General features: G+C 41.1%; 3 protein-coding genes and 1 long non-coding RNA gene across 4 annotated transcripts; 1 reads left to right on the top strand and 3 right to left on the bottom strand.

The window, feature by feature from the left end:
• Positions 1-3,463: 3,463 nt before the first annotated feature.
• On the bottom strand, positions 3,464-4,870 carry LOC134203395 (uncharacterized). Its single transcript, XM_062678265.1, has one exon. The coding sequence runs from the start codon at positions 4,868-4,870 to the stop codon at positions 3,464-3,466; it is 1,407 nt and encodes a 468-aa protein (XP_062534249.1).
• A 7,445-nt stretch (positions 4,871-12,315) lies between these two features.
• LOC134203402 (sodium-dependent nutrient amino acid transporter 1-like) lies at positions 12,316-46,675 on the top strand. The gene is made up of 5 exons (XM_062678273.1): positions 12,316-12,868; positions 36,131-36,690; positions 36,760-37,134; positions 45,359-45,987; positions 46,048-46,675. Exons 1-5 carry the CDS (start codon positions 12,782-12,784, stop codon positions 46,296-46,298), a joined length of 1,902 nt encoding a protein of 633 aa, XP_062534257.1. The 5' UTR covers positions 12,316-12,781; the 3' UTR covers positions 46,299-46,675.
• A 17,543-nt stretch (positions 46,676-64,218) lies between these two features.
• On the bottom strand, positions 64,219-66,158 carry LOC134203394 (myb-like protein U). The gene is made up of 5 exons (XM_062678264.1): positions 66,005-66,158; positions 65,812-65,916; positions 65,685-65,751; positions 65,025-65,552; positions 64,219-64,964 (listed from the first exon to the last, which is right to left on the bottom strand). Exons 2-5 carry the CDS (start codon positions 65,845-65,847, stop codon positions 64,504-64,506), a joined length of 1,092 nt encoding a protein of 363 aa, XP_062534248.1. The 5' UTR covers positions 65,848-65,916; positions 66,005-66,158; the 3' UTR covers positions 64,219-64,503.
• A 4,893-nt stretch (positions 66,159-71,051) lies between these two features.
• On the bottom strand, positions 71,052-71,686 carry LOC134203398 (uncharacterized). The gene is made up of 3 exons (XR_009977590.1): positions 71,555-71,686; positions 71,328-71,492; positions 71,052-71,251 (listed from the first exon to the last, which is right to left on the bottom strand). It is a non-coding gene; the product is annotated as an uncharacterized LOC134203398 (long non-coding RNA).
• Between the last annotated feature and the right edge of the window lie 403 nt (positions 71,687-72,089).

Below are 72,089 nucleotides of genomic sequence, written 5' to 3'. Positions count from 1 at the left end.
TGTTTACTCCGCGACGGTTTTTTTTCAACTAACTATTTTTGTTTATTTATCCTACTTTCTATATACTACTAGTCGACCCGGCAGACGTTGTCCTGCATAGTAGGCGGAAATGTGCGTTTTCAACTGCCCATGCAAAGATTCACATACAAACTCAAGTTTTAGTTTTTCACAATTTTCTTAGCTTTAGTCTTGGTTTCCACATGGGAGAATACCCTATAAACCCGTCGGAAACTATAACGAATGTTTCTGCTGAATAAATTAAAAAAATCCATCCAGCCTTTTTTGAGTTATGCGGATACGAACACAGACCATTTCATTTTTATATATAAGAAGATTTACATACAATATATGCCTACAAAACTCAGATGATCGGAGATACATAAGTGAGCAAAGAGAGAAAAGAAAATCATGATAACAGAGGGATGCTCAAGCAAAAAAAGACTTTCGATCAAATGTTTTTGTCTTACTTCAACATATGCCGGCCACCTTGAAATTTGGTTTCAACAATTGTCTCACTCTAGTCCTCCTGCTTCTTCTTATTACCTACGAATGCAAACTGTGTTTGTTTTGATCGGCAAATCTTGTTCCATACTACATATTCGGATGCTGTGTTGACATGTCGTTGGTCGGTTGCGGCGATAGGGTTTTCTGTGATGCTGCTATTTGGAGTTGGTTGAAAATGGACTGTACAGCTGCTGGTATTCAGGTAACGACGATGCTCATGATAGCCCTCGATAGCAGTGGGCTTTGCGACTTCCATAAAACTACAAATTTCACGATTGGCTCCTGCTGAGTTAATTACTTCCGAAAACGATGCTGGTACAGAATGATATGCTGAAACAGATGAGCAGGTGCTTTTTTACCTTAATAATCATAAAACAAACGACTTGTTTGAATCGCAGGCCTCCATGGTTCGCGCGGATGCCGGTTGGCATCTGTTCCTGGTATAGGTCATCACAAGACCCATCATCTTCTTGCAGTTGATAATATCGCATGTTTCGAGTCTCCGATATACCTTCTCCGTAATATATGCTGGACCGACAATAGGATGCCGATTATGTCGCTGGAAAATATGAGAGGGTGCTTTTTACCTTTTAACCATATAATGAAATGACTTGCCTGGATCGCAGGCCTGCTTGGCCTGCGAGGATGCCGGATAGCATCGTTGACCCTCTTATAGTTGCTTTGGCGATGCTGCGATGAATTTAAGGACCTTGGCTTCTCTACAAAGTTGCAGCGCAGTACGGAAGAAGTTCGCTCTTACTCGATGATGTAGCATTGTCCTCAAACGAGTCCATATTAATCAAAAGGTGCGGGAATGTTGGCATAAAATGCCGCAGAACGTTCATTATCGAATGGTTTGACACTTCATGCAACCTCGAATAACCACCGTAACCGTACAGACCTCAAATGACATTAAAGGAATGGCTAGCCAGCCAACAATTTAGACAACTCCGGGACATTTGGACACAGTTGCTGGGGGAAAGATGAACGGGTTACTTTTTACAAAAAACATAAAATGCAAATGACTTAACTGGCGTGCGGAGGCCTTTCAACCTCCGCCGTTGGAGGAGTCCTAGTTCTCCCCGTTAGATAGAATAACATTATCTCGGATTGGTAGCACGCAGACCTTCGAGATAGCTCTACGATAGGTACCTGGTCTTTACCAGCATAAGTCTCGGTTACCCGCCCAAGCAGCCATGATAGAGGTGGAAGTTTTTCATCCTTCAAAACTACCATCGTCCCTACAGCTATATTCTCTCGTCGCACTGTCCACTTCGTCCTATTGTGCAAATCTGACAAGTAGAGCTGCGACCATTTTTTCCACAATAATTGCGTATATCGTTGAGCCTTTTGGTAGGCCGCTAATCTATTCTCTGGGATTCCATCCAAATCGGGCTCTGGAATTGCTGTCAGAGGTCGCTGAATTAAAAAATGTCCGGGGGTCAAAGCTTCATAATCGTCCGGGTCATTACTAAGCGGTGTAAGGGGCCGAAAATTACTGCTTCCATTTGCGTTAGGACTGTTAGCATCTCATCGTATAGTAGGGTGTGCGAGCCAATCGTTCTCTTGAAAAGTAGTTTAAACGACTTGACTGCAGATTCCCAAAGTCCACCGAAATTTGGCGAACGAGCTGGGATAAATCTAAACTGGATCTCTTCATCTGCAGAATGCCTGTATACGTATTGTTGAAACTGCTGGTTGTTGAACAAGTGACGCAAATGTTCTAACTGTCGTCTTGCACCGGCAAAGTTAGTTCCATTGTCACACATGATAATCTACGGCTTGCCGCGCCGAGAAGAGAAGCGTTTCAAGGTGGCAATAAAAGCTTGTGCGGAAAGGTCAGACGCTAGTTCTAGGTGCACTGTTTTGGTCACTAGACATACGTAAACGGCTATAAAGATTTTTACAGGACGACTACAACGTTGTGGATAGGCGATCTGGAATGGGCCGCAATAATCAACGCCTACCCTTTGAAATGGAGAACAGGGGTTCACTCTCTCGGGAGGCAGGTCTGCCATTAGCTGATCTTGACGTTTTGGTTTCGCCCTGAAGCAAGGTATACATCTGTGAATGACTTTCCGTACCAGATTCCGGATACTAGTAGGCCAGAAACGTTCTCGAATGGCCGAAATCATCAGCTGTTGTCCACCATGTAATAGCTTCCGGTGGTAGTGTGCAATAATGAGGAGCGTAAACGGATGCTGGTGATCAAGGATGTACGGGTGCTTACGACGAGTTGCAATTTGAGCGTGACGAAGCCGGCCGCCAACGCAAATTATGCCTTTCCTAAGCTCCGGGTGCAAGGGCGACAGTTTCGATGATTCTCGAATTTCTTTACCCATTGATAGGTCGGCTACCTCTTGTTGGAAACATTCAAGCTGGGAGACGCGTACTAGAGAATCCAGTGCTTCATCTAATTCATGCACGGTAAGTTTACCTTTACGACGGTTGTTACGATTCGACGTTTTAGAGTTGTAGCAAAACCTTTGAATCCAAGCGGTGAGTCGTAGAAGCTCCGTACACGACAGTTTTAAACTGAATATTTCATTGGGAGGAAATGTTGATAATGCAGCTGTTATGCTCTTGGTGTCAAGCACTGAAGGATCAAAGTCTTCTTCGTGAATCTGTGAAGCTGAAGGCCAGTTATGTTCATCTGAACTTAACCAGTGCGAACCGTTGAACCATAGTGATTCATATTGTAATTGCGCTGGAATATTACCACGAGAAATAATATCCGCAGGATTTTTTAGACCAGCTACATGATTCCAGACACCACACTTGGTAATGTGTTGGATCTCCGAAACTCTATTTGCGATGAATTGCTTTCATCTTGATGGCGATGATGCCAACCAACATTTTACGATCGTGGAGTCCGTCCAAAAGAAGCACTTCGTTTCTATGCCAATACTGTTTGTGATTTTCTCGAATAGATGGGCCAGCAACACAGCAGATGAAAGCTCTAGTCTCGAGTGGAAAGTCGCTTGTTTCCTTTTTTCGGATTGTCCAGAGGAGCAACACGTGACTTCGCTGTCAATAACCTCACACACACCTCCCCCGTTTCGGAGATCGTTCGAATGTAGAAGCAGGCTCCATATGCTTTGTTTGAAGCATCGCAGAATCCATGGAGCTCCGTCTTGGTATTACCACCGGTTCCCACCCACCGAGGAACTGTAAGGTTTTCTAGTCCTGTAAGATTTCTCCGAAACTCCTGCCATTGTGCTTGATGCTCAGGGTTGAGTGGTTCATCCCAGTCGCTGTTATCCTTCCACAGATCCTGAATAAAAATCTTGGCTTGAATGATGACAGGACCAACTAGACCAAGTGGGTCGAAGAGACGAGACACATCCGAGACAACCACGCGCTTCGTGATTGACGTTGCCCAATTGAATGACGGATATGTGAAACGAAAGACATCTGAGCTGGGCTCCCATGCTAATCCTAAAGTTTTGACGGTTGTTTCGGACCCTTTTAACTCCAGCACCGAGCGATCGTCTCTCAAGTTTTTCGGTACGACTTCAAGAAGTTCTTTACTGTTAGAGTTCCACTTTCGAAGCAAGAATCCTGCTGATTCAGAAAGTTCAATGATATCACGAACCATCCTCTGACCTAATGCTAACGTATCTACGCCGGAAAGCATGTCGTCGACATAAAAGTCTTTCCTGATCACTCTGGATGCTATTGGGTGTGTGGATTCCCCATCATCTGCAAGGCGTTGCAAGCATTTAGTGGCTAAGTACGGAGCTGATGATGTTCCGTAAGTAACAGTTGACAGCTCAAACGTACGAATTGGTTCAGAAATATCGTTTCGCCATTTAATACTCTGCAATGGATGATCTTCTCTTTGAACTCCGATCATTCTGTACATCTTGGCGATATCAGCATTCACAGCAATACGATGGGTGCGAAAGCGAAGAGTAATACTAGTCAGATCATCCTGCAAGACAGGACCCACCAGAAGAGCATCATTCAATGAAATTCCTGTTGAAGTTGGACAAGAAGCATCGAAGACTACACGTAGCTTCGTGGTTGTGCTTTCTGGTTTGAAAACAGCATGATGCGGAAGGTAATATCTTGTGACAGCGTCTTTTTCTTCCTCCACAGCTTCCTTCATATGTCCAAGCTCAAGATACTCTTGGATAAACTCGGTATACATCTTCTTTAGCTCTGGATTTCCGCAGAAACGACGTTCCATGCCTATCAGTCGTTTAATCGCAGTGGTTTCTGAATGGCCCAACTGGCCAAGTATCATGTTTTTCTTTGGCAGCGTAACGATGAATCTCCCCGTCTCGTCTCTGATCGTTGTCCGATCAAAATGCTCCTCACAGGTTGACTCCTCAACAGAGAGTGTACTCTGGCTATACGACATGTTTCCAGCTCCCAGAACTTGGCAAGTTGATCTTGAAGGTCGGAAGTGGAACAGACGACGATAAGCGATTGTGATTCACTGAGAGTACTATCCGGAACCTTTCCGGAGACGATCCATCCCAGTTCAGTATTTTGAAGCGTGGGACCCACTACAGTTGCCTTGCGTTGCTCGTTCACCAAGAGATCCATGTAGAATTCCGCACCGATAATGATATCTACTGGACCTGGCTCATAAAACCGAGGATCAGCCCAGAGTGATGACTCTGGAAGCTTCCATTCCCCAGGATCGCACCTTGCCGTCGGTAGTGAAACCGTTAATCGTGGAAGGACATGAAAATGCATCTCTTGTGCGAATGATGAAATGCGATCATTTCTTGAACTAACTAGCGCACTGACTAATCTGGTAGAAGTACTTGCAGATAGTCCGATACCTTGAACGGATAGATATGATGGAACTTCGTGGAATCTTAGTCGGCTAGAAAATTCCTTCGTCATCAAGCAGTGCTGAGAACATGAATCCAGCAGAGCTCGTGCCAGCATGGTATTACCATACCGATCTTTAACATTGACGAGGGCGGTTGAAAGTAGGATGTTGTGTGTGGGTGTGATTGGGAGTGCAACGTGTGTCTGACTTGTGGCTGTATTTGTGGCTGGGTCTAAAGTGCTTTGTTCTTGCTAATTGGTGTGCATAGAGGTGCTTTCGATTTGTGTCGGTTGGTTCGGGTTTGGTGAATTGGATTGTGGCTGTCGACTGTTTTGAATCGGAGGATTTGTTTGCGATTTTGAAACGGAGGATCTGGTAGGAGCGCTATGCAGCAGGGTGTGGTGCTTCTGTTCACAATGACGGTAAACGCCTCTTTCACAGTTCCTGGAAAAGTGACCAGGACTCAGCCAGTTCCGGCACAATTTTGCCTTGAACACTGTTTCGTTTCGTTCTGGAATCAATAAACTTTGGAATGCGCTACAAACAAACGCTGAATGCCACGATTCGTTGCAGAATGGGCACTTGTGCGATGATTTGACAACAGTGTGACATACAGACGGCTTCAGTGCACGTTGATCTGAATAGTTAGATTTCGTTGGAGCAACGGATTGCAGGACTGAACAGTAGCTGCGCAAGTAGGTGATAAGACTGTTGTAGGTAGGTACCTCTTTGGAGTTGTGGTGCGTTTCCCACTGCCGTAATGTGGCAGGATCCAGCCGGGAAGACACCATGTGGGCCAGAATCGTACTCCATCCACTAGTTTTTTCGCCGATCTTTTGAAGCATTTGCAGATTTTTTTCGTATACTCCAACTAGATTGTTCAGCCCTTGGTAGCTTTCTTGTTTCAAACCTTCAACCGCACTTTATCATCAATTTATTAGCCACAAGCCGATGACACCATTCATACATGCACTACTTCCCTTCAATCAATCCAAAATGTCCTTTGTGGGGCGATCCCGTATAATGGCGCTGGATGGTTCTTGGGTTCGTCGAACAAAATGACCGTTGTACTGCTGCTGAAGAATTGCGTCGTAGTCTGCGATGGCGACGATATCTCCTTTCGTCGGCGTGGAACAGAATCGAGTTCACTTCACTTTTTTCGTTTTCCGAGCCGTGCGAATTATTCACCGATGGCTTTCGCGCACTTATTGTCTAATTTTTCAGTCTAGCATTACACAGAACTTTCTTCTGCAGGGCCTTCTTATGGATCCTAAAGCCCCAAACGCAATACAACGGAACGGCGACGGAAACGAAAAATTTGACAGAAAATATATGGGCCAACTGTCAAATTTTCCGTTTCCGTCGCCGTTCCGTTGTATTGCGTTTGAGGCTTAAGTGTCCGATGCAGATACACAGATCCGGTTCGTGGAGGACCAAATGTTCGCGCCGTCGCGGATTTCTTTCGGACACTTCAAAAAACTATTCGTTTCCAGTAGAACAGAAACACTTTTATTCGCGAACACTACTTAATTTTATTAAGACACGAAAGAGCGATGATGTTTACTCCGCGACGGTTTTTTCCAACTAACTGTTTTTGTTTATTTATCCTACTTTCTATATACTATTTACATACAATATATGCCTACAAAACTCAGATGATCGGAGATACATAAGTGAGCAAAGAGAGAAAAGAAAATCATGATAACAGAGGGATGCACAAGCAAAAAAAGACTTTCGATCAAATGTTTTTGTCTTACTTCAACAACACCACTTTTTTATATGGAGCTCTATACAACGGAACTGTCTTTATAATTATTTCCAACAGAAACGCGTATAACTAGAATATATGCATAAATGTAACTATCATTGAATAAAAATTCAAGCCATTTTAGGCTTGTTGGCAAAAAATCAGCCCAATCGAATCGCTAAGAATCGAGATATTGACTTCCCAATATGGCCATTTTGTATGGAAACCGAGCTTGTCTTTATACTTATTTCCACCAGTGTATACGATTACGATATAGTATATCGACAATCGTCACAAATGGGAAATGCAGATTTCTGCTCTAGGTTCCCATTAGTGCAACAAGTTCCTTTTAAAATTAGATGGCAAATATATCAATAGTTTAAATTTAAAGTTTAAAGTTAATTAAACTGAGGAAACCCATAAGGATGAACTATTAAGAAAAATAATGGAGTTTGTACATAAAGGATGGCCAAATCGAGTGGAAAAGAGCTTATTGGATATACACTCAATTCTGTTTTTACACGGATTTTTTTTACACGGCCGTGTAAAAAAATCCAATTCAAAATTATTGAGTGATTTGACTATGCGTCCAATTTGGGAATCTCGAGCTCCTTCAGTAGCCGCTAGGTTGCGAAGGCCGACGGAGGTCCTTCGTAGCTTAGTTGGTTAAAGCACCAGTCTAGCGTACTGTAGGGTCATGGGTTCGAGTCCCATCGAAGGGAAAGTGGTTACCTCCAATACATTTTCCAAATCAATATCTTCCACATAACGTACATATTCACATATGACTTTTCATAACATTGTAAATTAACGTCCAAGTCGGGTGGTTTAATCCCCGGAAATAGGCAATTACCTTTGATTGAACAAAATTATTGCAAAGTTGCTCCATTTTGCATGATTCGTCGAGAAATCATAAAACTTTTTTTACACGGATTTTCATATTTTGAGCTGAAAACTTTTTTTACACGGAACGTATCCTCCGCGTAAAAAAAGATCGGGTGTATACTCTCATCATCAAGACTTAGAGCAAATTGGCGGCTGTCTGTTGTTTCAAAACCGAGTTTTAATTCCTGACACAATGAAGCAAAAAGTGATGAAAATGCTTCACATAAATCACTCTGGCATCAATAAAATAAAGCAGCTAGCAAGGAGAACAGTTTATTGGTTCGGGATGAACCGAGATCTGGAGAATTTTGTGGAGTTTTGTAAAATTTGTAATGAAACAACATCTCTTTCCAAGAAACCACCTTATTCAGAATGGAAACCAACCAGCAAGCCTTTTAGTCGCATTCATGCCGATTTTTTTCATTTTAACAAAAAAACCTTTTTGGTTATAGTTGACAGCTATACTAAGTGGATCGAAGTCGAATATATGAAGCAAGGTACAGATCACACTAAGGTAATTAAAGTGTTTCTTGGGATATTTGCACGTTTTGGGTTACCAGATGTGCTGGTAACTGATGGTGGCCCTCCTTTAGTTTCTATTTTTTTCATAGAATTTTTCAAAAAGCAAGGTATAAATGTCCTAAAAAGCCCACCATACCACCCAGAAAGTAATGGACAAGCTGAGAGAATTGTTCGTCTAGTAAAAAACGTCCTCCGGAAGTTCCTTCGGGAATTCCTCCGGAAGTTCCTTCGGGAATTCCTTCGGGAATTCCTCCGGAAGTTCCTTCGGGAATTCCTCCGGAAGTTCCTTCGGGAATTCCTCCGGAAGTTCCTTCGGGAATTCCTCCGGAAGTTCCTTCGGGAATTCCTCCGGAAGTTCCTTCGGGAATTCCTCCGGAAGTTCCTTCGGGAATTCCTCCGAAGTTCCTTCGAATTCCTCCGAAGTTCCTTCTGGAATTCCTCCGGAAGTTCCTTCGGGAATTCCTCCGGAAGTTCCTTCGAATTCCTCCGGAAGTTCCTTCGGGAATTCCTCCGGAAGTTCCTTCGAATTCCTCCGAAGTTCCTTCTGGAATTCCTCCGGAAGTTCCTTCGAATTCCTCCGAAGTTCCTTCAGAATTCCTCCGGAAGTTCCTTCGAATTCCTCCGGAAGTTCCTTCGGGAATTCCTCCGGAAGTTCCTTCAGAATTCCTCCGGAAGTTCCTTCGAATTCCTCCGGAAGTTCCTTCTGGAATTCCTCCGAAGTTCCTTCGAATTCCTCCGGAAGTTCCTTCTGGAATTCCTCCGAAGTTCCTTCGAATTCCTCCGGAAGTTCCTTCAGGAATTCCTCCGGAAGTTCCTTCTGGAATTCCTCCGAAGTTCCTTCGAATTCCTCCGGAAGTTCCTTCGGAATTCCTCCGGAAGTTCCTTCGGGAATTCCTCCGAAGTTCCTTCGAATTCCTCCGGAAGTTCCTTCGAAATTCCTCCGGAAGTTCCTTCGAAATTCCTCCGGAAGTTCCTTCGAATTCCTCCGAAGTTCCTTCGAATTCCTCCGGAAGTTCCTTCGAATTCCTCCGGAAGTTCCTTCGAAATTCCTCCGGAAGTTCCTTCAGGAATTCCTCCGGAAGTTCCTTCGAATTCCTCCGGAAGTTCCTTCGAATTCCTCCGAAGTTCCTTCGGGAATTCCTCCGGAAGTTCCTTCCTTCGATTCCTTCCGGAAGTTCCTCCAGGAATTCCTCCGGAAGTTCCTTCGAATTCCTCCGGAAGTTCCTTCGAATTCCTCCGGAAGTTCCTTCGAATTCCTCCGAAGTTCCTTCTGGAATTCCTCCGAAGTTCCTTCGAATTCCTCCGAAGTTCCTTCTGGAATTCCTCCGAAGTTCCTTCGAAATTCCTCCGGAAGTTCCTTCTGGAATTCCTCCGAAGTTCCTTCTGGAATTCCTCCGGAAGTTCCTTCTGAATTCCTCCGGAAATTCCTTCGGGAATTCCTCCGGAAGTTCCTTCGGGAATTCATCCGGAAGTTCCTTCGGGAATTCATCCGAAAGTTCTTTAGGGAATTCCTCCGGAAGTTCTTTCGGGAATTCCTCCGGAAGTTCCTTCGGGAATCCCTCCGGAAATTCCTTTGGGAATTTCTCCGGAAGTTCCTTCGGGAATTCCTCCGGAAGTTCCTCCGGGAATTCCTCCGGAAGTTCCTTCCGAGAATTCCTCCGGAAGTTCCTTCCGAGAATTCCTCCGGAAGTTCCTTCCGAGAATTCCTCCGGAAGTTCTTCCGGGAGTTCTTAAGAGAATTCCTCCGGAAGTTCCATCGGGAATTCCTCCGGAAGTTCCTTCGGGAATTCCTCCGGAAGTTCCTTCCAAGAATTCCTCCGGAAGTTCTTCCGGGAGTTCTTCCGAGAGTTCCTCCGGAAGTTCTTCCGGGAGTTCCTCCGGAAGTTCCTCCGTGAATTCCTCCGGAAGTTCCTCCGTGAGTTCCTCCGGAAGTTCTTCCGGGAATTCCTCCGGAAGTTCTTACGGGAGTTCATCCGAAAGTTCCTCCGGGAATTCCTCCGGAAGTTTCTCCGGGAATTCCTCCTTCCGAAAGAATTCCTTGAGGAACTTCCGAATGAATTCTTGGAAGAGCTTCCGAATGAATTCCTTGAGGAACTTCCGGAGGAACTTCCGAAATAAATTCTAGAGAAACTTCCGAATGAATTCCTGGAGGAATTTTCGAAGGTATTCATGGAGGAACTTCCGAACGAATTCTCGGATGAACTTCCGGAAGAATTCCTGGAGGAACTTCCGAAGGAATTCCTGGAGGAACTTCCGAAGGAAGTCCTTGAGGAACCTCCGAAGGAAGTTCTGGAGGAACTTACTTTATTTGTCTTCTTTGTCTTACCTATCTTATTTGTCTCATTTGTCTTATTGGTCTTATTTGTCATTTTAGAGTCACATCGATTATTAAAAATCAATGAAAAAATTAGGCCCTCATATAATGTTACTCTTGACAATTTTTGAATAACTAAGTATGAAGAGTAGCTTAGAAATACCAGATATTTATGCCCTCCAAGTTTCTTTTGATTCTGAGATGGTGCTGCCAGCCCCATAGAAGGATTGGCGCGAAATTCGTCAATGATGTTTCTCGTGAAGTGAAAAGACGTGTTGCTGCTGCGAATAGGGCCTTTTACGGCATAAGTGAATTTTGGCGGGTGCAGAGCAATTTTTGTGACGATATGAATCTAACAAACTTTTATCTGAGAAGCTTTCATTTGAAGAAGGGATGAATATCAGCGTAAAAACTGATCTATCTTCATTGGCAAAAGAAAGGAATGAGCAAATTCTATACCAGCGAAAAATTGAATAGCAATATCAAGAAATCTTCTATTTTCTATGATTGAGATAAGTATTGGTAAAATTTAGTTACACCGATTTTTTGAACGAATGAATCCTAGTGGTAAATACGGAGTAACAAGCAATATGCGTTGAAGCAAGACTGAACTAGTAAAATAATAATCCTGCATTTCGCAATCCTTAAGAACCCACGCTCCAACACTTAATCTCCAGAAAATAAACTACATAGTTTATTAATTGGTGTGACCTTTTTATATACCTAATATGGTACGCCTGATACAAACAGTGTCAAATTCAAGATTCCGAAACATTTCGAAAAATAAAAGTTCATACATATAAATAAACCTGAATTAAGCAATTTATTCCACAACCGAAATCCGCATTTCCGTACTTATGATATAAGCAAAATGTAATATCTCTAATGAAAAGGCTCAAGTACATCTAATCCCTTTTCTAGCGATTTCCGAAAAAATATTGCGGAAAAAGACCAACATTCTGTAAGAAACTCACAACAAATATTCTGGTTAATGATGTTAATTGTTGATGAATCGTAAACAAGAATGAAGAAATTAAAATGATTCATCGTCCTATAGGGAATGAAAGTTTTCCCCCTATATTCTGACAGTCTCAGTCGAATCCCACAGGATTATGCCTACAACTAAGCGCCATCCAAGCATCTCAATTAATCTAACAATCAATGGTGGTTCATTGGGTTTACCTGCGCCGGTAGCCAAGCCGGTTTTTGATGTTTACGTTGGTTCATCAAAGCGTGCATCCCACATCTGCTCACATCAATTACTCAGAGACAGATCTCCATCCAAAGCTTAGAGCTGAGCTGAGAGCTCGAGCCAGAAAACCCCAACCCAGCGGAAACGATCTGCGGGGGTTGCATACAAGCACGCTCTCTCGGCGTAAAGCTCATTGCAATGCAACGAATCCGTTAGTTGGTTTAGAGGGTGGTGGGGTCATCTGCAACGACTAGGCAAACAAAATTCCCGCGTGCGATCGTTCGCGGTTTCTCTCAGCTCAAAAGTGGCGCGCGCGAAAACTGAATCCATCCGAGGCAGTTTTGCTCCAGGTAGCGGCGAGATCGGTCACTAAAAATTTGAATCTGAAGGGTGCGTTGCGTGAACTATCAGATCACCAACAGAAAAGATTCATTCGAGCGTTTAGAATTTGGATTTTATTGTTCTAGTTTGGATTTGGTTTCAACACTTTACGACAGGTGATTGGAACGCGTGAAGGTGCGCGGGAGATTGCATTTGCGCAGGCACGTGTCGCAGATTTTTGAATGCACCTGTCGGGTGCCGGCCGTTGTGGACGCAAAGAAGTGATGCAGCAACAACAAAAATAGTGTGACAAGTGCCAAATTTTCCAACCAGTGAATTGCGGTTGTTACTATTGATGCATGATTTATTATATCACCGAGAGAAGTGTGGAAAAGTGAATAAAATATAGAGGAAATTGCGCGCCGTAGGAGCAAAGATCAAGAGTGAAAGGTTTTTCGGTGGTGGTTGAAGAGTAGTCAAACTGTAACGGCTAGAAGCGAATGAAAGATGGAGAACAACGCTTACATCGGCGAGGAAACCGGGCAGACTCGAATCGAGGGAATTACCGTGACAAATGGAAGTATTATTTACCAGGTATGTAATTGCTCTGTCGCAAACAACGACAAATGAAATGTGGTTTTATTATGCATATTTGGTCATCATTGCGTTCATTTTTTTATGACTTGTTACCGTCTGGATTTTTTTCTTCCAAAGATTTACGAATTCAATGTTTATTTTTGACTTTCTCGTACATTGAAGGTACGTAAAAGCTCACTTTAAACTTGATCTTTTTTATGATATGCTAACAGTGACCATTTTTATATTTCTAAAATAAATGTGCTGATTTCTATATTAAATGGATGTGCTTCGTGTCCGTGTGGTTAGTGTCGACAGGCATTCAATTCTATTTTAGTGCGGAGTGTGGGTTCGATTCCCACATTAGTCGCAAAACTTTTCACAAGAAAAAGTATTCGACAGAGCCAATGAACGTTGCATGCTGATACATTGTCTAGTGTGGTGCTTCCTTCAAAGAGCGAAATACTCTCTGCAGGCATTGAACATTTTATAATATTGAACGGGTGCTATAGGGTTAAAGCAGGCATTTTTGCCTTTTCGTCATAGTCTCGAAAACCAATGAAAGAGACACTTTTTTGCCAAACTCATCTGTACCTCAGGAGCTCAGGAGAAACGTTCTTCTATAGTGGAATTCTAGCAAATGGACTTTACTTTCGTTGGTTTTAGCCCTTACGACGATGGCCGAAAATGCCTGCCGTTTCCCTACCTACCCAAATCTCATAAATCAAATCCTGGTGCAAGGATTTTTTTGGGGTTACGAAAGAATAAAATGATTCTAGCTACAGAAAAGAAAATTTTGGTTCCAAAGCGTCTACTTACGCATTATTATTTATTAGTTGAACCTAAATTGATCTTTGTTCTGAATACAGAAATAAAAAAAAATACGAAGAGCAAATATGGAAAACAGATCGCATATCTGCATATAATTATTCCAATTTTCCATAACAGGGGAGAATGATGATGAAGCCGCATTGAATGAAAAATGTTCTCAGCCAGCAGGGAAAACCTTCCTGTTAGGATGATGCAATTTTGCTGAATAAAACTAGCATACGTAGCAAATGTAACACCAGTTAGAAATAAATCACCATTGACAACTGACATATCAGCAAGAGAAAATTCCAGGTTATTTGTTGATAGATTATTTGCTCAGAGGGAGAACGGTGCATCATGGTTAAATATAGTGAAGAATGGGATAGTCAGTGTCTTTGGATCGAGTTCAAAAACAATAATACAGTTGATATCCCATTGTTGCATTTAAAGCGGACCAGTGATATACAAATCGGAAACATTACACAGGTATGTTGCTAACTTCAATGGGTATAATGGTCCCTGTGAGATTCTTTTGGGACTTCCGCAAAGCACTCATCGATTTAAATTTTTAAATGTTTTCGTATTATTTAGAAGGAGAAAAATCAACAGTGCGAACGTCAATCACAAATGGGACATAACTGCCTATATGAAGATCGGGCTAAAAAGAATGTAATGTGATATTCTAAGTTGCTCGTTATTGGGCCGCCAATCGTCAGTCCTTCTGTAAACCGGCCGCAAGCGCGGCTGCATCTCTTGTACCACCAGCCAGCGAGAGCGGGGTCTGCCCGATAAACGTCACTTTTGTTGTCCCTCTGCTGGCATACATACAACTTGGCAAAGCCCACTTTAATATGCGACATTTGACCAGCCTGTTGAAGGCTGCATTTTTTTACGCTCGGTATAGCTCGTACTTTGTGCGTTTCCGTGAATGGATTGTTCGAAAATTAAACCGAGAGAGTAAATAACTTTCATATTTTTTCAATGGTTTTTAGAAATACTTTTAACCAAACTTTGTGATAAGGACGTGCAAATGTTAAACTATGGTTTTATCCTGCAATCCACTGGAAAATTCCATGCACAAATTTATTAAGCAGTCGGGTAAGCAAATGTTTACAGAAACTCTCTAAAGAATCTCAGCAAAGAAGAATGCTAGTGATTGCGATTTGGTTGTCGAATTTCAATCGCGATTCGCTGATTGGGCAACAACCCCGGCCTCGTATTTGCATTTAATTTTGATGCATGACTACTTTTTAGTTGGGTCTAGGTTCAACTAGCGGAAACCCAGCTAAAATGTGACCCAAGTATTGAAATCCCAACCAGCGAATTGTGACTGTAATAATTAACGAATGCAACCTAGATCCACTACGAATTCATATAGTGCGATTGAGCATAGGTGGGACGCCAGTCAGAAAAATGGCGTTATTGTGGAAGTGATCAAAGTGATCACAATTCTGTGCTGTAGGACATCCATATGCATAGAACAATGTCTGAGTTTCTTCCTCTGCGTTGATGAGACGCCCGCTAGAGAAATAGTATTCTTGTGGATAGGAATGATCACAATTCTGCGTGGTGGGACAACAGAGCCTGATTAAAATGCTGTGCGGTGGGACACCTGCGTATATATGGCTTGAATTTATCACAATTATTCGTATGCATGTAACAATGTCTGAGTTTCTTATTCTGATTGATAAGCCCGCAAGAGAAATAGTGGAATTGGGGATCGGAATGGTCACAAGTCTACATGGTAGGACTTCCGTATGAACGAAAAAATGCCAATATTTCTTTCTCTGCGCTGGTGAGACACCCACAAGAAAAATAACGTTATTACTGATCGAAATCATCACAATTTTGTCCAGTGAAACATACATATGTATGGAACAATGTTTGAGTTTCTTCCTCTGTGTTGAAAAAAATGTATTATTGTGGATACGAATGATCACAATTCTGCGTGTTGGGACACTCGAGTAATTATGAATCGAAATTATCACAATTTTGCATGGTGGGACATCCGTGTGCATGGAACAATGCCCAAGCTTCTTCTTCCGGATTGGCGAGATGCCCACAAGAAAAATAGAATTGATGCGGATCGAAAACACACAATTCTACGCGGTGGGACAACCTTACACTCAGCGAACTGGACTATCGAAATTCATAACTGGCGCCTTATGAATCTTTGACTGATTATTCCACCAACAGTGCTTCTTATACGCAGTTACCTTCCCGAGGAGTATTTAAGCGTCGATGGGCGTATGGTGTACATACATGCCTCCCGACCCCAACGTCCATGGTTCGAACCCAGTCCTGCCACACTTTACTTTTTGTAAAATGAAAATCATCATTCATAAGGCAACATATTGAAATTCATACCGATTCCTTGTGGCAAATTTTCATAAGGCGTTTGATTGAAAATTATACGTCCGTTTCCCGCAGTGTATGCATGGAAGGGTGTCTGAATTTCTCCTTCGGTGTTGAGAAAAATGTGTGAATCGGAATGATCACAATAATAGTGGGACATCCGTATGCATGGAACAATGTCTGAGTATCTTCCTTTGAGTTGGTGAGACGCAAGGGGCGAGTAACTCTAAACTTTGCGATAATATCATTCGTTGCCTCGCAATAGTATTTCGTGATATTTCTAGTATCCACGATTTTCGTCAAACAATGAAACGGTTGCTAGTTCGGTTGTTATGGCGTTGTGAGTTAGTTAATAAAATACAGTGCCCCCCCGTATAGGAAACACCTGAATTCTACCTTCTACAGATTCTAGAAAACTTTCAAACCGCATTTTATGTTTCTAATACCATCAAACCAAAACGTGGGCCCCAAAGGTGGCTCAAAAAGTGATAGTAATAGAAATAATTTTTCAGTTTTTTTTTAATAATTTAAAGGAGACTGAAATCATGGGTTGCCTAAAACTGGGTGGACTGTATCGACTGGGTGGCGTTGTGTTTCATGCTTTCCCTATCAGGGCTCTTAGATCAATTTATCGTAGATACGACGTAGTTTTTCGCTAGTATTTGTTAGTATTTTTGGATACTGTCGAAAGTTTAGAGTTAGCTGCCCCTTGGTGAGACGTTATTTCACATGCGAGCATTTTACCACACAGATGATCAATTCAGTGTGGTAAAATGCTCGCATGTGAAATAATAGTGTCTAAGCTATCTTGTCTGCGTTAATATAACTAAACACAACAAAACTTCGGGTAAACTAAAGTACAAAAATAAAAGTAATTGAAATCGTTTGGCGTGACGATGATGTTTTGATTTACTAAAAAATGACAGATCATTGATGACCAAAACGTTATAGTTTTAACCTGTGGCTTCCAGCCTTTTCAGGGTAGTGACCCTCTTTTTTTAGAAGCGAGGATGCATTTACGCACTAGGCTAATACACTTTCGTAGTAATTGCACACAATTCTCGCTTAACTTTTCAAAAGGTCCTAAGTAACATTTTTTTCATGAATTAATTTGAGTATTGCAATTAACCGAACAGCTACCGGAGGAGTGGAAGGAAGGGGTTATATGCCCCATCTACAAGAAAGGCGGCAAACTGGAGTGTGAGAACTTTCGAGCGATCACCATCCTTAATGCCGCCTACAAAGTGATATCCCAGATCATCTTCCGTTGTCTGTCACCATTAGTGAACGAGTTCGTGTGAAGTTATCAAGCCGGCTTCGTTGACGCCCGCTCGACAACGGATCAGATCTTTACTGTACGGCAAATCCTTCAAAAATGCCGTGAATACCAGGTCCCAACGCACCATCTGTTCGTTGATTTCAAGGCGGCATACGACAGTATAGACCGTGTAGAGCTATGGAAATTTATGGACGAGAACAGCTTCCCTGGGAAGCTTACCAGACTGATCAAAGCAACGGTGGAAGGTGTGCAAAACTGTGTGAAGATCTCAGGCGAACACTCCTGTTCGTTCGAATCGCGCCGGGGACTAAGACAAGGTGATGGACTTTCGTGCCTGTTGTTCAACATTGCGCTAGAAGGTGTCATGCGGAGAGCCGGATGTAACAGCCGAGGTACGATTTTCAACAGATTCAGTCAATTTATTTGCTTCGCGGATGACATGGACATTGTCGGCCGAACATTTGCAAAGGTGGCAGAACTGTACACCCGCCTGAAACGTGAAGCAACAAAAGTTGGACTAGTGGTGAATGCGTCAAAGACAAAGTACATGCTTGTGACCGGAACCGAGCGCGACAGGGCCCGCCTGGGAAGCAGTGTTACGATAGACGAGGATACCTTCGAGGTGGTCGAGGAATTCGTCTACCTCGGATCCTTGCTAACGGCTGACAACAACGTTAGTCGAGAAATACGAAGGCGCATCATCTGTGGAAGTCGGGCCTACTACGGGCTCCAGAAGAAACTGCGGTCGAAAAAGATTCGCCACCGCACCAAATGTGTCATGTACAAGACGCTTATAAGACCGGTTGTCCTCTACGGACATGAAACATGGACAATGCTCGAGGAGGACTTGCAAGCACTCGGAGTATTCGAGAGACGGGTGCTTAGGACCATCTTTGGCGGTGTGCAAGAAGACGGTGTGTGGCGGCGAAGAATGAACCACAAGCACGCCCAGCTCTACGGCGAACCCAGTATCCAGAAGGTAGCTAAAGCCGGAAGGGTACGATGGACAGAACATGTTGCAAGAATGCCAGACAGTAACCCTGCAAAGATGGTGTTCGCGTCCGATCCTGCAGGTACGAGACGGCGTAGAGCGCAGCGAGCGAGGTGGGCAGAACAGCTGTGCAAAACGACTTGGCGAGCGTGGGGCGTATCCGAGGATGGAGAGATGCGGCCTCGAACCGTGTATTGTGGCGTCAAATTATTGATTCAGTGTTATCTTTCTAGATGTTAACTAAATAAATGAAAAATTAATTTATTGGATTCTTAAAATTCTTTAAAAATATCCAACAATCATTTAAACTGGCTCCTCTATTTTATGTGATTTATTGTAAAAATACTTCTTTTAGCACCATGTTTACTACATTTGATTCTGTTGCCGAATATACGCCCTTTAAAACACCATTACAAGCGCCTATATTAGGCGCCCCTTCTAAAAATAAGCGACTAACTAGCTTTAATTTTACAACTACAGCATTGTATGTTATACTTTCGGGTTATTCAAATATGACGTCCATCATTTTTAGATTTTTTTGCGTGCAAGTGGCGTTAAAAAAACACAAGTGTACATCGGGAAAAGCCAGGCTACTGATGTCCTATTGTTTAGCCCATCGCCAATTCGTAGCCAGGATGTCCCGGGCGCAAATTATTTTTCATACTCTGTTTCAATGATGACAGCGGGCAATGTTACCGAGCTTGTCACAGGCTTGGAAAAAGCGTTAATGCAGCGTCACCGCGCCGATACACACCAGCGTTATTTAACGGCGCGTGGACATCATCCCTAAAAGGGGGGTTGAAAAACTAAGAAAAAATACTTACGTAATTAGTGTACGGCCCCTTACTAGCTAAACGCATATTCTTGGGTCAAGTTTCCATAAAATTTGGTTTTAGACTCTGTCTAATCCGATCGGCAACGTATCCAACTTAATACTACTGTCCAGTGTCCATTCGTATGTGATGATTCACAATCGTATTTGTTTCAGCTTGCATATGAAGTGATGCGCAGTGGATGCACTTGCATTAGCCGAGCCAGATCGCACCGAAGAATGTATCGGTAATTTTGTCGTTGATCCGTAGACAAATTGTTTAAGATCCGTCCTAAAACGTTTCGGCAAGTTTTTGTTGCCTTCAAACTGGCTGAAATGTTGGGACAGTTCTTAAACGGTTGTTCTAAATATATCCCGACTGTAAAGCCGAAAACTCGCAAATAGTTCTACACAAACAGTCGAACTCTCAATCTACTAACTATGATTTAAAAAAAAAATGCAGACAAAATCACGAAAGGTTCACATAGAAATCATATTCTTGAACTAATGTTTGAAATGTGCATGACAGTAATGCTTTCTAGTATAGTCATCAGCGTGGCGCGGTCACGGCCATGATAAACAGTATAGTCTGAGACATTTACGTGGCCAATTGTGTCGAATCAATAAAGATTCCATTATGGTCAATTTAGAGGCAGGTTAATACTAGTTTTGATAATTTCGGCATCGGACACAAAGTGAGATGGAAATTGATTTTATTGGTCTTTTTTCATAAGAAATGTTCAAATCAAAGCAAACAGGAGGTTGGAAAAGTGAAGAAAAAATGGAATCAATTGGTATATCAAAACTCATATAGGTATCGAATCAATCAAACCTGCCGACACAGTACTGCATCCTGTTTGGTTATTTATTTTAGCCCATTGAATAAAAATATTACGAAAATGGCAGAAGAATGACAAATACTCAATTTTACACAGAAGCCAGTTTTAACGCTGGGGACACTATACATAAATCAGTGGCCCCAGTGTAACTTTAATGTTTGCTCAGAAATGTAGTGTGAACGCTACCACGATTGATTTCATTTGTTTACTCACTGGAGCCTCATGGAGCCACTGGAGCCTATGAAATCTGTAGAAGCTATTATTGAGCAGAGTTCCAATTGTGAGGCATTGCTGGTCGCTGTTGTTCTGCTTAACTTCCACCCAGAAACGGCTTGAATAGGACCGTTGGAATAGATTATACCTGAGCCAGGCAAAATAGTTAATGACTCTTGAGTAAATATGTTGTATATTATCATTGCATTGTTTCAACAGATATAAATTTCATTGATTGCAGGATTGATTCTCCGTGCTAAGTTGAAGTGCACAAAACTCTAAATAAACCGGCGCCAATAACTACGCACGCCCTTTCAATTCAATTTGAGACCACTCCAAATGAATTCGAACACGCTTGATAATAGTTCAATCCAATCTGGCAGCAGCGTGGCGCACGCGTCCCTAGTCACGTTGGAATCACCAGTGCGAAAGCTCTCAAGAGCGACTGGACGGCGATCAATGTATTCTCTAATGCCATCGCCGTCAAAACAAAACAACTTTGTCTAATTGTCTATCACTTGAAAAATTGATGTCAAATGATGTATTACCGTTCAGGATTCGGCGGGTTTTCTTATATTTATTGAGAGAGGGTTTTTGCTGAACACATTTACTGAAATTCAATAACAAGATACTTTGGTATAGAAAGTACAGGACAAATTCCAGGGAAAACAGATTTGCTCGTTTGTTTTCAAAATTCACGGTTCTTTCAATGTTGTCGTAAAAATACACTTTCTCGAATATACATTTTTGAATTTTCTAAAATTTATTTCTAGAGGTCAAAATGTTAATGTTTTTCTTCCATATAAGTGTATGAACAGTAAGCAGCATGTTTGAATTCAGACACTTTATATCCGTATAATGTTTCAATTATTGAATTTTCACTTTGGTGGCGGTCACGGCAGCAGAAGCGCGTCATTCACGTCCGTGAACCAATCACTCAACGGAGGTAATCGTTGGCGAATCTGGTAATCAACGGCGTCTGTAGCGGCGAACCATCAGAAGGCGGTTGCGCGATCAAGTGATTGCTGTAAGTGAGGCACATAAATTAAAATAAATCGGTTCTTTTCAAGACCATCGTTACTTATATTTGGAAAAAAGGTAGAGTTGAGATGATTTTTCCAGATTTTTGCAACTTCTCCAGTGAATTTTTTTCTGTTCGGTTATGTACTGTCCTGTCAGCGTGATTCTGTGTTATGTGCTGTCCTGTCAGTGATTCAAAATGTGTATTGTTGAGAAGACTAACAAGTGAAAGTTGATTCTAAACGAACTTTTTTCCTAGATCACTTGGCGTCGTTGGCGAAATCATGGCGTCAATGTCCGTCCGAGCAGCGGCCATCGACGGGTGGTTGCTGCAGTGACTGGAAATAAAATAGGTTTCGAAATGAATTTTACTCAAAATGCAAAACATAATCGCTCGCCTACGGCAGAATGTTTTCATCGATAGAAGAATCTCAAGTACCTACGTGCCGAACAAATGACGCTTCAATGATTTTATTCGTACAGTGACTGAAGGAAATCCGATGGCGTCAGTATTGGTGGTCGTCTGCAGCTGGTCGCTGCAGATTTTTTTTCGAACGGGATTCAATTTTTGTTCAGTCGCCATGCGAATTTATTTCGGCGCTTCTCTCCGATACGTTTGTGATTCCGTTACCGACGGCATCGTTGCGATCGAGCTGTCTGCCATTGTCAAGCGATTGTGCTGTAAAATATAAGAAACATTCACTCAGATTAACAAATGGTGGTCCTGAAAATTGAATTATTTTCAATAATGCACATTTTAAATCACTAATAGCAACAAATCCAAACTAAGAGTTTTGCTAAAAAAAATTCAGTTTTCAATAGCCAAACCGATGAAAACGTCACCATAGTAAAGACATCTTAGGAAGTTGTCCGCGAATAAATTTATTGCAACGCCCGACGCCCGTTTGTATTGTGATGAATATTTGTCTCGGATCAACTTCCCCCTTAACAAATCATGGCCCTGACTAACAAAATCAAAGTTAGTATCTTGTGAGAAAAGATTTCACTGGATATGTATTTGATAAGTCACAGCCTTTAACTTTCTTCGGAATATTAAGGTGGTCGTGACAAGAACCGTTTTATTTTCTATAATATCTCCAATCACTATCAGTAACCACTCAATAGGTCAAATCCTGCGAGACAAATCTGGCTTGAAAGCTGCTTCCAGATCACTCACTTCTGCAAACGTCACCGATGCGAAAAAAATCACCACCGTCCAGAAAATCTCAATTAATAAACGACAAGACTGCCGAAGCGGTGCCCACACCATCGCGATGCATCGCCACACCGATGGAACTGCTCTTCGATGAAACTAATAACAAAATGACGCGCAGTCGCGAGATAGTAGCTTTCTTGTATTCCATGAAGTAACACCATAAGCCCCGCCCTTTTGGTGAACGATTTTGATTACGCATTTCCATATTCACTGTTAGGGCGGGGCTAATGACCGACCGCCTTCTTTTTCTTTGTGCATAAAAAGATCCTTGTTTCACGTGCGCACGTTATTTTCGTTCGAGATTTAAAGGAGGACAGTCGACGGCGTTTGGTAGCGGTTCTATCCGCAATAGGTAGCAGCGGCATCACTGGTAGTCATCGATGGTAGAGAGGCGTAATACACTTTCGTAGTAATTGCACACAATTCTCGCTTAACTTTTCAAAAGGTCCTAAGTAACATTTTTTTCATGAATTAATTTGAGTATTGCAATTAATCGAACAGCTACCGGAGGAGTGGAAGGAAGGGGTTATATGCCCCATCTACAAGAAAGGCGGCAAACTGGAGTGTGAGAACTTTCGAGCGATCATTGGATGGCCAGTCCTTCAGCTTTTAAGTTAGATTTTTCTCGCAACATTCAAACTATTAAACACACAAACTGATGGTGACTACAGAAACACATTGTTGAAAATAAATCGGTGCTTGGCACAACCAATATTATTATATATTCGGAAAAAGTTAAAGACAGTACACTGTGATATTGTGGCATTGAGAATTAATCGATCCTTTTCATAATCCGAGCGAACATTTTCAAAGTACAAACCATAATCACTTGAAGCGCATCGGTGCGAGATGTTACAATAAGCTAATTCGCATGGTGACTGAAGGAAATATAATCGGTAGTATCGGTTCGAGTGGCGGCCGTCGGCAAGTGGTTGACAAGAAAATGTATTGAATATAGGGGAAACCGCCAAATGTTGAACGGTTAATTTTGTCGCCTATTATTGAACTTTCATAAGAAATGCACGTGCGTTCAACAATAAGCGAAGAAATTAACCGTTCAACATTTGGCGAATTACCCTAATAGCGTAATTATCGATTTGGCTGTTGTCCGCGTAAGTGAAATTGACTCGCAAGATGCTAACTTTAGTTCTGTTGCTTTCAGTAATTGGACATTAGGGTGCCAACGGAATGTATGGGAAAAAAATGTCATCGAGTTTCAAAAACGACATTGCTCACAAGTTTCATTATCCCAAAATGTCCGATTGAGCTCAAATTTTGCATAGAGGTCATATGCAAAATTTGGGCTCAATCGGACATGATTTAGAGGTGCCTAAAATTCATCAAAGTTTCGAAATTTTTACCCGTGAAAATTTTCCCAAGGAAAAGTCGAAAATCGAATTTTTGTTAAAATTCGTTTTTGGGACTTGGAATTTTTTCAGATGATGAAATTTGTTTTCTTCGAATTTTAACACCGGACGAAACGCAGACGTTTTCGTAGCCAAAAATACCCCCCTATGCAAAATTTGAGCTAAATTTGACATGACTTAGGAGTGCTCAAAATTAATGAAGACTTTATTTTTTTTTTCACTAGAGGGAAATAATTTTTTTTGTTTCTTGATGCCAAAGGACTCAAAATGCATGAAACTTTGAGAATTAATTGTTTGAGAAAAATCGACTGTTTTCGGATTTTGAAATAATTTCTTATGGCGTAAACAATTTTTCATCGAATTTTAAACCGGACGGTACGCAAACAGCTCAAAATCTTTCTATCAAAATTTTAATTTTTTGGTAACTTTGAAAACTTTTGATCAGATTTGCGGAGAAAATTATCAGATTGCAATGTTTATTACACTGAGGTTTATTTTTTTTCCAAAAAAAAATAATTCTCAATGTTTCATGCATTTTGAGTCCTTTGGCATCAATAAACAAAAAAAATATTTCCACCTTATGAGAAAAAAAGTTTTGGATTATTTTGAGCACCCCTAAATCATGTCCAATTTAGCTCAAATTTTACATAGGAGGATATTTTTGGCTACAAAAACGTCTGCGTACCGTCCGGTGTTAAAATTCAATGAAATACATTTTCATCATCTGAAAAAAAGTCCCAAAAAAAGAGAAAAAAATCGATTTCTTTCCAAAAAAAAAAACTGACGTTGAAATAACGTCAGATCTCAACGTTTCATGCATTTCTAAGTCATTTGACATCAAAAACAAAAAATATCGATTTTCGATTTTTCCTTTGGTCCCCCCTTGGGAAAATTATCATTGGTAAAAATGTCAAAACTTTGATGAATTTTAGGCACCCGTAAATCATGTCCGATTGAGCTCAAATTTTGCGTAGGGTCATATTTTGGGGTAATAAAACTTGTGAGTGTAGGGAAGCGCACGGATTAAAATAAATAAATACATCCCGCATGGAAGTATGTCTAAATGCGAACAGGAATCTACCTCATTAGGGTCTGTTCACAAATTACGTAACGCAAAAATCCGAGTTTTTGACCCCCTCCCTCCCCCTCGTAACAAAAAGTAACATTTTTGGTACCCCCTCCCTCCCCCATGTAACGCGTAACTGTGAAAATTTTAAAGGCAGATTTTTTCCCTTCTCTGAAGCATTTGGGTTTTGGTATTTTTTGAACACTGTTAGAATAGGGACGGCACATAATCAAAAATCAAGGATATCAAGAATGCAGCTAGTAGAAATGAAAATAGAATTTGCGCTCATAACCATTTACATAGTTTTGCAGAACTGTGGTGTCGAGAAATACAATATTCGCTTGGTATTTTTACGCATATTAGTCCCGCTATGTCAGCATGCTGGATTTCGATAATGACTAATATATAATATAATATAATATAATATACGATAACGATAAACAGCAATTACTTCAATCAGTGATTAAAAAAAGACATTCAAATAAATTTTTATTCGCGTTATGCGTAACATAGGACCCACCCCCTCCCCCACCTTTTAGTGTAACAAAGTATAACGCATATTGGACCTCCCCCCTCCCCCCCGAAGCGTTACGTAATTTGTGAACAGACCCTTAAGACGCCAACCCATGAATGTGTCACGGGTTTCATTTTATCCATTGCACATTTGAGCATAATCACCATTTTGTTTTCAAACCGCTAGTCGAAAGCACATCCTTCGTCGATCCCCTCACCTATAAAATAAATTCGACGAGCTAAACCGAAACGGCAATAACGGTTATAACTTCCCTCGCGGGTTTTTCTCGTCGCCATTTTTTTATCTCTGTAGTTGCGCTGTGCAGGATTGTCAAAGGAATCTCCACAGTGAAAACATTTCCGCAGTATTTCCAGCAGGACTCCTGAAAAAATTCCCGTATAAGAAACTCTCAAAGTAAGATTGAAATGAGATTATATAAAAATATTAATAATAATAATTGAGAAGAATCGGAACAAAGATTATTTATTCCAAAAAGGCAGGTACAGGCGAGGATGATAGATGAATACATTTGAATCGCAGTAGGCATAAGGTATTCAAAATAGATGGTGTAATTGAATGGGCATGATAAAAGATAAATGGGTTAGATCGGAGTAGGCGTAGGATATTTGAAAACAGATGGTGTGAATGAACGAGTAGAATTCAAACAATGGAATTCAATCGCAGCAAGCATAGGATATTTGAAAATGAAGCGGTGTGATTGAATTCGAAAAATATTGGAATCGCGGCAGGCTTAGGAGATTAGCTTCAGTTTGTTGGACGATTTGAAGTGGAATAAACGTGTTTCCAAACAAGTGCAAAACAAATTATTTATCAAGTCCGATTATTAAAAAAAAAAGTCACGACATTGGCGCTAGTGCTCCCGAGGAATCTAAAAAGAAGTAAGTGGGATAATTGATTTTAAATAACGTGCGCTTTCCTACAGAGAGCAATGTCGTTTTTGACGTAAACTACGTCTAAGGGGAAGACTCAGATACAGGGTGTAAAACCGAAATTTCCAAATTCGAGACCGTCACGAAATTAGGATAGATTTCAAACGCTAATAGCGTCTTTATCTTTCGATGGATTTTCGACATTTGCTTATCAATCGATTCAGAAACTCTCCAGCAATTTGTCAATTATATTGATACTATTGATTATCAACGTTAAACTATTGAAAATGTTGTTTCTTTCCAAACCGGGTGAAAAATTCAATTCCGTTCATAAATCCCCAACACGGACATCAGAAGGTAGGTATGGGCCTTTTGATCCACTGCTTCGTTTTCCCTGTGTATAAAAAGCCCCGTGTTTCGCGTGCGCGCGTCATTTTCATTCTGGATGTCACGGCGAGCGGACCAGGGCGTCCAGAAGCGGTCCCAGTGACAACGGCTGTCTCAGCGGATGAATTTTTTTCGGTCGGTGGTGGTGGCGGTCGTGGAAGCAGCAGCACATTATTTTCATCCGTGTTCCATCTTCGGCAGTTCTGGCAATCGACGGCGTTCGTTGAGTCGAATCATCGGATGGCGGTCGCGCAGCCCAGTGGATGTTGTTAATAAGGCACATAAGTGGCAATTAATCGGTTCTTTTCAGGACCATCATTATATTTGGGAGGAAGGTTAAGTTGAAATAATTTTCCTAAAGTGCAAGTGCAATTCTTCGGTGAAATTTTCTAGCGTAATTCGGAGTTATATGATTTTAGTGATTGAGAATGTTGATATTAGACGAACTTTCTTCATAGAACAAAGCATAATTGTTTGGCATCGGTAGCGGAATCATAGCATTAGTGCCGGTCCGAGCATAGGCTGTCATCGAAGATTGCTACAGCAATTTATTCACTAATGTGGCATTTGGAACGATTTGGATGTTATCGGCATAACATGAAATTTCCCCGCGAGACTCTAATTTTGTATTTTTCCTGTTGATGATTGAAAAAGAAATCGGTTCCGAGATGAACTTTATTCAAAGCGCAACGCTAACGTCGGTAGTTGAATCCCAAGCAAGTATCGGAAGAAGACCATGCAAACAATTGATTCGCATTATGACTGAAGAAAATTGTATGGCGTCAGTATTGATGCTTGCTACAGATTTTTTGACGTAAACTACGTCTAAGGGGAAGACTCAGATACAGGGTTTAAAACGGAAATTTCCAAATTCGAGACTGTCACAAAAATTAGGATAGATTTCAAACGCTAATAGCGTCTTTATCTTATTTTCGACATTTGCTTATCAATCGATTCGGAAACCTTTCAGCAATTTGCCAATTCTATTGATACTTCTTCTTCTTATTGGCATGACATCCCCACACTGGGACAGAGCCGCCTCGCAGCTTAGTGTTCATTAAGCACTTCCACAGTTATTAACTGCGAGGTTTCTAGGCCAAGTTACCATTTTTGCATTCGTATATCATGAGGCTAACACGATGATACTTTTATGCCCAGGGAAGTCGAGACAATTTCCAATCCGAAAATTGCTTAGACCGGCACCGGGAATCGAACCCAGCCACCCTCAGCATGGTCTTGCTTTGTAGCCGCGTATCTTACCGCACGGCTAAGGAGGGCCCCTATTGATACTATTGATTATCATTAATGCTTAATTTTTTTCTACAACAAATATGATTTTGAAAAAGTATCACCGGCGCGTGCTTACTCGCAATCTACATGCTGATACATTTACAGTTACATCAAACAACTGAAAACCGAAATACGCCACTCCAAAATTACGAGGTGACAATGTTAGAAAGAGACCTCCCCGAGTCACCTTAAGGGAAGATCCTTTAATTACGTAACGCAAAAATTGGGCATTTTCAACCCCCCCTCCCCCTTATGTCACACTTTTTATATGAAGCATCTAAAAATTATGTATGGGTCGTCACACTTCGCTCAACCCCCCCTCTAAGCGTTACGTAATTTGTGGACGCTCCCATGAGCCACTTTCATTGATGGTAGCTGATCGTTAGTACCTCATTTCAAATATCATATCATATCATAGCATATCAATGAATATTGTGGCCAAATTTCATAAAATTTGGTCAACAAAAACCCCCTGACAATAATAGAACAAAACCTGCCAAAGCCGTCATTCCCCCTTTTTCGGACAAGAAAATTTAATCTGAACGCTGCTAATGTTGATGACGACGACCGCGTGACCCACACCATCGCCGGGAATAAAATTTCCGGTAGGAGCTCCGCCGATGCCGAAGGTGGTACCACGGTCTGCTCGTCTGCTCTCCGCGACATTTCGAACGAAATGGCTCGCGCGCGCGAAGAGCTGCTTTCTTTGTAATCAATAAAGTTGAACCGGTAGCCACACCCCTTTGGGGGGAGTATGACGGTTACACAATATTTGCATTCAGAGCGGACAACAAAGAGGCGGGACTAATGAGCCATCTTTATTGATTATAAGAAAACTGCTCTTCCGCGCGCGCGTGGCATTTCAGCACCTAAAAACTCATGGATGGGTTGAATCATCGTATGTTTTCTGTATGTATGTAGAATCACGAGCGCGCGTCAAACGGAGAAGCTGCAAAAATGTATTCGCATGGATGGCTATCTACTAAAATAATGTCTTTCTCTGAATCGTGATTCTACTACTGACGGAAAACAATCTGCCATCACCAAGCAATTAAGTTTTACTTTGATCAAAGTTCATCTCGCCTCAAGTTGTGACTTAAGAGTTACGGTTTTGTTCTATTATTGTCAAGGGGTTTTCTGTAACTAATTATGCTCAAATTTGGCCTAAACATTCTTTGCATATCAAAGAATATTGTAGCCAAATTTCATAAAATTTGGCCAACAAAACCCCCCTGACAATAGAACAAAACCTGCCAAAGCCGTCATTCCCCCTACTTCATAGAAGAAAATTTAATCTAAGCGCCGCTAATGTTAACGACGACGACCGCGCGACCCACACCATCGCCGGGAATAAAACTTCCGGTAGCAGCTCCGCCGATGCCGAAGGTGGTGCCACGGTCTGTTCTTCGCAACATCTCGAACGAAATGGCTCGCGCGCGCGGAAGAGCTGCTTTCTTATAATCAATAAAGTTGAACCTGTAGCCACGCCCCTTTGGTGAGTGTGTGACGGTTACACGGTTACACGGTTACACAGTCATACTGGACAACAAATAGGCGGGACTAATGAGCCATCTTTATTGATTATAAGAAAACTGCTCTCCCGCGCGCGCGTGGCCCATTCCAGTTCGAGACAGCAACACTGTCTGGACGTTTTTTTGTTCGCGCATTTTGACGTTAACTACGTCTAAAAGGAAGCCTCGGATACAGGGTGCAAAATGAAAATTTCCAAATTGGGAACCGTCACGAAATCATGTAAGATTTCAAACGGTAATGGCGACTTTACCTTTCGACGGATTTTCGAGATTTTGTTATTAATAGATTCGGAAACTTTCCACCAATTTGCTAATTGTATTAAAACTATTCATTATCAACGGCAAACTATTGAAAATGCTATTTCTTTCCAAATCGGGTGAAAAATTCAGAAATTATCAATCCCGTTCATAAATCCCCAACACGGACATCAGATTGCAGTAAGGTACCGGCTTTTTGATCCACTGCTTCGTTTTTCCTGTGTATAAAAAGCCCCGTGTTTCGCGTGCGCGCGTCATTTTCATTCTGGATTTCATGGAAAGCGGACCAAGGCGTCCAGAAGCGGTCCTAGCGACAACGGCTGTGGTGGTGCGGATGAAAATTTTTTGTTCGATAGTTGTGGCGGTCGTGGCAACAGCAGTACATCTTTACATCCGTGTTACAAGCAGCATTTTTGGATCTGGCAATTAACGGCGTGCGTAGAGCCGAATCATCAGATGGCTGTCGCGCAGTCCAGTAGTTGTTGTTGGTGAGGCACATAATTGGGAATGAATCGGATCTTTTCAGAACCACCATTATGTTTGGGAGGAAGGTTAAGTTGAAATAATTTGTCTATAGTGCAACCGCTAGGAACTAGAAAAATTTTCAGTGAAATATTCTAGCGTGATTCTGAGCTCAATTATATGATGTTTGTCTAGCACTTAACTACTCTTCTTGCTGTGGATTTAATTTTAAACAATGATTCAGTGATTGATAAGTGATTGAGAAAGTTGATATAGAACGAACTTTTTTCATAGAACAAAGCATAATTGTTTGGTATAAGTAGCGAGCTACCTACTAGAATTATAATCTTGATGGGAAATTTCACTTGACTGTTACTGCTATCCACGCGAATAATTTTCGGCAGCGTCTTTTTATAACGCGCGCTTGTGATTCTGCTACCGATGGATAACAATCTGCCATCACCAAGCAATTATGTTCTATTTTGAACAAAATTCATCTCGCCTCAAGTTGTGACTTAAGAGCTACTTTCTCTGATGGTAGCCAATCGTTAGTACTTCAGACAAGAAAATTTAATCTGAGCGCGAACGACCGCTTGAACCACACCATCGATGAGAATGAAATTTCCGGTAGCAGCTCCGCCGAAGTCGATGGTGGGACTACGATCTGCTTTTCGCGACATCTCGAACGAAATGGCTCACGCGCGCGGAGGAGCTGCTTTCTTGTAATCAATAAAGTTAAACCTGTAGCCACGCCCCTTTAGTAAGTGTGAGACGGGTACACAATATTTGCAGTCATACCGGACAACAAAGAGGCGGGACTAATGAGCCATCTTTATTGATTATAAGAAAACTGCTTTCCCCGCGCGCGTGGCGTTTCATTTGAAATATCGCGGAGAGCGGTCCAAGCATCGGTAGAGATGCCGCAAATTAATCGATTACTTCGATTAATCGATTATTTGTTGTGATAATCGATTAATTTTTAATCGATTACTTCCCAATGATTAATCGATTCAATAATCGGCAAGAATCGAGAGTGATCGATCAATCGGGATTTTACGACAACTATTAGATTTCGATTACTTCAATTTATCGACTCATCGTTATGATAATCGATTAATTTTGATTCGATTACTACTCAACGATGAATCGATTCAATAATCGTCAAGAATCGAGAGTAATCGATTAGTTACTGAACATGGAACTGCAAGTCACTAGGCTTCGCAGGTTGCGACAGGATAATCTACGATGAATTACATCCCCGCAACTTCGACGTCGTGGCGCTGCAGGAGATTTGCTGGACAGGACAGAAAGTGTGGAAAAGCGGGCATCGAGCGGCTACCTTCTACCAAAGCTGTGGCACCACCAACGAGTTGGGAACCGGCTTCATAGTGTTGGGTAAGATGCGCCAACGCGTGATTGGGTGGCAGCCAATCAACGCAAGGATGAGCAAGTTGAGGATTAAAGGCCGTTTCTTCAACTATAGCATCATCAACGTGCACTGCCCACACGAAGGGAGCGTTCTACGCACAGCTGGAGCAGACATACGATGGATGCCCACTGCGGGACGTCAAAATCGTCATCGGTGACATGAACGCACAGGTAGAAAGGGAGGAAATGTATAGACCGGTCATCGGACCGGATAGTCTGCACACCGTATCGAATGACAACGGCCAACGATGCATAAACTTCGCAGCCTCCCGTGGAATGGTAGTCCGAAGCACCTTCTTTCCCCGCAAAAATATCCACAAGGCCACATGGAGATCACCTAACCAAGAAACGGAAAACCAAATCAACCACGTTCTAATCGACGGTAAATTCTTCTCCGACATCACGAACGTCCGCACTTACCGCAGTGCGAATATTGAATCCGACCACTACCTCGTTGCAGTATGCCTGCGCTCAAAACTCTCGACGGTGTACAACACGCGTCGAAGTCGGACGCCGCGGCTTAACATTGGGCGGCTACAAGATGGTAGACTAGCCCAAGAATACGCGCAGCAGCTGGAAGTGGCACTCCTAACGGAAGAGCAGCTAGGCGCAGCGTCTCTTGAAGATGGCTGGAGAGATATTCGATCCGCCATTGGTAGCACCGCAATCGCTGCACTTGGTACGGTGCCCCGGATCAGAGAAACGACTGGTATGACGGCGAATGTGAGCAGTTAGTGGAAGAGAAGAATGCAGCATGGGCGAGATTGCTGCAACACCGCACGAGGGCGAACGAGGCACGATATAAACAGGCGCGGAACAGACAAAACTCGATTTTCCGGAGGAAAAAGCGCCAGCAGGAAGATCGAAACCGTGAAGAAACGGAGCAACTGTACCGCGCTAATAACACACGAAAGTTCTATGAGAAGTTAAACCGTTCACGTAAGGGCCACGTGCCACAGCCTGATATGTGTAAGGACATAAACGGAACCTTCTTACGAACGAGTGTGAGGTGATCCAAAGGTGGCGACAGCACTACGAAGAACACCTGAATGGCGATGTGGCAAACGAAGATGGCGCTATGGTGATGGACCTGGGAGAACGCGCGCAGGACATAGTTCTACCGGCTCCGGATCTCCAGGAAATCCAGGAAGATTTTGGCCGGCTGAAGAACAACAAAGCCCCTGGGGTTGACCAACTACCAGGAGAGCTATTTAAACAAGGTGGTGAGGCACTGGCTAGAGCGCTGCATTGGGTCATTACCAAGATTTGAGAGAAGGAAGTTTTGCCGCAGGAGTTGATGGAAGGTGTCGTGTCCCATCTACAAAAGGGCGATAAGCTGGATTGTAGCAACTACCGCGCAATCACATTGCTGAACGCCGCCTACAAGGTACTCTCCCAAATTTTATGCCGTCGACTAGCACCAACTGCAAGGGAGTTCGTGGGGCAGTACCAGGCGGGTTTTATGGGCGAACGCTCCACCACGGACCAGGTGTTCGCCATTCGCCAAGTACTGCAGAAATGCCGCGAATACAACGTGCCCACACATCATCTATTCATCGACTTCAAAGCCGCATATGATACAATCGATCGGGACCAGCTATGGCAGCTAATGCACGAACACGGTTTTCCGGATAAACTGACACGGTTGATCAAAGCGACGATGGATCGGGTGATGTGCGTAGTTCGAGTTTCAGGGGCATTCTCGAGTCCCTTCGAAACCCGCAGAGGGTTACGGCAAGGTGATGGTCTTTCGTGTTTGCTATTCAACATCGCTTTGGAAGGTGTAATACGAAGAGCAGGGATTAACACGAGTGGTACAATTTTCAATAAGTCCGTCCAGCTATTTGGTTTCGCCGACGACATAGATATTATGGCACGTAACTTTGAGAAGATGGAGGAAGCCTACATCAGACTGAAGAGGGAAGCTAAGCGGATCGGACTAGTCATCAACACGTCGAAGACAAAGTACATGATAGGAAGAGGTTCAAGAGAAGACAATGTGAGCCACCCACCGCGAGTTTGCATCGGTGGTGACGAAATCGAGGTGGTAGAAGAATTTGTGTACTTGGGCTCACTGGTGACTGCCGAAATACCAGCAGAGAAATTCGGAGACGCATAGTGGCTGGAAATCGTACATACTTTGGACGCCGCAAGACGCTCCGATCGAATAGAGTTCGCCGCCGTACCAAACTGACAATCTACAAAACGCTAATTAGTCCGGTAGTCCTCTACGGACACGAGACCTGGACGATGCTCGTGGAGGACCAACGCGCACTTGAGTTTTCGAAAGGAAAGTGCTGCGTACCATCTATGGTGGGGTGCAGATGGCGGACGGTACGTGGAGGAGGCGAATGAACCACGAATTGCATCAGCTGTTGGGAGAACCATCCATCGTTCACACCGCGAAAATCGGACGACTGCGATGGGCCGGGCACGTAGCCAGAATGTCGGACAGTAACCCGGTGAAAATGGTTCTCGACAACGATCCGACGGGCACAAGAAAGCGAGGTGCGCAGCGGGCAAGGTGGATCGATCAGGTGGAAGATGACTTGCGGACCCTCCGTAGACTGCGTGGTTGGCGACGTGTAGCCATGGACCGAGCCGAATGGAGAAGACTCTTATATACCGCACAGGCCACTTCGGCCTTAGTCTGATTAAATAAAAATAATAACGTCGGGCGGTCGTGTCTTGTACACAACCCTTATGATTTTTGAAATTCGAAAATGTCATTTTCATTGGCACCCTAGAACCACAATTTTATACAGGAGAAAACTGATCCGAGACGAATCCTCGTCAAAGCGCAAAACACAATCGCATGGCAACGGTAGAATATCGGCGTCAGTAACGGAAGCACGAGCGTGCATCAGAGGGAGACGCTACAATAAATGTATTCGCAAGATGGTGTTTGTAGCTTTTAAAAACCTTATATTTACATGATGCTAGAATTGTCATTGTACCAGAAGGTACAATGAAGGATTATCCATGGGGAACCAAGATTGGTGCCTCATCCGACGATACACTGTTCGCGATAGATGGGGGGCGGTCACCCAACCGGAGAATGTTAGATTTTCTAACAATTATGTATAAGAACCTACCTTTAAAAAAAACCTTTATAAGAACTGAACATATGCTAGATTCTTATACAAATATCGTATGAGACATTACAATTTTGCAAGCTTTTTTACAATATTTGTTTGGGTCTTACTCAAGGAATTTCTTAGATGGCCAAGAAGTTATGCTAAGAACACATCATATTACTCGTGTGTTATTGTGTTTGGAAAAAAAATGTACAAATTCATGCATCGAATGCTCTCAATTACCTAATAACTATGGATGTACATTTTAGAACACTGTGTTGAGAGTCGACTAAATCAGATTGCAGAGAACCCTAAAAGTAAAAGAAGGTCACCCATAAAAAAATATCCCAATACCTAATAAACCAAATCTTCTAAAGTCACCTTTCTCCATACTCAGAAAGAACAGTTGACCCATAAATGCTAAGCAGTTGCAAATTCATTCACTTCTACTATCACAATCAGTGGAATAAACATAAATCGGTTATGCTTCCAAGAAACATTACAATGCATGGGGGAGTTAATGAAGGGGCACTTCCCCATTAGAATGACATGAAAATTATTTTTATTTTATGATTTCCTGCGTCGTACTTTATGAACATCTTTTTATTTCATTACCAAAAAAACAGCTGAGAGCTACTAACAGATAGCTTTGCTAGGTTTAGTTCTGTTCTTATTAGGAGGGGGATCGAAAATAAAACCAAATGTAAGCCCCATGCAAGCAGTCTGCCAAAATAGAAAATTTCCTCCTACATTTAAAACTTTTTGCCCAAAACAAATATGTGCCAGTCTATTCCCTATGCTTGATGCGGCTCAGCTTGTAACTTGTTCGGGGGTTTCCTAATCGCAGTTTGCTCTGGGCCTGGCGCCAACCCCCCCAATGTCTATCCTTTCGGTTTATGGCTTTCGATTTCGTTTGTCCGTTCACTCGGTGAATCGGTTCGAACGGGTTTGGTCTGGCTGGAGCCGTTTTGTCTAGCTGCATGAGAGCTAAGCGCGCTGAGAGTTGAGTCATTATGCAATTCACACGATATGCTGCTGCGGTACACGTGCACAGTTGAATAAGGGGCAAATGGGTTTAAAAGCTTCATTGAGATGGTGCATACTGGAGATGGATAGTTACTGTCAAATACACAAATCGTCTTAGTTATTGGAACATTTATGCGTTTTGAACCATATTCTTCCAGAAGAATGCTAATGGCCGTTGATTTGTTCATGATGTTTGCACCGATCATACCAACTAGGTACATGCCGTTGAAACTATTAATGAGTGGGTTGTTATTATGCTGGGATGTGACTTGAACACCTATGCTAATGAGATCGTGACTTTGATGACCCTGTTCGGTTCTATATGCTATCCATGACCTAGCATCTGCACAACCAGCGTTATTGATTGCATTCCGATAATGGTTGTTTGTTCAAAAGCTAATCCCCAAGTATTAATCGAAATCGTTGTTTATCTAAATTATCGTTCACAGAATGGAGCCATTAATGGACAATCACATCACGTAGCCATCAACACCCCCGCAACGAATGACAACAACAACAACCCTCCTGATGACCCGACTCCCACCGTCCGAGAGAAATGGGGCAAAAATATAGAATTCCTGCTGTCGTGCGTGGCCTTGTCGGTGGGTTTTGGAAATGTGTGGCGCTTCCCCTACACGGCGTTCAACAACGGCGGGGGCGCCTTCGTCATCCCGTATCTCATCGTGCTGTTCGTCGTCGGTCGACCGATCTACTACCTGGAGATGGTTTTGGGTCAGTTCTCCAACCGGGGCTGCGTTAAAGTTTTCGACCTGGCTCCACTGATGCGTGGCATCGGGGTGGGTCAGACGGTGGCCATTTTCACCGTCATCACTTATTATGCGGCCGTGCTGGCCATCACCTTCCGATATCTGTTGGTGTCGTTTAGCGCCGAACTGCCTTGGAGCACGTGTGATCCCTCGTGGACGGATTGTGTCAATTCGAGCTTCATTGGGACGTTTCCGATGGGCAATGGCACCAAGATTCAGTCGTCGGCGGAGTTATATTTTCAGTAAGCCTCGACATTATTGTCTTTGCTATCGACAACAGAATGTGAAAAGACTGCTTTCATCTATTTCAGGAAAACCGTGCTTCAGAAAGCGGATTCTCTCGACGATGGCATAGGAATGCCAGATTGGAAATTGGTTTTGTGTCTGGCGGTTTCATGGATTTGCATCGTAGCCATTATCATTCGTGGAATCAAGAGCTCTGGAAAGTTCTCCTACTTTCTAGCTATTTTTCCATACGTCATTATCTTCATCCTGCTGATACGATCTCTGACGCTGCCCGGTGCTTGGACTGGGATTCTGTACTTTTTCCGACCACAATGGGACAAACTGCTGACTATCGAAGTGTGGTACGAAGCGGTGACTCAGTGCTTCTTCTCGCTAACAATTTGCTTCGGAGGGCTGATTGTGTATTCATCATTCAACAATTTCCATAACAACATTTACAGGTAAGTGTATTTGACATCATATGTCGAGAAATGGAATTAAGCAGCCAACAATTTATGAGGCATCATTGAAGTTAGAGATCATATTTGTTTTGAACTTGTTTGTTGGAGTTGGTCTTCAAGAATATATCCATAAGCTACGTTGTAGTATGTGTGATTTTACCGGATTTGTTTTTTCAGAACTCACGTTCCAGCTGAACCGACTGGCGTTTTAGGCCGAAATTTTTATTGCATTTTATCATCTATAGAATGCAATGCAATCTAATTTATCTAATTTATTGAAAAAGTCTCTATATATTCTTTAGAATTATTTTCCAAAAACATCCAATTAAAAATTATTTCAGGTGTTCCTTCGGATACCATCGGAAATTAAATTACCTCGGAAATTTCTACAGTATTTCTTCCGGAACTTCCAACAAAAATCTCTTCTACAAATCTAAAACGAAACTCCTAACGGCATGTTTTTTAGAAATTTCTTTGGAAATTCCTTTACGAATTTCTTTTAAATGCCTTTGAAAATTTTTTTTCTTGGAAACTTCCTCCAGGAAATCTTTTAGTAAAACCATATGAAATTTCTTTTGAAATTCCTGCAGGAACTATTCCGGAAATTTTGTTGGAAGAATTTTTCCGATAATTTATTAAAGTATGAAATAGGAAATACTAAAGGAATTTTCGGAAGAGTTTCTAAAGGAAATTTCAAAGGAATGTCCAGATGAAATTTACGAAAGAACCCAAAGTAATTTCCGAATGATTCTAAAAGAATTTCTGAATGAATTTCAGAAGTGACTCCCAAAAAACATCTTAAAGAAATATCCGAAGAAATCCTCCGAGGAATGTCCGAAGGAATTTAAAAAAAAATCGAAAGTTTTGCTGGATAAAGTTTCTAAGAAATTTTGTAATAATTAAAACAGGAAAATTTGACGAATTTATTTAAGAAAATCCTCAAATAATTGCTGCAGCAATTTCTTAAAAAAAAGGTCGAAGAAATTCCATTTGTCCACAAAAAGTCGAAAAAAATATTATGTCATGTGGAATATGATATATGGAATATGCTAAAATAATAAGTTGACTGTTCTCAATATTCGCTTTGGTTTATTTTCATGCCAATTTGTTGTTAGCTATTTGCTATTGTTTGTTAGTAGCTATTTTAAATTTGAAGCATGATTTTTCTCAGGTAATGAATATCGAGCTAATACTCTTCATCTCGCAAGCTGCATGGTTCATGAATCACATTCAATCCCTCTTCAAACAATACAAAAAGTAAGGACGAGTAGTGGAGGAATTCCTAGGGGAATTACGGTAGGGATACCAGAAGCAAATCCTGAGCACACTCCTGTAGCAATTCCTGGACGCGGTCCTGCAGGCAGTGTTGGTAAAAACTCAAAATCTCAAAACTCATGGATGATTCAAATCAAGCGTGAGTTGAAACGCACCCAACTCAGCACCTAAAAACTCATGGATGAGTTGAATCATCCATTTGAATCATCGTAGGGTTTCTTTTGTTCTCCTTCGTTAAAAACAATGAATTGACGTTTGTCACATAAAATATTAGACACTCTTTTATGTATAAGCAATAAATTGCCCCCAAATGGATTTCAAATGCGTTTTTAAACCAAAATGATTTTTTGGCAATGATTTTTTCCTGCAGGAAGTTCTTAAGCAATGAGTAAGTATGAGTAAAGAACAGTTAGCCGAAGAATTCCTCGAGCAATTAATGAGGGAATTCCTGGAAAAAATATCTGGAGTAATTCCTGGAGAAAATCCTTCGGAGATTCTCCTTCGCCAATTCCTCCGAACATTCCTCCAGGATTTCTTTTTAAGGATTTTCTTCGCGAATACCTCTAAGAATTTACCTTTTTGGAATATCTCCAGAAATTCTTTCGTAAAATTCCGGGAATAGAAGAAGATTTGAAGATTTTCCGGGAATAGCATAACAATATGCGGCACTTCAATACGACAAAGAACTATAAAATCTGCAATACACTACACTCCCTTGACGATTGATTGTACACACTAAGTTTTTCTTTTTCAAGCTCGGCGAAATCGGGCACCGCTGTAGAAAAGCAGAAAATTTCATTTACAGTCAAACTTCCATGAGTCGATTTTCTATGACTCAATATCGACTCATGGAAGCAAATTATGCCATATTAAAAACTATTTTCTGGGTTACTGTGATGGTCTCTTGAAACAGATCGAATCATAGAGATTTGACTGTATTACTGATTCTCAGCAAAATATTGACTGTATCTGAGCAATAATAACGTCACTTTGACTCGAGATCTCGGCAAAGATCATGTTTGCTGAAATTCGGCGGTGCCCATCTTTTCTGCAAAAAAACAAATAAATCTCGGCGAAAGATATTAATTTGGGACTTATCACTATCTCTTAGGTGGAAGTCTCCAATGGTCGAGATCTGTCCTGGCCACGTCCTCGCGAATGCTGAGGAAGGGGATGGATGGTTTGTTGGACACCTACTTAAGAAAGATGCAGAGAACTCTACGACCTCTCATAGGTGCCACGGTTTGGGATTGGGATTGAGTGGAAGGTTATAACAGTAGGAATCGTTTTGGTAGAACGTGAAACACAGAAATAACTAAGATAGAAACAGCAGGTAGGATAGGGACTAGCCGGGGATTGAACGCACGATCTACTGCTAGGCAGAGCGGTAGCAAGTAAACCACCGAGTTCGTCTATTTTTTGGTTATTGATTGCATGTCATGTATATTCAAACATTACAGAGTTTTGTGGAGAATTGCTGGAGAAATTTCCGGAGCAATTCCTGGAGAAACTCCCGGAATAATTCCTGAAGGAACTTCCGTAGCAATTCCTGGAGGAATTTTCGGGAGAAATTTCCATAGGAACTCCTGTAGAAATTTCCAAAGGAACTCCCGAAGCAATCCTTGGAGGAACTCCAGGAGGAATTTCTTGAAAAAATAATTTACGGAAGAATTCTTTGAGAAATTCCAGGATTAATTTTTGTATATTCCTGAAAGAAATGTCGGAGGAATTTCTAGAGGAATTCCCGGAGGAATACCCAGAGAAATGCTCGAAGGAAATCCCGAAGGAATTTCTAAATGAATTCTTTAAGGAATAACAAAAGGAGAAATTCCAGAGGAACTCCAAGAAAAATTCCTGGAGGAATTCTTGAAGGAGTTACCAAAGACATTACTGAAGGAATTCCCGGATGAACTCCTATAATAATTCCCGGAGAAAACGCTGAAGGAATTCCTGGAAGAATGCGTGGAGCAACTCCCGGAGGAAGTCGTTGCAGGAGGAATTCACTGAGGAATGATTCACCGAACGAACACCTATAAAAGTTCCTGGAGAAAACCTCAAAGATTTTCCTGGAGGAATACGTGGAGCAACTCCCAGAGGAAGTCGTGGAGGAATCTCTGGAAGAATACCTCTAGGAATTCCCGCAAGAAATCACAGAGGAAGTTTTTGTTTGCTGGAAGTATTTTTAGAAGAATTCCCGAAGGAATTGCAGGAGGAATTCCAGGAAGGATTCCTAGAGGATTTCCCGGTGTAATTCCTGAAGGGATTCCTGGAAAAAAAAATTGGAATAATTCCCGGAGGATATTTTAAAGGGCGTTCTGTAGGAACTTCCGGAAGTATTCCTGGTTTAATTTCAGGATTAATTCCTGGCGTAACTTTCGAAGGAACTCCTGAAAGAATTCTGGAGCAAGACCGGAAGCAATTGAAAGTATTGGAAGAAAAAATCCGGAATGAATTCCTGGTAGAATTCACGATAATTCCTCAGGGAAGTCTTATGACGATTCCCCAGATATTCCCCCAGCATTTCCTCGGGAAATGCCATCAAATCAGAATCCTTTTCAGGTTTTTTTTTCAAAAAATCTTCCGGGAATTTAATTGTACATTTCTCCAGAAAATATCACGCACATTGTTCCGGAAATTCCTCCAGAATTTAACACCCTAAAATTCCTCCAAGGAACTTCTCTGGAAATTTATTCGACCATTCGTTCAAAATTGTCTCCAAGAGCTCTTTCAAAAATTAGCTCCAAGAATCCACCCAGAATTTTCTATGGAAGATATCTTTTAAAAAAATCCAGGCAATTCCCACGGAAGTCGCTTGAATTCTTTTAGGTACTTCCTCCTGATTTTACTCCACACTACCATCATTATTTTCGATTATCTTTCTTGTGATCTACCCGGATCTAACGTCCTCTCAAAGACGCACCGTTTTCACCTATTTAATCCACTCAAATAAAACGACCTCTCAGAATAAGGTCAATAATATTCTTAATGTATTTATTATTTTTCGTTCGGTCACACATGTCTCTTCTTTTGTACAACATGGTCAATACAATTTTAATGAATTTTTTGAAAAACCATAACCAATACAATACGAAGGACGCACAATCGTACAACAACTAAAATGTTACTGTTGGCTGCCATATCACCTTCTCTCAGAGAGCTTTAGATTTATTATATTTGAATTTTCCACCCAGTGCTGACTAGAAACACTAAAATAAGAGATCGGCGAAGACGCCATCTTGTTTCCAATTGAACCATCAAAAGCGGTTCCAATTCGACTTGTTTACTTTTTTCATCCATAAGAAGCAAGCAAAAAGTTCAAGTGATGCCAGAATTATTTTCACGATTTCATACTTTTTCATACGTTGCCATTTCGACAGTTTTTCACTCCGCCGGTCTCTGGTTATAGGGTTGCTAGTGCTGATTAGCTATCTCGTTAACATCCCCGCTTGTGTGTCTTTCACAAAGAATTCCAGAAGGTTTTTTTGTGGAAAATCTCTAGTTGTTTTTTAAGCAAATCTGAATTCCTGGAGAATTTTTTGAGCAAATTCTTTAAGGGTTTCTCGAACTGTCACTCAGCATAATGACCAGCAATTTGCAATAAAGCTAGAACATATTTATGTAACTTGGAATAATGCTTTATTAAAGAAATGTATCAAACCCATTATCCTGCTTGTTAACTGCTTTGTAGCCATCGGCGTGTTAAAAATATTCGGTGGTAGACTATTTTCCAACCAGTGCGTCATCTTTCGGAACCGACGTATTCTTCCTGCAAACAAAGAAACTCAGATCGCTTCACTGTTGATTTGACCGTTCCGCTGGCATCTGGGAATCCAACCTGGAATTAGGCAAAGGCGGGTCTTGTTGTCAGTACTGACGCAATACCCATTCGACTGGAAACTGCGAAAAAACCATTGCCGTGTGGAAAAAAAGCTTTCAAAAACTTCAATTTTACTTACACTTACCCAAGCTAATTCAGCTAAATGTAGTCATGTAGCTACTGTTCTGATGTTGGTTTTCCATTATAGCACCCAAATGAGTGTTATAATGAATATTATGCAACCCATTTGAGTTGCATGATGTTTAATAAATCGCCCATTTCGTTGGTATGGAAAAGTAGGCCGTTTTATGACTCAACGGCGAACTGTAAAACAGCATTATGATCAGGAATTGCAAAAAAGAAAGTGTAGTTACAAGATAAACATTGTCGCTGTCGTCGCTGTCCGAAAAATCTTTTGCTGGCAAGGATAGGGGATCTAACTGTCAATGAAAGAAAAATACATGCGACAGTTAGGTACCACAAAAGATATTTTAGTTACTAGATAAAGATTGTCGTTTCGGTTCCCTTTGTTCTGCTGTCCGGAACATGTTGGGTACCAAGCTGTCAAATCGTATGAATTTTCCTTCTTTGACATTTAGCTCCCCTATCCTCGCCAGCAAAAGATATTCCGGACAGCGACGACAGCGACAATCTTTATATAGTAACTAAAATATCTTTTGGTAGGTACCACACATGTTTCGGACAGCAGAACAAAGGGAACCGGAGCGACAGTCTTTATCTGGTAACTAAAATATCTTTTGGAATAATGCATCAGTGCATGATCCCGCTACACAGAAAAAATAAAGAACCTAAAAAAAAAGTTTAAAGAACTCAACTTTGAGTACGAAGTTCAAATTTTTAACTCAATATTAGGTAGTTTTCTCACTCCCTCTCATAAATGTTATTATAAACAAAGAGAGCTGCATCGACCCAACGTGTGCTGTTCCGTGGAAGAAGCCAAATTTGAGTTGTTTTCACCATAGTCTCGAGTGAGTGAAAATAACATAAATTTGAGTTGGTGAAACTTCATAGTGGGTGAAAATTCAACACGGGAGTAAAGGCAAAGTACTCACCGGATTTTTTCGCATTTTACTTATTTTTGGCTTCTTCCACGCAAGGTCGGATTTGAGTGAAAGGAACTGTCAAGTGAATTGTTTCGCGGTTCCGTGTAGGGAAGACGTTATTCTGTGTTTTCTTTACTGCAGTACGCCTGCTATTGCCTAATTATTCGTTTTCCTTATGAGCTCCGTACTGTTCAAGGAATTTCAGTAGCGGAATCATTCCTTGACCACTGCTTGTCATATCTATTTGTTTAGTACTTTAGAAGTCCATACCACCCTTTAAGGGATTTCTGTAAGAATTGCTAAATAAATCCGAAGGATTACGTAAAAGAATTCTCGAAAGAAATCCTGGAGGAAGTTCTGAAGAAATTCCTGAGTGAAATTTTGAAGGAATTTCAAGAATTCCTTCCTGGAGTTTCCAAACGGATTTCTTGAGAAAGTACTGACAGAGCTCTTAAAATTTATTCCGAAGAATTTCCTAAAAGAATTTTTAAAGGTAATCCTAAAACAACTTTCGCAGGTGTTGTAGGCACTGAAATTCTTATTAAAAGACTTCCTTCTTTAAATTTTTGAAGGAATATTATGAGGAATATCCAAAGCAATTTCTGGATTATTTCCGATGCAATTTTCGGAGGATTTTCATCCCAATATCCAAAGAAATGTTTGCAGAAATTTAAGTAGGAAATTCCTATAGAATTTAATGTTTCCAAATTAAGCTGTTCAGAATTTCCTTTACAAATTTCTAAATTCATTTGAAAGTCCCCTTAAGAATTCCTTTGGAATTTTTTTTCGGAAATACCTATGGAAAATACTTCGGGAATTCTATCAGGAATACCTTCGGAAATTCTTTTAGGAATAACTTTGTTTTAGAAGAAATCCTTTAGAAAATTCTTCGGGAAATCTTTTGAAAGTCCAAATTATTTTCGGAAATACCTTGCGAAATTTCTTTCGGAAATGCTTCTAGCGATTCCTTCGAGAATTCCTTTGCAAATTCTTTCTAAAATTTCTAAAGAAATACTTTTCAGAATACATTTTGAAAATGGTTTCAGGAAAACCTTTCAAAAATTTTCTAGAAGAATTCTTTTTTTGAATTTCTTTATGAATTTCTTTCTCAATTTGGAAATTCCTGCCGAAATTTAATAATTTGTTTAAATTATTTTTATCAGAAATTATTCCAGGATTTTCTCAAACAAATTCTTCCAGTAATTCCTCTAGAAAGAAATTCTTTGAATTCTTTTGAAAATCAGAGATTCATTCAGACATTCTTTTTGGAATCATTCATAAATTACTTCAAGAGTTCCGTCGGAAATTTCATCTGGGAATTCCATTGACATTTCCGTTAGAAACCCTTTTCCAAAAAATCCGTTAGGATTTTCTATTGCATTCTTCAATAAATTTCAGGAAAAAATCTTCCAACAAAATTTCCGAAATAATTCCTGCAGTAATTCAAAATGAATGTTGTATAGTTTTACTAGACACAAGAGGAAGTTTACGAGGATGAACTTACAACAGCCTCTTCACAGGATTTTCCGAAGGAATCCCTGGAGGAATGACAAAAGCAGTTGATGGCGTTTTTTTCTAAATTATTCTTGAAGGGAATTCCTGGATTGGAAAGAATTTCTAAAGGATTTTCAAAAGAAATTCCTAGAGAAATTTTCGAATGAATTCTCAAACATATTTCCAAAGGAATTCTTACAGAAAATTACGAAGGAATTTCCAATAGATTTTTCGAAGAAATACTTCCAATTCCAAATCCTCTCTGAAATAAACCTAAGAAATTGTAGGGAAATCAGTTGTTTTTTTTTTCAATGCAATGCATCAATAAATAAATTCCAGGGAAAATATTCGATTTGGTGGGTCACGTGCCCCATCGTGCCCCAACTAACCTCCGCCAGTGAATATAATGTTCTAAAAGTCACAAACTGATGCAGTTTTTGCTAAACAAATCAGGAACAACTATTCCATACATCACAATCTTTCCGATAGAACTGGTGACTGGTGATCACATGATCCAACCCAAAAAAAATAAGTTTACAATTCAAATTTATTTTTTTCCTCCCATCCGTACCAGACACGCCGTAATCATCACCTGGCTGGACACGTTCACCTCAATGATCGCCGGATGCATCGTGTTCGGCATCATCGGTCATCTTGCGCACGTTACCAACCAGGACGACATCCAGAAAGTGGTCAAAAGCGGTCCCGGCCTAACGTTCGAAACCTACCCGGATGCCATCGCCAAGTTCGATTTCGTTCCGCAGCTGTTCTCGGTGTTGTTCTTCTTTATGCTGTTCCTGCTGGGAATCGGAACACTGTTGGGTATTGTGACGTCCGTCATCACGGCCATTCACGATCAGAACCCCAATTGGAAGCGATGGAAGGTGGTTTTAGTGGTGTCAAGTGTTGGATTTTGCATTGGACTGGTGTACCTGACTCCAGGTGGGCTCTACATTTTGGACCTTATGGATTACTATGGAGCCACATTCGTCACACTTACCCTGGCCGTCTTCGAACTGCTGACATTTGCCTGGATCTATGGAGTTGACCGAGTTTGCAAGGACATCGAATTCATGCTGGGCATTAAAACAGGATTGTTCTGGCGGATATGCTGGGGAGTAGTAACTCCCATCGTCGTGTTAGTCATCCTGCTATTCAGTATTATCAATTACGTTCCGAAGGACCTTCCATCCGGATACAATGGTAAGCTTGAATCAGATTGCCTTTTCTCAACTCAATTTATAATTCTTGTTACCATTACAGCCTTCGGATGGTGTCTGTACACTGTGGCCGTGTTGCAGCTTCCTGCTTGGGGATTTTGGGCGTGGTACAAAAATCCCAGCAGCGGTCCGATCGCTAAGTTGCAAACAGTGCTGAAGCCTATGAGCAACTGGGGACCGGAAGATGCAACCACACGTGCCAAATACAACAATTTCATCGACGAGCACGAGGCAGCGCCTCCCTCAAAGGGAAGCTGCACTGGTGGATTCGTTCGACGGAAACTGTTCGGTTAATGGGAAATCCACCCCCGCACCACCCACCACTAATGATTCATTCAGCATCAGATTTCACCAATTATTTCAGATGGCGGACATTGATTATTCGTAGCCGTCATCACTTAGACTGTGGTACCTTCCTATTTGATATTTAAATTATATTGACGTATGAGCGGAAGCTAAAGCGATGTATGAAAAGTGAGAATGCTTGAAAATAAATTTAAGCGGAATTTTGCGGATCCCACCGCACGTAATAAAATTTTCATCAGGTGTTTCAATTGGGTTTAAAAATAGCGCCATTCATGAACGGATGTGAAACCGTACGCGAGCCAATGCATCAAGAAGGAAATTTAGACACGTACTGCGACGAGTTCATGTGGAATAAATTGGCGAAATTAGGAAAATATTTGATGAATTGTGTAACGAATTGATACGTCAAATAATGTTAACCCCCAACAAGATACCAGTGGTGAAAACTCATCCAAATCAGCTGTAAATCAAAGTGTAGAAGTAAGAAGTGGGTGACTTCATTAGCGTATCGTTGCAGAAAGCCGTAACCGTTTGAGGTTTTGTTTAGGCATCCTTGGTGACACTCGCTTGCGAGCGATCACCAGTAGGGTAAGACGGCATAATATACCCCCTAGGATGGTTTTAAAAATCGATTTTCGATTGATCTAATTATGTATCATGTTCTGAGTGTTCTTCGAAAATTTAGGATAGAAACTGATTTAGCACACGCCGTTTCAAGTTTGCATGCAAATTAGTATAGAGAAATCCATTTTTTCATTATACTGATTATGGCGTTTGCCCATTAGGCGCAAATTAAAATAAAATTAAATTCGCAAGAGCTTTTACTCAACGAAAACCCCATCTTTATTACACTATTCAACATAATTGAACTCAATAGATTTTTTTTACGCTGAATTCAGATTTTCTGTAACACGTACAGTTTTTGAGATAATTATTTATTTATTGTCAGATAAGCGGGCTTGGTAGTCATATGGCTACTGCTTTTGCCTCCTACGCAGGTGGTCGTGGGTTAAATTACAGGTCCGTTCTATTCTCCTACTTTGTATCGTTCTCTATATTTCTCATGTTCTAGCAATCGCTAGAACTGGAAATGGACTTCCATTTCGTTTCCATTTCTATTCCTATTCCTTCAACTTGAATATTCTAGCAGTAATCTGCTAGAATTGGAAATGAACTATAAAGCTCGTTTCCTACATCCAATTAGAAATTCCATCAGGTGCTTTCTCCTGTCACATTGGCAGCTCGTTAACCAAGACGGACCTCTGCCTCTCGACCTAACCCAAAAATTCCAACAAATTCCGCATGAATGGCAAGTGCAGAGGTATATTCGGCTTGTAGTGGGCGACTGATTGCATCATCATTTCCCCTCCCCTTCCCTACATTGACTTGCATTCTGACGTGGCAGGCGCCAGTATGACCTAGCAAATAAGATCACCAGTACTTGTACATTGGAGATGTGTGCCAGTCCCAAGCAAACATCTGTTGGTTCCCTGTGCAAGAACAGCTGATCTGGTCATAATGGAGTAGCAACTACGAGCAGTCAATCAAGCTCAATCTCAAGCTCAAGCTAATTATTTATTTATTGTCAGACTAAGGCCGGAGTAGCCTGTGCTGTACATAAAAGTCTTCTCCATTTAACTCGGTCCATGGCTACACGTCGCCAACCACGCAGCTACGGAGGATCCGCAAGTAATCTTCCACCTGATCGATCCACCTTGCCCGCAACGCACCTCGCGTTCTTGTGCCCGTCGGATCGTTGTCGAGAACCACTTTCACCGGGTTACTGTCCGACATTCTGGCTACGTGCCCGGCCCACCGCAGTCGTCCGATTTTCGCGGTGTGAACGATGGATGGTTCTCCCAACAGCTGATGCAACTCGTGGTTCATTCGCCTCCTCCACGTACCGTCCGCCATCTGCACCCCACCATAGATGGTACGCAGCACCAGGGTTGGGAAAAATCAAATTTTCGAAAAATCGAGAATGATCAAACTCACCCGCGATTTTACTTTTAAATTATCAAGTGATTAAAACTCGCCAGCAATAAAGAATCGTTTGAAAATCGTATCTTGATTTGAAGCATTTACCGTTACCTTTTTAACAATTTTTCCTTACTAGCATGAAACTATAACGCCAAATAGAAGATATAATGGGACTGTTGACAATTAGCTATTATTAGTGAAGGTTAATGATTGAATGAAAATTCTGTGTTTATTATCGTTTGAGTACAAAATTTGAGAAGTTGTCGCCGGCGACAACTCGCCTACTGTTTTCACGTGAAAAGTTTTCACATGAAAATTGCAATCATGATCGTCTGATAATGATTAAGCACAACACTGCGCAGCGCTTTCCTTTCGAAAACTCCCAGTGCGCGTTTGTCCACCACGAGCATCGTCCAGGTCTCGTGTCCGTAGAGGACTACCAGTCTAATGAGCGTTTTGTAGATTGTCAGTTTGGTACGGCGGCGAGCTCTATTCGATCGAAGCGTCTTGCGGAGTCCAAAGTATGCACGATTTCCAGCCACGATACGCCTCCGAATTTCTCTGCTGGTATCATTTTCGGCAGTCACCAGTGAGCCCAAGTACACAAATTCTTCAACCACCTCGATTTCGTCACCACCGATGCCAACTCGCGGTGGGTGGCTCACATTGTCTTCTCTTGAACCTCTTCCTATCATGTACTTCGTCTTCGACGTGTTGATGACTAGTCCGATCCGCTTGGCTTCCCTCTTCAGTCTGATGTAGGCTTCCTCCATCTTCTCAAAGTTACGTGCCATAATATCTATGTCGTCGGCGAAGCCAAATAGCTGGACGGACTTATTGAAAATTGTACCACTCGTGTTAATCCTTGCTCTTCGTATTACCCCTTCCAAAGCGATGTTGAATAGCAGACACGAAAGACCATCACCTTGCCGTAGCCCTCTGCGAGTTTCTTAGGGACACGAGAATGCCCCTGAAACTCTAACTACGCACATCACCCGATCCATCGTCGCTTTGATCAACCGTGTCAGTTTATCCGGAAATCCGTTTTCGTGCATTAGCTGCCATAGCTGATTCCGATCGATTGTATCATATGCGGCTTTGAAGTCGATAAATAGATGATGTGTGGGCACGTTGTATTCGCGGCATTTCTGCAATATCTGAACGTATGGCGAACACCTGGTCTGTGGTAGAGCGTTCACCCATAAATCCCGCCTGGTACTGCCCCACGAACTCTCTTGCAATTGGTGTTAGTCGACGGCATAAAATTTGGGAGAGTACCTTGTAGGCGGCGTTCAGCAATGTGATTGCGCGGTAGTTGCTAAAATCCAGCTTATCGCCCTTTTTGTAGATGGGACCAGGCATTGAAAGCGTGAGTGAAGTATTGAATCATAGCATCCTATGCCAGTGAGTGAACAGCCTTGCTCAGATGGATACCAAACAATGATTATGAGCGATCGTTGCTGCGTAAGCAACGAGCAACAGAGTTCGCCAAGCCAAACTTGGTATGGTGTCCCGGGAAGCTACGATTGGAGCATTTGTGTTACGCTCGCTCTACTAGAATAAAACCAAAACACATCAGGTGTTCTGCTTTATTCACTCTGCTTTCAAGTAGCTGGAATGGAGGAGAGAAAGTATCAAAGCCTCCCATGCAGTGTATCAGAGTTCCATTCTTATAGCGGACTTAATTTTCCTAATGTCTGAAAAGATTTTTCAAACAGCGTGTGGTAACAACACTCATTGTTAGGTTACCAAGTGATTTGCCTCACTCAGTTGTCTCCCATTGGTGAGCGATGAAGATCTTTAAACATTGAATCAACGAACGCCAAATTTCAACGATCTAGAAAGCATCAGTGATTAGGCCGCAGTAGAGCATCAAGTTGGCATGAATTTAGCTGATTTTTACTCATGATCTGATTTTTTTCAATGCCTGGATGGGACACACAGCACCTTCCATCCACTCCTGCGGCAGAACCTCATCCTCCCAAACCTTGGTAATCACCCAGTGCAGCGCTTTACCACCGTGTTTAAACAGCTCTCCTGGTAGTCAACTCCAGGGCTTTGTTCTTTTTTAGCCGGCCGATCTCCTCCAGGATTTCCTGGAGATTCGGAGCCGGAAGTCGCATGTCCTGCACGCGTGCTCCTGGGTTCATTACCATACTGCCACCGTTGTCTGCCATATCGCCATTCCGGTGCTCTTCGTAGTGCTGCCGCCACCTTTGGATCACCTCACGCTCGTTTGTACGAAGGTTCCCGTTTATGTCCTTACACATATCGGGCTGTGGCACGTGGCCCTTACGTGAACGGTTCAACTTCTCATAGAACATTCGTGCGTTATTAGCGCGGTGCAGTTCCTCCGTCTCCTCACGGTCTCGATCTTCCTGCTGGCGCTTTTCCTCCGGAAAATCGAGTTTTGTCTGTTATGAAAACTCATATGTGAATATGTACGTTATGTGGAAGATATTGATTTGGAAAATGTATTGGAGGTAACCACTTTCCCTTCGATGGGACTCGAACCCATGACCCTACAGTACGCTAGACTGGTGCTTTAACCAACTAAGCTACGAAGGAGCTCCGTCGGCCTTCGCAACCTAGCGGCTACTGAACGAGCTCGAGATTCCCAAATTGGACGCATTGGTCGGTCGTCAAGCTCAGACCCGACCGCATTGCGTAGGCAAGAGCACGCAACTCTTGACGACCGACTGGCAAATAGCTTACACAACCTCACTATCTTACAGTACAGTTGCTGATGAAGAATGTGTATAGCCGCCAGACATTCTAAATACTCACGCTCCTCTAATGTTGACGTGTACTATACACATGTGGAAGTATTGGCTTGACAAATGGATTGCGAGTGATTTGACTATGCGTCCAATTTGGGAATTTCGAGCTCGTTCAGTAGCCGCTAGGTTGCGAAGGCCGACGGAGCTCCTTCGTAGCTTAGTTGGTTAAAGCATGGCTTCGAGTCCCATCGAAGGGAAAGTGGTTACCTCCAATACATTTTCCAAATCAATATCTTCCACATAACGTACATATTCACATATGAGTTGTCATAACATTGTAAATTAACGTCCAAGTCGGGTGGTTTAATCCCCGGAAATAGGCAATTAAATTTGATTGAACTGAGTTTTGTCTGTTCCGCGCCCGTTTGTATCGTGCCTCGTTCGCTCTCGTGCGGTGTTGCAGCAATCTCGCCCATCCCTAGTAACACAACTCACTTGGATTTGGTTGCAGCAACTTAAATGTGACCAAATTTGGTCGCATTTGAGTTAGTGTAACTGCTCTACAACATGTGTGTTACTCGGGATGCTGCATTCTTATCCTCAACTAACTGCTCACATTCGCCGTCGTACCAGTCGTTTCTCTGATCCGGAGCCACCGTGCCTAGTGCAGCGGTTGCGGTGCTTCCAATGGTGCCATCTTCAAGCGCCGCTGCGCCTAGCTGCTCTTCCGTTGGGAGTGCCACTTCCAGCTGCTGCGCGTATTCTTGGGCTAGTCTACCGTCTTGAAGCCGCCCAATATTAAGCCGCGGCGTCCGACTTCGACGCGTGTTGTACACCGTCGAGAGTTTTGAGCGCAGGCAAACTGCAACGAGGTAGTGGTCGGATTCAATATTCGCACTGCGGTAAGTGCGAACGTTCGTGATGTCGGAGAAGAATTTACCGTCGATTAGAACGTGGTCGATTTGGCCTACCGTTTCTTGGTTTGGTGATCTCCATGTGGTCTTGTGGATATTTTGCGGGGAATGAAAGTGCTTCGGACTATCATTCCGCGGGAGACTGCAAAGTTTATGCATCGTTGGCCGTTGTCGTTCGATGCGATACTATCCGGTCCAATGACCGGTCTATACATTTCTTCCCTTCCTACCTGAGCGTTCATGTCACCGATGACGATTTTGACGTCCCGCAGTGGGCATCCATCGTATGTCTGCTCCAGCTGTGCGTAGAACGCTTCTTTCTCGTCGTCGGGTCTCCCTTCGTGTGGGCAGCGCACGTTGATGATGCTATAGTTGAAGAATCGGCCTTTTATCCTCAGCTTGTACATCCTTGCGTTGATTGGCTGCCACCCAATCACGCGTTGGCTCATCTTGCTCAGCACTATGAAGCCGGTTCCCAGCTCGTTGGTGGTGCCACAGCTTTGGTATAGAAGGTAGAGGTGTGCGCCGGTCCTACACGCAAAATAATCTTCACGTCATGTCTACGTGAAAACCTACGTGGATTTTTTCCACAGCACTTTTCACGTAACGGATAAGTGATTCAATGGTGAAGGAACTCAGTACCACTCAATCGGCTGTCACAGGCATTCAAGATGAAGTCTACGTGACTTTTTAATGGGTTACATGGGGAGCATGAATAACGTGAATAATTAATATTTGTTTTGTTTTTATTTAATAAAAAATCAAACAGAAATATTTATGATTTGCATTTATATTTATGTATTAAATAAAATCATTCTCACATTCGAATTAATCATTATATCATGAATAATAGTTTGTGATGATTCTTAAGCCCCAAACGCAATACAACGGAACGGCGACGGAAACGGAAAATTTGACAGTTAGCCCATATATTTTCTGTCAAATTTGCCGTTTCCGTCGTCGTTCCGTTGTATTGCGTTTGGGGTTTTATATTCGGCCGCCGTATGAAGCAAAGGAAATTGATCCAGAAGAAACGAGATGTTGTATTTTGGATGAATATGAGCACGATGCTGGCGAATGCGAGGACGAGGAGCGTATGGAAATTGTACACATGGCAGTTGATGATGTGCATTTGTTGAGCTGCAGCTGGAAAATGTCCGTCCATGCTCTAGCGATATTTTCCTACAACGTATTTTATGAAACTAGATGAGTACAATTATCGCCACAAAAATAACATGGGCATCTGTATAAGCAATACATACCTTATGAATCTCGATGAATTAATTCACGCTATTTAGAATTAGTAAAAATAATGAATTCATACACAGCAATGATGTGGTGAAAAGTTTTGACATATGAAAACTTTTGACATGTAAACAATAAGCTGAGTGAGGTTCTCTCTCAGCTTATGCTTCAGTGAAGTGAAATTCACGTAAATCATATCGTTTATTTTGGTTAATTTCAAAAAGTTCTAGTCAAGGTAATTTAGTGGCTACGTGATTTTTCACGTACTATTAATGTGTTGATTATTTTGAGTGTATATTCGTCGGCGGCAGCCGTTTTAGCCGGCGTCGTGAATCGGCGTGGCGATTTTTTTTATTACGTTTTAATTTTTTTTTTTGGCATTTTTTCGGAATATTTGCATAACATTAAAAGATGAATCTTTTGAATTTCGCATGAAAAATCTAATGACCTTCTCCAGAAAATTCAATAAGTTGTTCTAAAATTTGGAAATTAGGGTTTCTTACCCCATTCCCGGCCTAACATGCGCACGACTGCATTATTCAATTGATATTTAGGACAGGAAGCAACTTTTCCTGAATTTTGTGGGCTGTATAATACTGCATTGGGGTTCCCTTCTGTTTAAAAAATAGCTATTCGTGCTAAACATCGTTCAAAAAAGCTTTTATTTGATTTAAATTAACAAAGTGCAGCACTCATTTCAGTCATAGCGATTGCCATTCCGGCATATCATAAAACCAGTTCCCGGCCTAAGCAAAATTTCACTCAATCTCTCAACATTTTTCTCTCATTCTCTCTAGGGACGGTAGAAAATGCGACGTAAACAAAAATATGCACGTTCCACGACAACAAGATGCCAGATGGTATCATTCATAATCATTTTTATTTGGTTGAGAAGATATATTTACTCATCCAATTTTTTTTAAAATACTTAAAAACAATATTTTTTTCACCTTTTGAAATCGAGAAAATTATAAAAAACATGATATCGTCAACGTATTAGACAGTTTTCCTATTAACGATGAAGGATCATTTTCAGTCTCCTGGCCTTTTGGCAGCACGGTGCGGCTAGAAGTTTTTGGGCCGAGGTGATTTTTTGTTCGGTTTGAGAATATATTTTTAAATGTATTCTAATTATGTTAACATAAGTTTTAATGATACGTTCTAGTTATTAGATTGAAGTGCGTGTCTTAAGCATTATGGTGTGGTGATTAAAAGTTTGAAGCACTGATTGTAACGAACACTAGGACGATTTTCAGGTAGGTGTTTATTTGATGATACCATTTTGTAAAAGTGGAAAAAATCACTCAGGTTTTCAGTGGTGTGGCATCGGAGAGCGAGATTTTGAAATCTACATTTTTATTTTCTACAATTGGATCAATTAGGAGTAAAACAAGTGATTGAAAAATATTGAGTATTGTGAAAAATAAATGGGAGACTTTTTAAAAATTATCAATCATAAACCTACGGCTTCCAAACAGTATAAATCATTAGTTTTCTGTGCAGTGAGCCGGGAACCGGGTCCATAGGCCCAAGTAGTGATTTACCCTATCTTCGGATTTTCCACGGGAATTACTTTGAAGTTTGGAGAAATCTTTGGAATTACCAAGATAAGCTCTTTGGAATTTCCAAATAAAATTGTTTGGAATTTCAGCAGAAAATTCGTCGCAATTTATATGATGAACTTCAGAATTTTCACGAAAAAATATATTTAACTTCTACAGGAAGATCTTCGGAAATTCACAAACTTCGGAAAGTTTCTATTGAGTATTCTTTGAAATTTGCACAACAATCTTAATAATTGCAAGAGAGTGCGGATGGTAGAATGGTTGTTTTAACGTTGACTTTCTCAGTCTAGAATAATTAGGACGGCTAGTTTGACATGGCCAACGATAAAACAGTAAATTCTTAAGAATTTCCGCGGGAGATTCTAAGGAGTTTACAAGAAAAATTGTCTGTATTTTTCACGAGAAATTCTCCGTAAGTTTGAAGGAAACTTCTTTAGAATTTCTGCGGAGGATTGTTCAAAATGTAGATTTCACAAAACAAAAATCTTTGGAATTCAACGGAAAATTGTTCGAAATTAGACAGTTTTCCTATTAACGATGAAGGATCATTTTCAGTCTCCTGGCCTTTTGGCAGCACGGTGCGGCTAGAAGTTTTTGGGCCGAGGTGATTTTTTGTTCGGTTTGAGAATATATTTTTAAATGTATTCTAATTATGTTAACATAAGTTTTAATGATACGTTCTAGTTATTAGATTGAAGTGCGTGTCTTAAGCATTATGGTGTGGTGATTAAAAGTTTGAAGCACTGATTGTAACGAACACTAGGACGATTTTCAGGTAGGTGTTTATTTGATGATACCATTTTGTAAAAAGTGGAAAAAAAATCACTCAGGTTTTTCAGTGGTGTGGCATCGGAGGCGAGATTTTGAAATCTACATTTTTATTTTCTACAATTGGATCAATTAGGAGTAAAACAAGTGATTGAAAAATATTGAGTATTGTGAAAAATAAATGGGAGACTTTAAAAAAATTATCAATCATAAACCTACGGCTTCCAAACAGTATAAATCATTAGTTTTCTGTGCAGTGAGCCGGGAACCGGGTCCATAGGCCCAAGTAGTGATTTACCCTATCTTCGGATTTTCCACAGGAATTACTTTGAAGTTTGGAGAAATCTTTGGAATTACCAAGATAAGCTCTTTGGAATTTCCAAATAAAATTGTTTGGAATTTTAGCAGAAAATACGTCGCAATTTACATGAGGAACTTCATAATTTCCACGAAAAATTATTCTTAACTTCTATAGGAAAATCTTCGGAAATTCACGGAATGTTTCTTTTGAGTATTCTTTGAAATTTGCACAACAGCCTTAATAATTGCAGGAGGGTGCGGATGGTAGAATGGTTGTTTTAACGTTGACTTTCTCAGTCCAGAATAATTAAGACGGCTAGTTTGACATGGCCAACGATAAAACAGTAAATTCTTAAGAATTTCCGCGGGAGATTCTAAGGAGTTTACAAGAAAAATTGTCTGTATTTTTCACGAGAAATTCTCCGTAAGTTTGAAGGAAACTTCTTTAGAATTTCTGCGGAGGATTGTTCAAAATGTAGATTTCAATAAAAAAATCTTTGGAATTCAACGGAAAATTGTTCGAAATTATTGAATTTCTATCGAAAATTCCTTGTACAGTAGACGTTCGATAACTGAAAGTCTTTTAACTGCAATCCTTTTAACTGCAATTCGATAGTTACATAAGTTTTGCAGTAATCTGACAGCTGAACTTCAAAACGATGTCAAAGTCGATGATCTGCATTACTTTGTATAATCAGGTACACTTCTATTGCATCTGACGTCGTCTGTAAATTGTTTGACGTCAAGAATGCGTCGCAGTTATCGAACGGCATACGCTAACTGAAACGAAAACATATTGCAGTTATTGAACGAATAGTGCATTGTGAAAAAGAAATTCTTGGGAAATTCTATTGGTCGAAAGCGACATCCGGTCGAAAGCGACATAGGGGTAGCGGAGGTAAAGTGAATAAGCGGGGTAAGATGGGTAACGGCTTGTTTATCCCCTGTTTATGCATTTTTCGTATTATTTTCCATTCTACACCATAAATCAAGCATTCCATGCTCTCCGAGCTATTTGAAATCATGAAATATCTATTTAACAGCTAGATTTTAGTAAAATTTTGCGCGCTTTTGCAAAATGCTAGTTTGATGTAATTTCGGCACTGTTGCATTTAAGCCATGAAAACTCCGAGTTAGTAGTTCTAAACCAAAATATCGTTCACATCGTTCATTTGGCTTGTTATGAAGTGGAACTGGTTGATGGATAATAGTTTTTGCCTTTCTCGTACAACAAAGTTGCACCGAAAAGCTATAGAACTACTCAGGGCCGGATTTATGGGGGGGCCGTGGCCCCGGGCCCCCACAAATCTTGTGTACCAAAACCAACCTTTTTTGAACATTTTGGGGCCTCCACATGCCGTCGGCCCCGGGGCCCCCTTCCGGCTAAATCCGGTCCTGGAACTACTCCAAAAAACAACTTTTGATAGAAGGCGCGGAGACTCATAGTGTTATATACCGATCGACTCAGTTCGACGAATCGAGGTGATGTCTGTATAGGCGTATGTATGTGTGTGTGTTTGTAAGTGTGTGTATGTATGTGTGTATGGGTACAAATTTTGTAGACACACTTTTTGGAACTTCTTCTTCTTCTTCTTCTTATTGGCATTACATCCCCACACTGGGTCAGAGCCGCCTCGCAGCTTAGTGTTCATTTAGCATTTCCACAGTTATTAACTGCGAGGTTTCTAAGCAAGGTTCCCATTTTTGCATTCGTATATCATGAGGCTAGCACGATAATACTTTTATGCCCAGGGAAGTCGAGACAATTTCCAATCCGAAAATTGCCTAGACCGGCACCGGGAATCGAACCCAGCCACCCTCAGCATGGTCTTGCTTTGTAGTCACGCGTCTTACCGCAATGGTCATTTGGAACTTAGCATTACCCGATTTACTTGCAACAAGTTGCATTCGACGGGGAATGTAGTCGCATTGTTTGCTATTGAAAACTGGCCCGTTCGGACATTGCATTTCGAAATTATTGAAAAATCATTGTTTTTACCCAAGGGTACCCTCTTGGAAAAAAAATTCTAAACCGAAAAAAAATGTCTTCGAGAATGGTGGCAATGCATAGTAATTAATGCAAAAACATGCATAATGGTAGAAAATATGCGATCTATTCCCCTAAAGTGCTTTTTTGACCTTTCTTATGTGATTTTCTCAGTACATTTTACGATGACGATTCCAATTTCCAGATTACGGCAGAGGAGCCAACGTTTCATTCATTTTAATAATATAGGCATACAAAATCTAGCATTTTTGACATGCCCTCAAATAATCCGGAAATTTCTCCTGCGGCCAGAGCATGATTCTTAATCCGTTTTTCAAAGCTAGATGAATTTCCTGCCGGACCATGCCAAACCAAAAAAAAAACCTGGTAATATTTCACTAGGCAATGGTCAACTGAATATTGAAAAAAAAAACCGGGCTTATCATTTTGACCAAGCCCGGTACGTCTGCTTGTCTGTGATAAAACGAAGGGTTCATACCTGTCAGGTAACATTTTGAATATTATTAAGAATATGTATTTGGTTTGAAATATTTTTATCGACTTATTTGCTTCATCTTATATTTAAAAATGAAATGGTCTGTGTTCGTATCCGCGTAACTCAAAAACGGCTGGATGAATTTTTTTCATTTCTTCAGCAGAAACATTCGTTACAGTTTCCGACGGGTTTATATGATATTTCCTAACGCGAAAATTTAGAGTAAAGTTGAGCAAACCGTGAATAACTAAAATTGTGATTCCTATACGAATTTTGCATGGGCAGTTCGGAACGCACATTCTCGCCTACTGTGCAGGACAACGTCTGCCGGGTCAACTAGTTTACAATATTGTTCACTTTACCCCACCGCCTGACCATTTTACCCCGCCCAAAACAAAATTGAACTGTTTTGGACTAATTTTAAATGATCAAAATAACATATTTAAATATTTTTTTCATTTTTTTTTCACAACAGGCTTTGTCAACCAATAAGATAAGCTTCAACACACCTGCCTTAAACAATGCTATTTCTTGATAGCCACTTGATAAACAGCAGTAGTACTTAGGGTGTCCAATTTACCCCCAGCACCCCTACGACCGAACTGGTAAATTGGCCGAATAGGCCCGAAAATGCCGTTTGGACAGAATGGGTCATTTGGCAGAAAATATCATTTGGGTCAACAGGTCATACGGCCAAATGTCAATAACTGAACGGGTAATTAGCAGTTGTTGAACACCCATCATACTCAACAAAGAGCAATAATTTTTTTTCCCTGAAGAAGACACCGATGTCGAAACGTTGGGCAAATTTTTTTTAATAAATCAGACTGCATAACCGAAAATATAAAAAATGACCGGGTAATTAAGTAAAAAATATACATCCGTTTGACATTTACATTGAAAAGGCCTTTTTGTCAAACGACCGTTGAAAGAAATTTCGAAACCTGTACTTTTCAAGTCGATACTGGCCTTTAAGTCAAAAGTAATCTCCCCAAATCTCATTAGCCGAATTGAACGTTTATCCGAAACTGTTTTCAGGTCGAAAATGGTTTGACCAAAAATGCCAAAATGGACATTCAGCCGAACTGTTAATTTGGTTGAAAAAATCGTTTAACCGAAAATCGTTTAATCAAATAGTTCATTTGACCAAAAATGCTCTTTGGTATAGAAATTGCCATTTAGCCCGAAAATGTCCTTTCTGCAAAACAACCCTTCCGCCCGAACGAACTTTTTTTGTCAAATGACCTATTCGGTTGATCGTCTATTTGGGAAAATGATCAATTGATCCGAATGACACTTTTCAAAGAAGTTTGCAGGTAGGACGGGGCTTTTCTGCCAAATGACAATTTTCAGCCGAATGGCATTTTCAGCCAAATTACCTGTTAGGGCAAACAACTTTTTACAAGTCCGGCCAAATTTTCCTAATGCTTTCAGCCAAACTACATTTTCGGACAAACCACCTTGACCTGATAACAGTTTCCGTTAAACGTTTAGTTTTGCTAAATGGTACTTGGCTAGATGTCTTTTGACCTAAGGGCCTGTATCGACTTAAAAATAGAGAGGCTACGGAATTTTGTACAATGGTTAATTGACAAAAAGTCTATTTCGCCAAACGAGTGGCCATTTTTGACCATATTACCCGTTCAGTCCGAGGTTCAGTCATTGATATTTGGCCGTATGATCCGTTGGACCAAATGACATTTTTGTTCGAATGCACCATTCTGTCAAAAAACCATTTCGGCTAAACGGCATTTTTGGCCAACGATCGTTTTGGCCAGACCACCTGCTAGGGCAAACGGATTTTTCGACCAAATAACCAGCTCGGTCGTCGTCGCTTTCGGTCAATGGAATTTCTCAAGAATTTCTTATCGAAAATAGAAAAAACTTTCTGAAGAAATCAAAAAAAAAAATCTTCAAAATTCCGAGCATTTTTCCGTTGTTTTATAGTTGGCTATGCCAAACTAACCGTTCTCCCTGCGAAAAAATCACTCTTAAAATGGATAAAACACCTAGCCGTCCTCAATAATCTAGATGGACAAAGTCAACGTTAAAGCATCCTTTTTACCAGTCATAATTTTCTGTGTAAATTTCAAAGAATACTCAACAGAAACCCAATAAGAACTTTCCGTGTACGTTCCGAAAATTTCCTGTAGAAATTTCGAACAACTTCCCGTGAAAACCCTGAAGAGATTCTCATATAAATTCGTTTTTTTAAATTCCAGCGGGAAATCCTTTGCAATTTTCTCACGAAGTTTTTCTTAGCTTTTACGGAGAGCTTTTCTTGGAAGAGCTTTGTATGGAACTTTCATGGAAACCATTGGTATCTTCACGAAACATTCTCTGGAGTTTCAACATTGTAGAGATCTATCAGAAAATTATTCGGAATTTCCACTGAAAATTTTGCGGACTTCTTCAAATTTAAATCGGCGTGAAAAATTATAGATCAGCGGCGTAACAAATTGCAAAAATGTCGGCGCCGTGGCGCGGCGGCGCACACCTCTAGTAGAAGGTAGCCGCTCGAAGCCCGCTTTTCCACACTTTCTGTCCTGTTCAGCAGATTCCTTGCAGCGCTCGACGTCGAAGTTGCGGGGATGTAATTCATCGTAGATTATCCTTTCGCCACCTGCGAAGCCTAGCGACTTGCAGTTCCATGTTACAAGCTTCCAATCGTGATCTTTTATTCGTCACCTAGGTCGTTGCCGATTGTATCGAGTCGTATTATCTTCGTTCGTAATGGTTGTTTTTAAGGCCCAAATTACCGTAATCCAGTCATTGACAAGAAAACCAGCCACGTGCTTATACCACCCCCAGGAAAAAATCCGCCCACCGAGGAGAAATTGCATTCCCCAGCTTAATCGGGGAAGCATTCTCGTGTTAAAACTACATCAACACATAGTGGTGACTTCAATACATCCGTGGGATGCTTCATTTGGATGAATTTCGTAATATTATTTGGAAAACTGCATTTTGCAGAAAATATTGCAAAGTTGAAAAAATATTTTTCCAGGAGGGGAAACCGTCGATTTACTCTCACGCTCTCTTATACTTTGCAGATACTCGAAAATCATCGTTCAGTGTTGCGTGTTGATTTGTTCTATATATTATGCTTGTTTTCTCGAATATTTACGTAAACATCATGCAATAATCTATGAAAATGTTGCTTTTCATGCTATATTTTGACACTAAATATTGGATGTGAGCTAGAACTGTGAAAACGCAAGCATTCATAAGCAACGCAGGTTATTTATTTTTTCATAATTCAAGTGTTGATAATGTAGTGCTGCTAAAACGGCATCACTTTTCATGTACACAGAGAGAAGACCGATCATATGGTCATGTAAACAATCCATTAAATCTTGACGAACATTTGAGAAGGTAGTCAACTGCATCATGATTTTACATTCATGTAAAATGCATGTAGAAAATTGTGTAATTAGGAGAAGGATGCACATCAAATCAATCTCAGATGCATTTTTGAGGTTGTTTATGCATATCGCCATAATCTATGCGCTGTACAGGTATTGAAAAGGACGTTAATATTGTGTGGAAATATATAGAGTTTGATACCTTATGAAATGTTTGTGTACTTTGTTCAAAATCAGATCTGAGCGAATGAGTAGGCTCTTCGCAAAAAAAAGAAGCGAACAGCAAGAAAAAGAAGTCGATTTGCTGTATGACATTTGAACCTTAAAGACGGCTTATTGGGCCTGCGCAAATCTCCTGTCTCGTCGGAGGGCCGTCGTGTCAGGGCTGTTTAGCGTCCCACCTAACACCAGGACTTGGGCTTGTGCGCTTTGAGCGGCACACGGTCGCTTTGGCGGAGCCTACTTGCGGATACATGCAGCTTTTTATAGAAGTTTAACAGAGCCCACTTCCAAACCTCACCACATCCTATGCAGGCACCACAACTCGCAGATGGCCTGGGGAGGGATTGTCAAGCCCTTGGACATAGTCCCTGTTGCCCGCGATCCGAGCACCACAACCTAAAAGGTCTGCAGTAGTTTGTAAAAGTAACGAGTGAAATCCTATCGGCTCAATGGAACTGCTGGGATGTTTAGCAATGTATGGATACATCGTTCAGGACTCGGTTGATCGGGTAGATCGTATGCTCTGAACTCCTGGCCGTTTTGGCCACCCTGAAATAGGTGACAATAATTCAAAACTCAATACCGTGGGGCATCGAAATCCGTACACTTAAGCACCTTAGTATATGAAAAAGTCATTAGAAAATAGAAATCGAATGTAAATAAAACATTTGTCATCAACACAGGAGCATGGAGGCTTCTACTTTTGAACTGTTTCACATTAACTCATTAAAAACTACGAAAAACATGATAAAATAATGAATTAAATCAACTACTCCTGACTCGAAATCCGTCCACCGTGGACGGATTTCGAATCAAAGGATCAAAATCCGTACAGCTATTTTTTAACTAAATATTTGAATTGAAACAGTCTGATTGACTGAACTACCACTGTAAATAGTTCGATACGCACCTTGAGAAGCGATCCCTTCGATTTGTATTCCCCTGATCTTATGTAATGATTTGCAATAAGCAATAAAAACAAAGTTACTTTTAGTGCAATTATACTCTACCCGAAAACAAAATGGCGGCACAAACTCCGCGTTTGGTGGGTGGAGATTAGTTTTTGATTTTTGTTGCTTTAATTTCAAAGCCTTCTTTGCAATTCTATGCCCTAAAAGCTTACTGCCAAGAATCTGAACAGGATACGATTAATTATTTCTACATTAATTGCCTTTAACCCCCTTTAATTTATTGATATCTCATGAGGTGGACGGATTTCGATGCTGTACGGATTTCGGTCCCGCACGGTAATTCCATCTAATGATCACATATATATTTTTGAACATAATCTCTTTCTTGGACATTTTGTTCTTAGAGATATTCTCTGATGGACTCCAGAACAGTTTGGAGGGCCTAGGACAACTGAAAAAAATATGTTTACACCTTTTCAGTTCTTTCTATACTATGCAGGATCGGGCGGAAAACCCAAATCTGTACGTTGAATCCATGTAAAAAGGTCGTCCTGAAAGGGTGAACACTGATGCACCTTAACAGCGACTGTGCCCATCTTTTTTACCAAGGTCAATTGCCAACACTTAGGTTTGGTTTTGTTTCCGTTGTTCATTCCAAAAGGAGTTCTCGTGTGAAAAAAACGTTCAACTAGTAGCTACTCTCTTTATTTTATTTCGTTCGATTAACCATTTTCCGATTCTGGGTCTAGTCTAGTGTCCGCTTCGTTTTTTTTATCAGTTCGGTCCCTTTTTCTGCCGAAAGAATATTGATTACTTGTAATGTAAGGAAGCTGATAATAATTGTTTGGGTGTTAATGTGTAAGTTATTGTAACGTATCAAATTTCAATGCAATTATAAACTAGCATTAAGTTATTCAATAAGACCACATAAGGTCAGTTGGATGTAAACAAATGAACGACAAACAAATGTTGGTTCAAAAATCGCTGAATATATTCTCATCATAATGAATTATGATACAGTTACAGTTGCATATATCTGAATTCAATAAATGGCACAAAGCCATCTTCTGCTGGGCTGACTTGATGTAAATTCTTCTCGTATTATTGTCTATCCGGAAAAAAAATTTACCGCTTTTTATACCGAAGTTGGATTTTTCTCCAGATACAGGACACTTTCCCAACTTCGGAAGTAGTGCGCTGGATTCGCCTAAAGATGCGCTAAACAACGCATCAATTAGTTTGACAAATAAAACTTCGGAAGAAAGTTCGGTACAGAAGTCCCGACTTCCGAATTCTAACTTGGTGCTACGCCGACAATATCAGTAATTGCAATTAGACTCAACAGTAGTTGGATTGTGAAAAGTTCTTGGTTTCGGATTCAGCTAGCACAAGAAAAGTAAACCTTTCTAAATTGATGGTCTGAACAGAGCTGATTTATTCGCTTTCTTCTCGACTTCAGAAACCTGAGCCTAATCTTTCTCACGCTCACACCTCTCTCCGATCTCTACCTCACAACGTATCTCTTTCAACATATTTAGTTAACCTTCGAGTAGACACTACAGATTGAACCTTATGCTAACTCAATCAAGTATTCCACCTATTGTGATACGGTTCTCTCAGTTCAATTTTGTGGTGCAGCATGAAAATATTAGGAATCCAATATTTTATTTTCATATAATTTTACAATAATATTATCATATTTTAATTGCCCTTCGAATAGTTAACATCCACGTCTGAGCGAGTCAAAATCGCCGCTGTTGATGATGCCCCGAAGCGCATTGGAGTAGTCCAACGGAATTGGTTGGCCCTTGTCGTCCAGCACTTCGGTAACCGTTAAATTTCCCGCATCGTTCATAGCAAACTTCCGCAAAGTAATTCCCGTCAGATGCGGCGACACCAGTCCAAGCGGTTGTGCCACACCGATTGGAACAAAGATTACCGGTGCCAATCCGAGATAGCCGTAATTGTAAGCACAATTGCCGGGAGGAGATGTTGATTGAACACCCGGTGGTGGCGCTCGGTGGTTCTGGTAAGGGACGTAGTAGATTCGTGGAAGCGTTGAGTTTTCATTGGAGATCGCCCTGGTGATGCGGATATGCTCGTTTGGATGATCGTTCGGCCGGTACATGTACTGGGTCGGCTTCAAGAGGTTGACATTCAAGTCGACGTCAATGAGGGGATCTGAAGGATAAGAATCTGTAAGTAATGAAATCATGTCGATTAAGTTATTTGTGCTAAAACCTGATGGCTTTGGCGTAGTCGTCGTTTGAGGAGCAGGGGTAATTGTGGATGGCGTGGTTGAATGCCCAACTGTTGCTGATGGTGGTTTTGAAGTTCCAATTGTATATACGGGTGAAGGTTCCGTCGTTGTCGCTTGTGAACACGAGCATGGAGGCGAAGTAACAGGTTTCTTGGTCGTACTGCTAATCGGCGTTGTCGTTGATGGTCGTTTGGTGGTCCAATTAGTGATACCCGGAGGCTTGTAGATGAGCTCCGGTCCTGAGTTACTTGGACTGTTTGCAGGAAGTAGCCCACATCCTTTAGGAAGCAGGAATGCTTGCAACGAAATACGATCCGTTAGGAATACGATGAGAGGCTTATTTGGTTCCACAACGCGGTAGCCCATCCGGTCTGATATGTAGTGTGTCACGTGGAGCCTTTTTTTAGGGTCGACATAGCCGTAACAGCCGTACGTAACGTCATTCTGATCACGACGCTCATGATGAAAATTGCCTTTCGGTGTCAAGGGGTATCCGTAATTGTACGTACCTGGAAAAGTTTTAATAAGCTTAATTATTTTCTTTCATCGCATCACAAATCCAACTGTCATGGACTCGAATTTGAACTAGATATTAATTATAAATATATAAATAATAAATTATTATTAGTTACTGTGCTTACCGGATGGTGAATTGAGCTGGAAATATTGATCATTAGCATGAATATGACTAAGGTCCACAATTACAACCTGAAATTATATAAATTTATAAATAAATATTTGATTCATTCAGTAATTGAAGAACTTTACCAAGCTTATCAGCAATGCTTTGTATAGAGTTACCATTTTACTACCGAACAACAATTTTACAGTCTCGCCAGAACGGTTCGTCCTTTCATCATCAAGCGAAATCACCTAATGAGGTGTAGAAGCAATTAAAACAACTTTTATAGTAACGATCCAGAGAAACAGTGCCATTTATTATAAACAAAACAAAAAGTACCTTCAAGTGATCCTCACACAGAAACTTATGTTGAGCATAAAACACGAATAACTTATCCGTACTGATTGATAGGAGCGAACGTCTGATTCAGTTTGAGTCACACTAATCCGGCAACTGAATCGAATTCTTCCGCTGCACGCTACAGAGGTTTCTATGAAACGAGAGGATAAAACGAAATCCTTTCGATGAGAAACATCGTCTTTAGAACAAGCCAAACAGGCTCGATTGATGATTGCAATTACGTAGTAATTGCTGATCGTCTTATTAACAGTCCTATTTGAAGTGTCTGCTTGATTTTAACTGACACGAGAGCATGACTTATTTCTATAACCGAGTGAAATTTTTAAATCACAAAACTATTTATATGAGTCGAACCTCCCACCTTTTGAACGAACACGTTCTACCGCTCCCTACTGATGATGCTTTCAAGAAGATCCACCGTCCAGCATATGTGACATGGGACTCTAAGCCCTATGATGCAACTATAGAAGCATGAGGTGAGAATTAAAGTGGAACAAATAAAGCAAAACTGGATCAGAACCGTGGTGAGCAATAATGGTGCATAGCATGTGCCGAGCCATGTGCAGCACGCAGCAGTGATTCAGGTGTAGCAACCGGATAGGAGGCAGCGTTGACAGCAGCGAACGATGCGATGGTTTGTTGAACTCCCTCTGCCGCGCTTATAATAATGATCTTTTGTTCAACTCTTTACTGATGAGGGACAACTGTTGATTTGCTGGTTCTGGGCATTTCAGTTTATGCTTATCAAACGCGTTTTGTCACACCTATTAATGTATTACGTAACTTTTTCAAAAAGTAACCATTTAGATAATTAAAAATGTTTAAAAAGGGGAAATTTGATTCGAAATTGAAAAAATAGGAATCTCAATGTCTAAGCATTAAAACCGGAGTACATAAAAGTTGTCCCATTCAAATCGGCCCACAATGCACGTTGCCAACCATGTATGCGGGGTCAGACTGCATTGTGCTTTCGTGCTATGCGGATCTCTCTTTTTTGCGGAAGGAAGTTTTCAATACTACCCGAAGCTATTTTAATTTCAACAGTGCTTCTCAGCACTATTGGTACCTACTGATCCCGTTACGATCTTTGCTTGGACCCGTGCCTTTGCAGGGACACCGTTCTGAGGAAAAACCTCTTAGAAAGTTACGTTTCCACGCTCAGCAATGAACATTAAAAAAAACCAGATTAATCCACCCACCATAATATCAGTAAGGACATCAAGAGGAGCTTGCAGAAACTTCGAAAGTCGATGCTGGACTCCAAGCTGGAGTGGGCGGTCGGGACGGCCAAGTGTAAACCCGTGAAATCCGTGGAGTCGAGGTCTACCCAGACTGAGGCCCAAGGATTCGCGGACTCGGGCAAGGTCGAATCGACCGGAGGCGTGCCAGCGAAGACGGTGGTAACAAAGTCTACCCAGAAGGGTAGTCTACTCCAAAGGGCCGCTCCAAAACGCGGAGGGTTACTACCCCGAAGAAGGGTAGTGGGGTTTACGGCAGGCTGAGAGCTCCCAGCCGCACCAGACCAGGGAAATAGAGGGGGATGACGCCTACTGGACCCTGGTCAAGAACAAGAGGAAACCGAAGACGTCAAGGGCCGAAAAGAAGGCCCAGGCGAATGAGGGTAGCAAGAAGTCTAGGGTAAGCGCCAATCGCTCCAGGGGCGATGCCCATGTCATCAAGACGGACAAGGCTAAGTACTCGGACGTCTTGAAGGCGATGAGGAATGTAGAGATGGGCGCTCCGCTCAGGAGCTGTTCGAAAGATTCGTTTCCTTACATTGAGCTGATGAGCCATGGATATTTTTTAAAGAAGCCCAGCTCAGCAGCTCACTTTAAATTGATGAAATCATTGTCAAACACGCGCCTAGAGAAACTCCCTCGAGCGTACGCACTCGAGTACGCGCGCTGTTGTATTTTGTACAACACAAACGAAAATACCACGCTCGCGGTACACAACACAAGCGAGCTTGTATGAGCATTCCAGTTCAGTACCGCGCACGTGCTGATCGTTTATTATTTGCACCTCAAGCACCATCAAGCCAAGCGACAGCACCATCTAGCCAAGCAACAGAAATCATTTCTGCTGCAGAGAGGAATAAGAAACACACAAGCAACAATAATCTAGCTTGCCGTCTATTTATTAACCCATACCCACACACTCGGCGCTACCAACGGGCACACAAAATAAACGTACAAACGAACGAACTGTACCAAGCAAAAGATCCGAAGATCCGAACAACTCTCAGTTCCACTCATGTCGTCGTCCTGCTCAAACTTACTGTGACATGCTGCGACATGCGAGAGCTGCGCTACCAGCTCAGATTAAAGTCACTGGACTTTATATCTAGTGACTTTAGCTCAGATCCGTGCGACACGGATCTCGATTTGAATCAGTTGCGACCGATTCTAGCGAACCATGTGGTTCAAACTAGGGATCCTACATTCAGAGATATGCGAAAGCGGCCATCTTGAGCCAATCGAGCATTGAGAACTGTCAAAATCTGAGCCAAATGAACATCGTTATTGTTGCAGATCGAAAGGTATTGCGATTTTGGTGAAATAGATTTTATGAAAAGTTTTATCGAATAAACAATTTGTTTTGCTTTCGTAAGTAAAAGTAGTCTAGTTGATGCCTTATATCGTGTTCATTCGTATTGCTCTTTAATTTTAGCGAAAATGCATTGCTATAGGATAGATAAAATAATAAAAAAAGTGTCTTCGAATGTAAAGCCATGTGCAAGCCTAAACATTTTTCACTGCGGCAAGTGCTGGCAGCGTTTGTTTACGAAAGTAACAGCGTTGCTAAATCGTCTGGAAAAGTATTCGCACATCTCTTAATATAGGATCCCTAGTTCAAACGAACCGAACTGGGAGCTGTTTCTTGCACGGAGCGGATCTTTTGCTTGCGACGCGTTTTCCCGCTCTGTATTTTTTTACTCTCTTGTTTTTAGTTCTCTCGCATTTCGGGATCCAATATAGATGGAAGGGCTCGCTTGTATGAAAATGTCAACTACGCATGGTTAGAAGCGCGCGCAAGCAAGGCATTGATTTACTGCACCTATGAAGAGAAAACTTATGACACGTGATATGGTTCATATTAAAGTCACTAGATATAAAGTCTGGCGAAGACACTGACAAGTCACCAATTGAACTGTCATTTGCGGGATCCAATCGAACATGACGCTTCAAATGGGCTTGAAGCAATGGAGAGTATTGAGATAGTGCTAATAAATATATTGGAAAATTATTCCAAAAATATAAAAAGCTACAAAGTCCAAAGAAAACAACACAACAACAACATTCTATTTGATTTTTCGCGAATAAAATGAGGAAAAAGTGTTTTTGCTTTGTGAAAGCAGCATATGAGCATTAACATAACATAACATAACATTAAGCGAGAATTAGGGTAACGGTACCAATAGTGGAGGTATTAGTAGATCCACAAAAGAAAATATTTTTTAAAAATTGATAATTATGGGAAATTTAAAGCTTTAATGTCTTATTCAATAGATAAACTAATAAATATGCTAACAAAAATGAGATAGATGTCATTTAACATCAACAATTACCAAATATTGCTTGCACCACTATGGGTACACTGTTCCTTTAGTGGCGGTAAAAATTAATTTTGGTTCCCATAGTGGTGCTATCCATTGGTTTCTTATGAGACTCGCCACTATTGGTACAGTTGCGCCACTATAGGTGCAAGGGAGTCAATTTTATTAACCCGTTTCGGTCTGACCTAGAAATCTAAATTGAAATAACCCGTGTAGGCTCATTTTTGGTCCGATTGGCATGAAATTTTCAGGGAAGAAGCATAATCATGTCTATTTTTTGGTACATGACATGATTTGACCATGGTACCAATCCGGCCGGATTTATTAAGGGGTCCTGGGTCAGATGCAGTGAAAAACGGGTCATTTTTTAAAACCATTGATAAATGAACGAAAGTGAGCAGAATGCTGATGCAAACGTGGTCAATCATCATTGACCGGCATCAGAAGTTAGTTTTGATACATTTGAATCACCAGGACATGGTTCCGGATGTTCCGGGAACCTGCACAGAAAGAAAAATCATTATTGAAATTAAAAAAAACATTGGTAAAAATAAAAGGTTTCATTGGTTCTTTTTCGTAGAGAGTTATGAATGTTCAAACTAAAAGTACGTTAACTTTTGTGGCAACGATGATTTCAAAGTAGCATGCCGTTCTGAAATTAAAAGTATGAACTTTTAAAAACAAATTGTGGAACTGTCAAAGTGAAATGGTAGCACTGGTATTCGGTACAAATGTTATTGATCTGACTCAACCACCAAAACCTGCCAACTCATCCCCGATCAGTAGATAGTAACAGATTTATATCAGAACTTGTTATTCTGTTACAGCTAATTTTCATAACAGCGGTTGTTATAAAACATGTACCATTAGTAGTTAAAATAACAAAAATTGTAACAAAATCTCTTCTAGTTTTAACAAAAATATTACTAAATATGTTATTAATTGAACAAAAATATAACTCGATGTGTTACATAAAAAGTAGTGAGAATAGCTTATTCTATAACAAATTATGTTCTTGAAAAGGTTATGATTATCCATAATGTAGGCAATAAAATTTGTCCAGCTGGTTCAACTGCGAATGTAGGTTCTAGGTTCTGAAGGTGGTACCTTCGTTTTTTCCAATTCCTATCTACCAAAAATGTAGGCAATTTTTTTTTCGGTGAAAATAAACATAACACATTATGTTATGATCATGTTATGACGATCATGAAATTTTCTTTCCTCCATCTTTGGCAGAGAATTTACAACAAAATTATTGCAAGTTTTGTTATTTGTAACAAATATTGATATAATTGTGATAAAATTTTGTTATGACTAACTGGTCGGGTCCCCATCCCGCGGGGATTTCCCTCCGTCCAGAAAAAAGTTTAATTCGTATTTATTTATGACAATTATTTTATTTGCATTCCACTATTGCTTTATTGTATCCTCTAACCTTGTATATTTAGCTGATGTCTGTATAGTCTGAAGGTAATACTAAGGACACACCTGTGGTACTTGTACCATGGTACAAGAGAACAAGAAAATTATTCCAAGACTATCTTTAATAAAGACAATAATTGGTATGGTACTCATTTCAAGATTCTTGTACCATGGTACTTGTACCACCAGTGTGTCATTAGTATAAACCATCCGGTTCCAAATAGGCTGTTTCGCCGCCATTTGTGGACCTGCAGAGAAAATTCAAGCTTTCATCACGACCAAGTTCGAAGCGAAATATGTATAATTATTTATATTTAAACAAACCTGATGTTGGTTGTCTTGCACACTAAATTTCAATTTCAAATTTGTTTGAATTGCAACCAGGAGGAGTGCAACCATATTCTCAAAATCCGGTTAGTTCTGAAGGCGGATGTTTTCCTCTTTTGGTAAACCGCCTGGAGGTAAATTATTCCTTTGCCGGTATCGATTCTGTGGAAGTGAATATTCGGGTTCTAATTACTGAACTTTACTATAATTTCAATTAAACAAACCTGCTCTAGTATTCGATTATCGGGTATCAGCTTTCCTTCCACCATTGGAATCCGATTAGCCTTTCATCCGGAAAAATCTAAGGGCTTTCTTAGGTTCCACAAACTCGCGCGGCGGCAAAATAAAAATAAGTATTACCGTGAAAGGGAAAACGGAGAAAATTACTGACAAGTTCTACTATTTTGACAGCGGCGAAGACACTCTGAGAAATACTTTTGAAATTGGACATGCATGAAAGTATTCTGCAGTGAAAAAAAACTTGCTGGTTATTTCATTTAATCAATTGCGTGATAAGGATTGACATATAGTTAAATAAATATTACAACATAACTTGAAATGCTATTTACCTACAGAGATTTGAAATATTCCAGCACTAAATATTTATTATTTAGAGAGAAATTCATATTTTTTTTCTTGGGGTCCACCGATCTAATGTTTTGCGCTGAGTTTTTATTATGTGATCTGACAGTTCGACAATTTTCATGGTGAAAGTACGAACTTTAAAATGTATAATTGGAACTGACAAAAAATACTTTA

Source organism: Armigeres subalbatus, unplaced genomic scaffold, assembly GCF_024139115.2.
Source record: "Armigeres subalbatus isolate Guangzhou_Male unplaced genomic scaffold, GZ_Asu_2 Contig1836, whole genome shotgun sequence".
Classification (NCBI taxonomy): domain Eukaryota; kingdom Metazoa; phylum Arthropoda; class Insecta; order Diptera; family Culicidae; genus Armigeres; species Armigeres subalbatus.
Note: the sequence above shows the minus strand (reverse complement) of the source record. Positions and strands in the feature narration are given on the sequence as shown.

What these genes read in the sequence shown, in the direction of transcription:
- LOC134203395 (XM_062678265.1), bottom strand. Translation starts at nt 4,870, where the DNA reads ATGTCGTATAGCCAGAGTACACTCTCTGTTGAGGAGTCAACCTGTGAG.
- LOC134203394 (XM_062678264.1), bottom strand. Translation starts at nt 65,847, where the DNA reads ATGGTAACTCTATACAAAGCATTGCTGATAAGCTTG. An exon ending in AAGCATTGCTGATAAGCTTG is followed by an intron (nt 65,752 to 65,811) that starts GTAAAGTTCTTC and finishes ATATAATTTCAG; the next exon opens with GTTGTAATTGTGGACCTTAG. An exon ending in CCAGCTCAATTCACCATCCG is followed by an intron (nt 65,553 to 65,684) that starts GTAAGCACAGTA and finishes AAACTTTTCCAG; the next exon opens with GTACGTACAATTACGGATAC.
- LOC134203402 (XM_062678273.1), top strand. Translation starts at nt 12,782, where the DNA reads ATGGAGAACAACGCTTACATCGGCGAGGAAACCGGGCAGACTCGAATC. An exon ending in ATGGAAGTATTATTTACCAG is followed by an intron (nt 12,869 to 36,130) that starts GTATGTAATTGC and finishes TATCGTTCACAG; the next exon opens with AATGGAGCCATTAATGGACA. An exon ending in TTCCATAACAACATTTACAG is followed by an intron (nt 37,135 to 45,358) that starts GTAAGTGTATTT and finishes CATCCGTACCAG; the next exon opens with ACACGCCGTAATCATCACCT.